This window comes from Drosophila subobscura, chromosome A (assembly GCF_008121235.1).
Source record: "Drosophila subobscura isolate 14011-0131.10 chromosome A, UCBerk_Dsub_1.0, whole genome shotgun sequence".
Classification (NCBI taxonomy): domain Eukaryota; kingdom Metazoa; phylum Arthropoda; class Insecta; order Diptera; family Drosophilidae; genus Drosophila; species Drosophila subobscura.
In genome coordinates, this window is record NC_048530.1 from 11,387,658 (window position 1) to 11,458,785 (window position 71,128).

Here is a 71,128-nt window from a genome sequence, read left to right on the forward strand (position 1 = left end):
GTGCTGTGTGTGTCCTGTGTGGGTGCGAACTGAGTTTTTCAATTAGCTCATTTCTGATAATTCAATATTCAGTATGTTGTACCGAGCGGTGCTGCGGCCGTGGTGCTCTGGCCCGAGCTCCCTCCAAAATAGAAAAAAAAGAGAAGGGAAAAGGCACACCCGCCGCCGGCCATTGTAGTCGCAGTTCAATGCGGTTGGCTTTTCCAACAAAAGCCTGGGCACACTCTGCCCCGGGGGAAGTGCCCCGACAGGGCTGCCACGGCGCAGGCATTGCAGGGCGAGGGGAGAGAGGCCGACCCTCGTGAGGGCCAATTCACCTGACTAATTAATAACTAATAATGTGCAGTGCGCTTATTAGAGGAGCTTGCATACATTAGTCGTGGACTAATATCATTATACGCGGGCTGCCATCTCCCGTCTCCCTGCTGTGTTGTCGGCTCTGTCCTGACAGGAGAGCCAGCAGGGCCTCCATCTGCTGCTGCTGCTGCTGCTGTCTGACTTTCTGCCATTGTCACGTACACACTGCCGGGCAGGACACCCACTGACACACAGACGCACAGATTGCTGCAGAGACACGCACAAAAAGAAATGCAATCATGACAATCAAAGTGGACAAATGCAGTTTGGGCCTAGCACACACTCCCACTACCATTTCCATTCACATTCACATTCCTCACTGCCATTTCCATTTCCATTACATCAAAAGGTGGCCTGACAAATGACAGCTGCATTGGCCCCGAGAGGGCCCCAGGGAATGCATTGATTGAGGGAATCAAGTGGGAATATAACTCTCCTCTCACCCACACTGCCTCCCACCCACCAAAACAACGACACAAAAGAGCCGACCCTTGGCCTGGGCTTCCCTCCAATTTGCAACTAATTTCGAGTCATTAAAAAGCAACTAACAAAAGCGAGAAAAGGTCGGGACCCGGGACCTGCCCCAAGTCCCCCACACGCCACTCCATCCACCATCCCCCATCTCACTCTCTGTCTCTCTCTCTGGCCCAAAAAGGCATTTTAATCTAGCAATTAAGGCATAATGTGCTTTAATTAACCGCCAAAATCTAAAAAGCTCGCATAAATAACCAATTGACAGGCCACGGGCCACAGTCCACAGTCCAGCTTTGGGTACTGCAACAGCAAAGAGAGGGAGCTGCGAGCTGCGAAGGCGGAGGCGGGGCAGGGGTCTGTGCGAGACCATAAATTGAATTACGTTAAGCCCTCTCCATGCCACGTCCCACGTCCCAGCCCTTGCTTGCTTGCCATGGCAGCATAATGGTCAAAATAACACGCAATTTGCCAGAGCCACAGGGCCACAGGGCCACAGAGCCGTAGAGCCCACCCGAGACGCCCGCGTCCTGGCCTGGCCTGGCCTGGCAAACGCTGTGGCAACCAAGGCCGGACGAATCGATGCTGTTGCCGCACCTTGGCAGGGCCCCCCCCTATCCGCCGGATTGTGTTAATTTTCAGGGAAATCACTTAATCCTTTAAATATCGTTTCGTGCTCTGTGACACCTTAACCCACATTGCAGTCCCACTCCGTGGGCTCTGCGGGCCAACTGAAATGACGCGCAAATTTACACTGCCGCACCCCTCACAATCCGCTCAATCCCCTCAATACACTCCACACTCCACTCTCTCTCTGCTGTGCCTGGAGGGAGGGCGCCACAAAGTCATCGCATTAGTGACGCTCTGAAGATTATTTACCTAGGAATGCGTGTAAAATGACACCAATGTGCTGCGACAGAAGGAGCGGTGTGGCGCGGCTGCTCCCTGGGCCAGTGCCAGTGCCAGTGCCAGTGGATGGAGCCTCAGTCAATTTGCCACACACACACAGAAGAGCGCCGCATGCCCCGCGCCACCACCCCCACTCATCCATCCCACCAAGCGTGTTACTCTATTAAATTTAAATTAAAAATTGATTAAAATGAGCACCCTGGCAGCACCCTGCCATCGCCGCGGTGCTTCCTGTCTGCCACTCGGTGTGCTGTGGCTCTCCCCCACTGTTTCGGGAGGAGCCAAGACGAGGCCCAGACCCAGGCCCACGTCCAGGGCACTTGCCACGCAGCTGGAGGAGGATACACACAATTAACGTAAGCTTTTTCCCCCTTAAATTCTGCGGCCCACAACGGGGAGGGGGGGAGTGGGGTCTGAGAAGAGGGGACGGAGGTCAGCGGGCACTCCGGACCGCACAGAATGCGTTGCGGGTAAGCGCGTTCCGTCGTTGATGTTCCGTGGAGAAAGTTCTGCCAAAGAGCAGGAAGAGAGAGCGAGAACGGGGTGGGGTGGGGAGGGGAGGGAAGGGGGTTCCAGCCACGAAGAAATAAGGTTAAGAAGGGTGAAGACATGGGGGCAAAAGGGTGGCCAGGCAGCAGCAGCATCTTCTTCCCTCTGCCGCGTTTTCGTAAATTAAATTTGTGCATTACGCAAATGAGCAGCCGCAACATGAAGGTGAAGCGATGATACGAATACAGTCAGCCCCGCGCCACCCCCACACCCCCCCCTGTAGCAGCAGCGGCAGCAGTTGCAATGTTACCCCCCCTTTGCCCACGACTCGGCCAAAACCCCTTTGCTGAATGCTGCCTAATGATCCCTGGCCAAGAGATTGGATAGCAAGTGCTTTTCCAAGGGGAATAGGAGCATTAGGGGAAGGGGGATTGGGGGATGGGGGCTGATGGGCTGATGCGTTGCCGTTTGATTGGATTGTTGTGGTCCGAAGATGCGGCACAAAGCAGCGAAAGTGCGGATTGAAGAGCAGCAGGCCGCAACGAACCATCTCCGATGTAACCTCATTAGCAGTGAAGGATGCAAGTGTTACTGATAGCGGTGCTGGCGGGGTGGTGGGGGGGTGCGTAGTTGCGTTATCCTGTCAACGCAACTAGAGCCTGCTGCTGCATGTGAAAAGAGCTTCTCGAACAGACAGAATTGTCTTCCTGGGGAGCAAGCGTCCCTCTGGGGAGCAGGCGAAAACGTTGCATTGTGGCCTTACGTCGTACGTCGCCTAATAACGTAACGTGCTATCGCTTACGTGCCGGGGTCAGTGGCCAAGGGGAAACTTTAACCAAAGCCAGAGTCAGGCAAAGGGCACGGGCTCCTCTTGCCTTAGGTCCCGCTTAATGATGCTCTCCCCCTCTCCCTCTCCCTCTCCCGCTCCCGCTCCTGGAGGGACATACCAGGGGGGGTTACCCGGGGGGGAAGTTGTTCCAAGCAAATGCGCTGCGATTTGATTGAATTTTTGTGGTCTCAAGTCCCAAGTCGCAAGTCGCAGCTCCCAAGTCTCGTCCGGAGTTCCAGCTGGCTCATCAGTCCTCGAGCCGCAGGATGAGGGCCAGGCCAGGGCATGCGAGAAGATTTGCCAGGCTCCACGCCACTCGCTTTCACGTTTTAATTAAAAAGTGTCGCTTAGTGCGACTGTCCATTTGAGTGATGCTTGGGGATGGAGTGGAGTGGAGTGGAGTGGAGTGGTGGGGGTTGGGGTTGGGGGATGGGGGGATGGGTGGATGGAGCAATTAAGCCGCCGTGTCCTGGCCCCCTGTCGCTGGGCTTAATGAAAACGATTATCGACTCCCGACTGGGTGGAATAGAACAGCGAGAGATGGACTGGATCTAGGGACAGGAGACAGCCGACAGCAGACAGCAGACGGCAGACGGCAGGTAGGACGGGGCAATGGGATACAAACTTATTGCTTTACAAATTCTTTAATAAATTAAATGTCCTGCCAGCGTGGAGCTCCCTCCCCCAGGCACACACAAAAAGGAGGGAGGAGGGAGGAGGTGGACGGAATCAATGGGATTGACTGAGCGAATGAATTTTCATGGGGCGTGGCTGTTGGCGCTTGAGCGAGCAACTTCATCATCAGTTAGGTGGCCCGTGTCCGTGCTTGTAGGACACGACAGGACATCACAGGACATCACAGGACATCACAGGACAGAGCCCACAGCTGAAGCCGGAGACGACTGATGGATGGCTAGCTGCTTCAATGGGTCACATGGACGCAGCCATCGAGGAATCGAGAGTGTCAGGTAGATGGAGGACTCGCTCGACTGGAGCTCGGAGAGGAGCTGGAAACTGAAACTGGAGCTGGGCGGCGGACGGGGGGAGGGCTAAGGGATGAAGCTCGAAATTAAATTAAATGTAATTTGTCCTTGACTGTTTGTGGGCAACTTTTGTCAAATGTTTCGCAGTCGCAGTCCCAGTCCCAGTCGCAGGCTTTGGCCAGAAATTGATTTCAACCCCCCCCCCCCCCCGGAATACCGAAATAGAATCTGAGACAGGGAATTCTGGCCAGAAGCTGAAAGAGAATCACAGCCAGAACCAGAAGCAGAACCAGAACCCATTCTCGGCTGGCTTTCGGCATTTGGCAGTTTGTCATTTTCATTAGGGTAAAGGCAGCAACCTAATAAGCTTTCCCCAACAAGCCCCAAGGTGGCGCAGCTGCTCCTTTTTTCTACGCTTCGCACTCCTTGCGGCCAGCCACTGAGCGGACGGCAACTCGACCTGCAGTTCATCCTCTGTGGCGGAGTCCGGGCTGTGTCCAGGATCTGCAATCAAATGGCCGCGCCACAAAAGGAGCATCTTCACATGCCCACTGTCGCGTCCCGCACACCCCCGCTACCCCCGCCACCCTGCAGGAACACACACAAACAGGAGAGGGAAGGGAGGAGGGGCAAACGGGAAATGGGAATTAAAACGAGCCACTCAATTACGCAAATTAAAACGAGAATGTAGGCGGCGCTAAGGCAGATAAAAACAGCAGGAAAAAGCAGAAGGAGAGAGCAAAAAAAAGGACAGCAAACAGAACAAAACGCAAAAGGGCATCAAATATCTGCCGGAGAGGAATGCGAACAATGCCCGTCCGCGGCTCGTCCCGCTGCCTTCCTCCCATTTTTGCTTCAATGTTTTTACTTTACAAAATAATAAAGTCCGCCGCCGAGGTCGCCGTCATAAAACGCCGCCAATTGACGCGGGTTGAACGAGTTGAACCCCGTGCCGGCCAGGACTCGACCCGACCCGACCCGAAACCCCACTCCACCACATCTTACCCGACACGGCTCGCTTTTCCCGTGCTCCACCCGCCGCCCCCTCTGACCTGCCACTCTCCCAGTGGGGAGAGGCACCGCGGGCCTGCCTGGCATGCTGAGGGCCAATAAAATCAAATTAAAAGGCGCCAAAGTGTCACGATTATGAGACTTAAGCGAAATCAATTAAAATGAAAAAAAGCACACAAAAAACAAAAGCAAACACACACACACACACACACACACACACAGGCACACAGCAAATTTAAAACGAAAAACGAAAAACGAGAAAATGTTGAATGGCAAAAGTGAAGAAGGAAAAGTCGCACAAGACACACAAAAGGCGCAGAGGTCAACAGGGGTTGGGGGTTGGGGGGGAAGTTGACGCTGAATGGAGACATTGTCCACGTGTCAAAGTGTTCCCCAGGCGCCACCACCAACGCCGCCAGTCGGTGTCCGCCCACGTCCAGTGCGGGCTCCTCTCGCGTTTGGAGCTGACAGTTTTTGGGTGCGTCCAATGCAAATTACAGCGGGAGAGCAAATAGTTTTGTTTTCATTTTGCTTGTGGCATGGGAGTGGCAGGGCAGGTGGCAGTCAAATGTGGCAAAAAACTAAACACGAACAGCAAACGGAAGAGTTTCTGGGGAGTAAAATGCAGCAGCAGCAGCAGGGGGAGCAGGAGGAGCAGGTGGAATGCGGGAGGCAGCCAGCGGAATGCAGAAATAATGATGCAGAGGATCCACTTGTTGTTCACAGGGTTGGAATTTTTCAATTAGAATGTATCCGAAGACCTTTCCGGGCTCCTTCTGTGCTGGCCGGTTAAGCGGCTTATGAATAAATGAGCAAAAATATGCGAGAAATTAAACAAGAACACGGCCAGCAAGGGGCAGGGGCACGAGGCACGAGGCAGCGAATAACACCATCGAGGAATGCGCAAAGGGATCGGCTAAAAAAAAGCTAAGCGCCGAGGAAGTTTGATGGAATCTCGCTGAATAAATTGATGTGAAAAAAGCGCATCCCAGACAGCTCGGCCTGGGAGGGAGGATCTTTGCAGACTGAGACTGAAATGTGCAAACGAAATGTTTGGAATTCAGTTGGCGTTTAGTTGGAATGACTAAAACGCGGCACTAATTAATGCACTTAGAGATGTTCTCCCTGTAGGTTGAGCCATTATCCCCTCGATACCCACGATGATGATTTTTAATTGGCAATAAATAAAGCCAAAAAGAAAGTAAATGGAAGCGGCAGCATAAACACTTGTGGGTCGAGTGGAGAGTAATTTTAGCCAGCATTGAAAAGGGCATTGAAATATGGTTTCCCCCCTTTCTACACCCACTCTGCCGCTCACCCGCTCACCCGCTCCTCCCCCGCTCCTCCATCCACTTTCATTCGTGCTCTTTGAGGTGGTGAAAATAAATGGAAAATCGCATCAAAGCTGAACTGCGTGCAAGGCAGGGAAAAGGACGACAGGAAGTCGACGACGCTGTGCTTCCACATTTATTTTTTGTTCCTTTATTTTCTTTATTTTGTATTTATATTTTTATTTTGTTGCTGCTGCTGCTGCTGCTGCTGCTGCTGCTGCTGCCTTCACTCGTACAAAGAAATATTAATTTAAGAAAAGATTTTCAGGCAGCTTGTTTTTTTAATAACCCACAACAACAGCAACAACAATGGACAGCCGATGTGTGTGTGTGTGTGTGTGTGTGTGTGTGGGGTATGTAAAATTAATAAAAGTTTAAATTGTTGCTAAAGGCAAAGGAAAGGCAACAGGATGGCGGTGGGGGGAGGTGGGACATTGGCATTGGGCGCAGCATCGTCGAACAGGAAGAGGAAAAGGAAGTCCAGAACTGAAGCAGACAGAAGCGGAGACTGAGAAGTGGAACAGGAAAGAGCCAAAGAGACAGAGAGACAGAGAGAGAGAGAGAGATGCCTTGACAGGACTGTCTCAGAGTCAGTCTCAGGAATGTTTAATGGCCGCATTTCGTTTCATTAAAAATGTATGCGGCCTTAAAAGCTTTTGTTGTTGTTCCTGTTCCTGTCTCTGTTTCTGTTCCTCTGCTGCCGCTGCCGCTGTTGTTGTTGTTGTTGTATTTTGTTAACGTGGCCGAATGCTTTGTTGACGGTTCCAATGGAGCACAAGAGCTGGAGCAGGAGCAGGAGCAGGAGCAGAAGGAGGAGTAGGAGTGGCAGCATCATGAGAAGCGATATAGAAATCGTGTCACAGCTCAAAGCTGACAAAGCTAAATGAACCATAACTGCAGCAATCAGCTTCTGTCCGTTGAAACAATCCAAATGGGCTGCCGGCAGAGGGGGAGGGAGGATAGGGTGCGGGGCGACGTAAATAGTTGATCCTTTTCTTATGTCGCATTAGTTGGCAGTGAAATTTATTGTCTCCGAGCCACACCGAGCGGCTATTAATCTATTTTTATTTATTTCCACCCACCGAACCACCCACCCGCCGAACCACCCACCCACCGAACCACCCACCCACCGAACCACCCACCCACCGAACCCACCAATCCATAAAGAAGAGAAACAAATGACACAGAATGTCCTCGTGTACGAAATTATAAGCAATTGAAATAAATCAAAGTCCAAATGGCAAAAACCAACAGCGAAAAATCTATGAAATTCGAAAGCAAAGAAGCCAAAAGGAAGCCAAAGGCGGGAGCTTGGAGATTGGCTAGATGGGGTCAATATTACCATCCACATTCGAATATTGGATATGCAGATACATTCCCAGACTGTGCCAGGAGCACTGGGCAGAAGTGTGTGCCCCAAGTCGTTGGATTCATTAAAGGACACTCACGCTGGGCACTGTCTTTGGTCTCTTCGAGTACTTTGGGCACTTGAAGTTCTCTTCGTGGTGGTAGGGATCATGGGATGCCGGATGGGATCTGTAGGATCTGCTTGCTGCAGTCGTTGGCCGAATCTTACAGATGGATCTGTGCAAGCCGTGCCATCCATCTGTCCCCCATCTGCCCCGCTTCGGTTGCTATTTTGTTCCATTTGAAGTGGTGAAGTGGCAGGCAGCAGCATTCCCGATTTATATTGCCATGCGCCCACATTTATTGCGGCAATAATTCATTTAATTTTCCTTGATTTACTTTGTCAAATGTGTGTGTGTGTGTGTGTGTGTCCCGTGTCCTGCTGCCACATGCTGTCCCTCCGCCACTCCGCCCTGGATTGCCATGTGAGCTTCCCTCTGTCGCGCATCATTGGAGGCCACTTGTTAAGTGGAGATTTCTGTCCCTTTTGCGGCGCTTGGGCGGGGGGCGGGGGGTGCTGCTTGGGGTCTGACTAGCTCTTCTTTCAGTGGGTTGGTGGCTCTGTAATTTATGCCACGTTTGCCACTTTTGTCATTTGGCATTGCCACTGCCACTGCTGCCCGTGGCTCTCCCTCTGCGATTCCACCTTCCATTTGTTGGTTTTGTCTGCCTTCTGTTTGTCTGCTTTTGTTTTATTGACACTTTTGATCTTGGCCAATGCCGGACGATTCGTTCATTCAGTTGTTTTCCATGTACGCAGCTCGGAAGCTCGCACGGGGGGCACATCCTTGTGCACGCTGATTGATACATAGGCCCAGGACACAGCCACGCCCACAGCCCACAGTCCACAGTCCGCAGTCCACAGTCCAAGCGGATGTTGGATGTAATTTGTTGACAAATGAGTTGCAATAATGTCGCATTATCAGTTCATCACAATAAAATTATACGCCCCGAGGGCTGGCCAAGGCCATTTCCAAGTCCAAGAAATCGGCTCAGTACGCGTGTGTGTGTGTGTGTGTGTGTGTGTGTGGGTGTGTGGCATCAGTATCGAATGGTGTGTGCTTGTACCCACAATTGTTCGGCTCTTAATTGGCTCTGGCCAGAGTTTATGGCATCCCCAAGCCATCCCGCATGGCACATCCCGAACATCCACTCCAGGCTGATGCCCCACTAAGTGCCTCCACAATGGAGAAACCTGTTAATCATGGAAGCTGAATGCGGGATGCGGGATGTGGGATGCGGGATGCTGGCTAATGCCTTCGGCATGTCATGGAGCGCATTAGGCCCAGATAAATGACCAGCAGGAAATGGCAATGGCAATACCCAAAATCGCACAAATTCAAATGATTTGCCAAAAGATTTGGCAGCTCGTCAGGCTACAGCTACAGCTACAGCTACAGCGTCCTTGCCAGCAGTCCTTTCCGTTGCTGCTGCTGCTGCTGCTGCTGCTGCTGCTTATCCTGACGTGACGAAGACGAAAAGCGAAAGGAGCGAGTGGCATTGCCTATTGCAACTGTTCTACGGGGCCAAAGTCATTTGACAAATGCCAATTGACAGCATCGAAGACAGGAGGGGCTGCAAAGCAACACACACACACACACACACATACACAGAAAGAGAAAGAGAATGGGAAGGGGATAAGGAGAAAAAATTCATTTCTGATTGCCAAATGAACGAATGACGAATGGCACAGAGAGTCGACAGCGGAGAGCGTGGAGACAGCTGAGCTGCAGACTGAAGACTGAAGACTGAAGCCTGAAGGCAGGATTGTGCTGGAGTTTGTCAATGTGATAAATGCCAATTTAAGTCTCGCATAATGATGGTTCCCGACCCTCCGAATCCGCGGCAGACAACAAATCGCGTTGCCACTGCAAATTGATTGAATGTGGCAATTATTCAGACCTCGCAGCTATTTCCATGCCATATTTCACCACAGAAATAACCCAGGAAAGCCATCGAATCGGGCATACGAGTCCCCCCCCACAAAAACACTTCAATATCTCCGCTCTAAGCGCGTTCCCCCCGGCCAGAAACCCTTCACCAAAGCCCTCTCTGCCCCACCGAGAGGCTCCTCGATTGAAGAAGTTCCCAGCTCCTGTTTTCTACTCGAAACATTTTCAATAAATTCCCATTCGATTGGGTTCCGTGTGCTGGGGGAGGAGAGGAGGCGCTGGTCAGCCATGAGCACATGCCTCGGCGCACAGCCACCATCCCCACCCCCACCCCCAGCTCCAGGCCCCGCCCCGCACACAATGCAAGAAATTTGCCATTGACCATCATTCATCATTAAATTGTTTCGCTAACTGTTTTCAACAATATTTTGTTGGAGCTGCGCGTGCTGACAAGCCGCTTCCTGTCCGGGCCCCGATCCGGGATCCGATCCGGCAAGCGGATGGATGGGGGCAAAGGGGATGCTGGGTGCGTGGTGCGGGGTGCGGGGGGTTGTCGCTTTCTTTTTCTACGCTTCCAAAATTTGATGAATTTTTTTTATTCATTTCACAGTCGTCCCCCGGCGAATGGTCCCCGCCCCCTGTCCAGCCCTTGCAACTTTTTGCTTTATTTTCCCCGAATGTTTCATTTCTTTGCTTTATTTTGCTTGATTTTTATTTCATTTCTTTTCACGATTTTGTTCGTCCCCTCCCCCACCCCCACCCCCACCCAAACCGCCACCCACGCCCGCTTCTTATGTCTTACACAATTTTTCTAATCAGTCAGCGTCCACGTCCGTTTCCCATTTCTTTCCTTCTTTCTGCTTTTTTTCTGGTCTTTTTCTTGTCTTTTTCCGATTTCCCCAATGTTGTTCCCCCTCCCCCTGCTGCTCCTCCCCCGCTGCTGTGTTGTTCTGTGGGCGCCTTCCCGATGCGGGCCACTGATTACGCCCACCGAAATGCTGCAAATGTGGGCCTCGAGCCGCTCGGTGGGGTTGGTGGAGGCAGCAAAGCCTTGCCTATGGACTGATGGCCGAGAAAGAGGGGTACTCCCCTCTGGCTGCTGGAAGAGTCTACCAGCTCTCCGGCTACCAGATCCTCACGCGATCTGCCGACAAACTTGTTGTTGCCTCAGGCCGAGATTTGTCCTCACAGTTGTCGCCAAAGAAGTGAATCAAAGGCTGCCGCCTGTCAGCCATGCTCTCTGCTGGAGAGCTCCATTCTCTGCACCATTCCGCTCTGGGTTTCTGCGGAAGTATTCCTCGCAGTAAGCCTTCTTTGAGCCATTTCCCTGGCTTGTAGGCACACCCGGGACCGCGTTGCTGTGGAAAGTGTCGCCAAGTTTTGCCCACTGAATGAGTTTTAAGAAGTGCCATAAAGCAGAAGCCACTGTCCGAGTTGCAGGCGACAAAAGTTGGCTTAATGCTGGAGGCATAATCAAGGATCAGCGCGGAGACTGGCGAATGGCGAATGGCGAATGGCTGGCTACGTGTCCGTTGCGCTGGCAAATAATGAAGGCACTGGCAGTGCAGTGGGTGTTGCAGGGGAAGGGGAAGGGGACAGGGGGCAAGAGAGACCCGGAAAAGAAATGATAATAATGCTCGGGTCAAAACAATATAAATGCAAATGCAGCAACGCTGCCAGAGCCGACGACACACAGTCGACGCTCGACGGTCGACGCTCGACGGTTTTTATGGTCCTGCAACGCATTTTAATCAGTTGGCAGTCCAACTGTCCAACTCTCTCTCTGCTCTCTCCTCTCTCCTCTCTCCTCTGTAAAGCATGTCAGCTAGGGGCTTAGGCGAGCTTGGGGAGGAGGCGTGCCGGGTCTCGTGTCCTGCATGCCAAATGTGACGTCAACGGTCCAGTTTATGAGGCGAACGCGAAGCGCGAAAGGCGCGAAAAGTTGACGCCTGCAGCAGGGCGGGGATTCAATGGTGTGGCGGCAGGAGGAGCAGCAGGAGGAGCACTCCCTGCCGGATGTGGAACGTGTCCAGTTTGGCCAGTATCCTCCGGCATCCTCCGGCATCCTCTGGCTGGCATCTCTGGCACCTAACCAGCCTGCCCTCACCTGTTGCCGGCACATAAATCATAACTCAATTGAGTGGGCGTCGTGTGAGCTGAAGCGGAGAGTGGACAGTGGGCAGTGGGCAGTGGGGAGTGGCCCCCAAAGCACAAACTGCAGCGAGGCTCCAATGAACACGGAAATGGAGATGATTTCGCAGGGCAGAACGGGCAGTGCATCGTGTTGTTGGGGCAGTTGAATCGGAATTGATTGCGAATATCCCCCAAGATTGGAGGCAGCTTAAAAAATCCGACCAGTGACCAGTGACCAGAGACCAGAGACCGGGGAGCCACGGGCACTGGCCATGGCCGTAAATCAATCGCTGGCTGGATAATTCCCATTTGATGCGATTAGCACCGTCGCAATGTTAATCGATTCACTCGATAGCCTCACTGGTGGCCAGCGACCAGCGGCCCAGAGCTGTTTCCAGCGTGTTGGCTCATTATCATCGCTGTGCCAGGACATGCCCCGGGATAAGTGTGTGCGTCGGAATTTCCTGCAACACGTTGCAGCGTTTGTTTGCCATTTGGTGGCGAGTATTTTTATTTCGAATTTCCACACTGGAATTTCCACGGAGGCAGCACCGAAAGCCACGCTCCACGCTCTCCCATTGCCTAATTAAGGCAGATGCCAGGCCAGATGTTGCCACTTGCCACTTGCCACTTGCCACTGCCTTCCTTTGACTCTTCTCGAGTGGGTTGGGGATTGGGGGTTGGGGCCTTCTCTTGTATTGCCAATTTTACGCTTTGGCTTTGTCTTTGCTTCGTGTCTTAGTCGCTGCTGCTGCTCCCCTGCTCCCTTCCCCCCCCTTGCCTTTTTTCTTACGGTTTTGGTTTGGGGAATTTGCATTTCCATTTGCCTTGCAGCGGGACGCTAGTTGCAGCTGCAGCTGCCGCCGAGTGCCGCCTCCATTCGATGGAGCAAATTTTAATGAATTGCCAAAATCGCACAAATGCAAAATGAAAATTCAATTTGCAGATCCAGGCACAACAAAAAGCACAAGTCGAAGCTAGAGACTGTGGCGATATCCCTTAGACCGTCTCTGATTATAGTTTGGCCACAAGGAAACCGATCAAAAATAGACACAGAATATTCTTTCAACTGCAAACTGCAAACTGCAACCTTCAATATTTGTGGTCCCTGCTGCTGCTCCAGTGGCTGCTTCTTGGCTGATTTCCCTGCAGCCAGGAATGCCCTACGTGTGCCCTACATGTAGCTGTGGGTGCTGCAGTCTTTTACGGGGTATTGCAGCAATTACAAGAGGCACCAAGAGGAAGGAGCAGCAATAAATAAATTGCACATTTGCGGACGTCGACGTCGACGCCTTTGCAACTTTGCCAGCAAATGGCCGTTGATTGAATTTATGTGTGTCAGAGAGAGAGAGAGAGGGTGGGTCGGGCACATGCACACACACACACACACACACACACAATGGACTCTTACATGCTTCATTATTTCTGTGGCTAAATTAAAGGATAATAGATTTATATGCTTGCCTGGGCCCGAGCAAAAATCCATAAGATCCACACACAGAGATACGTATCTGGCAGATGCAGATGCAGGCCAAAAGCCACACACCCAGCACACACACATGCAGACACTTGACTCTGCACACAGCTGCAAAGGCAAGGAGCGGCAGGAGCCGGGGAGCCGGGGAGCCGGGGAGCAATAATAAAAACAAGCCAGGACAAGGCCCAAGAGCATCTCAATCCTGTTGTATCTGCTGCTGCTGCTGCCCCGCCAGCCTCATGGCTCGGCCAAGGAATTTTAAATGAAAAATATTTGAAATATCAAAAATGTTTATGTTGATTTTAGCTCACTCTCCCCCACTCCCTCTCCTGCTCAGCCCCTCGCTCGATACTTTCCTTTGGGAATGGGAGTAGGGCTGCTTGGGTCTCGGCAAATTGAACGCCTGAAATGAAAATCAAAACCTTCGAGTGGCAACGAACAGAACTTAAGCATTAGCGGCCTGCGAACAGAGTAAAAGTGGCATCCAAATGCCATCTCATTGGACAACTTCCTTGTCTGCTGAGCAATCAATTAAATAGTTTGTTGTTTAGGCTTAAGATAATTCTGTGCCTTCAAATGTGTTCGATTATTGAACGGCCCTGATGGGCCGTCTATTTTCTGTATCTGTTGTACCATTTTTCATATTTTTCAATTGCATTTCAACACTCACACGTGGCACCACCAGAGACTTGTGCTTGTGGCAGAGTTTATTCCTTTGGTGCCGAGTACTCGGTCGGGGCCGCCCATGGAAAACCCCCCACGAATTCACTTCAACTTTCACTTAATTTTTGCTAATTTTTGGTGTTCGTTCGCCGTTCGCCTGCTATTTGGTCGTTAGGCAAATGATTAAGTAATTGCTCTGCCCTGTCCTGGCCCGGCCTGCTAAGCTGGGCTGGGATGGGACCGCGGACAGCGGACAGCGGACAGCGGAGGGTTCTCTGGCCCATGGCTCATTAGCTGGATGGCCAAAACAAAAAAAAAAGAAAGAGAAAAAAGGCCGCACGGCACTTGCTCCAAATGAGCAAAGGAATTATACGGCAATGCAGAGTGGCAAATTGAGTGAGAGCGAACGACTTTAAAGCGAAGTCCATAATAACAGGGAGTCCCCCCAGTCCCCCCCAGTCCCCCGGCTCCATCCGCGACTCACCCACTCACATCAGTCAGTCGGTGGCTTGTCGGTGGGTCTCTGGTTGGTCGGTGGCCTGTGTAAAGTTTTATTGCATAAATTAACTCGGCCAAACACAATTTTGCAATTATTCTGCAATTAATAATTTATGTGGCCTCTGTCCGAAGACCACCAAACGGGGGGGAGAGAGAGAGACAGACTGGGGCCGGAAGCTTTGGCCCTTTAAACTGCTTTAAGCGGAGACATCAAACTCCAAGTGGCTGCCCCCAGCCACAGCGAATTCACACTTCAGGCCTTTGCGGTCGAGTTGTCAGCGGCGTCTCCTTCGACTGTGGCTGTAGCTGTAGCTGTAGCTGTCTGTCACTTCATTACTGTCACACGATAACTGGAAATTGTTGAGCCATGCGCTTGGCTTTAAGTGGCTTTCACCTTGACGCGGCCGGCCCCCACACAGCCCCTTACACCATACCCCTGGGTGGCTCTATAAAAAGGCGATATGGCCTGCCCAGGCCTGGCCACAAGGGAACTCATTACGGCAAAGAGTCCGGCTAACAAGTCGCATCTTTCCGTGGTGTGTGTGTGTGTGTGTGTGTGTGTGTGTGTGTGGCTGTCCATTCGGTGTACGTTTTATGAGTGACACTCGCACACGCCCCCCACAAGCACACTCGATTGTATCTCAATGTGTGCCTGTGTGTGTGGGGCAAACAGAAGGTGGACTCTGCAGATACCCTGCTCTGGCAGTTGGCCACTAGTTCGGCTTAATCGTGGGTGAATCGTGGCTACCTTCAGTGTCCAATGTCCAGCTGGGTAGCAGCTGAATCGCATCCGCATCTCGCAGACACATTCTGCACATTATTGGAAATCGTGCGCTTCGTTAGCGGCAAATCTGTTGCAAAGTAGCCCCAGACAAGCGCCCCCTCCATCTCCACCAGACCCAGACCCAGACCCACACCCAGGTCCAAGTCCAAGTCCAAGTCCAATCCAAGCCTATTCCATCCCTCAATGTGGGTGCTGGCGCTGCTGCAGCGGGGATCGGGCTCCGGCTCTTGTATGTGACATTTTCCTCTCCTTGCTTTTTTTTCCTTTCGAGCATTTGAGACGTTTTTTGCTTGGCCTCTGGCCCCACACGCACCCCCCGCTCCATGGCACCCCCGCACCAGCACCCGCACCCGCATTGTGTTTTGCTTTGTGCTCGTGCGTCTTTTGCCAGAGGCTTTGTTGCCCCGAAGCTTATCATTTATTGCTGCTGATTGCTTCGGCTGTCCAACCACCCACACAGCCAACCCCCAGCCACTCCCACTCCCACTGCCCCGACCCACCCTTGGGTGGCTATTTTCTTGTTGTTGCCTCCTTCTGCATATGCATATGCGTGGCAAACGAAATGAAACGAGTGCAGAAAAAAAGTGCCAATAAAGAAATTTAATTTAATTTCCCAACTTTGAGATATGGAAAACCGAATCCCAATCCCCGCACCCCGCTCTGACCGGCAGGAGAAATCTTCCTTCCCATCTGCGGATGGAAATCGAAACGCATTTGTCAGCATTTTTGTATTTAAACTTTTCTTCTTTTTTCCGGATTTTCTCTTGCGCATTTTCATTGTTTGCTTTAAAGGAGACATTTGGAAACATTTTGCGGCAGCTCAAAGGGCTGCCAGAGGCGGAAGGAGATACATTTTAACGATTTACATCTGCTTACGATTTCGCAGATTGCGAGGGTTCAGGTGAGGACAGAGAGCATGTGGAAATGTGAATGGATTAACGCAGGGACCGACTGAAGCCCATCCCGATGGACAAGGAGCCCCAGGTGGAGTCCTAAGCAATGAAGCACTTTGAGCAAATAATTGCCAGGACACGAAGGGTAAAACACACATTTTGTGTCCGCAGATATTCCCAACATTCTCATGTTTCTATTTCGACTCTTATGTCTCATATAAATTGGCGTTTCTTTCGTGTTCGCATCCGCCCATTCCCCTTCAATTGAAGTGTTTCAAGGTCTATAATTATGTGATGGAAAATCATCTCTTTATGGTTAATGCACTGCCCATTGCAAGTAGATTGTCTTGTTTCATTTATTTGTTTTAATATTCTGAATGTTAGCCAGCAGCTAGTTTGTCTCATTGCCAGTCAGATGATCCTACGAATCCTACGAATCCCTGGATATCCGATGCTGCCAAACTGTGTACCGCTTTACATACTTGTTCCCCCAGAAGTATTTGTGAGTATTTCTGCAACAAATGAAAGTCCCCAACTGCCGTTTGATTGGTGAGTGAAAACCATTTCGGACTTGCTCGAGTTTTGTTTGCTTTTTTCCCAGACAACAGCAGCAGCAGCAGCAGCAGCCACTCCCATCCTCCGCATTTCATTGGTGGTCCGTGTCCTTGTCCTTGTCCCATTCTGGCCCTCTGCTGGTGCTCCTTTTCTGCTGCTGATCCTGAGTGGCGGGCGCGAAAAAATTGTGTGCGATTTTTATCATTTTAAATGGAGGAACAACAAGGAGCAAGAATAAATGAAGAATGAGCGCTGGGAGCAGAGGGCGCAGCCACCGAAGAGAGAGAACAAAAAGTGTGTGTAAAAAACGGCGCAGTCAAGTGGCGAGCATTTAATGGCCGTTCCGTGGTTGTTGCGATCTCAACTGCGGATTTGCCTTATAATTTATTGCATTCCTTGCATACGCTTTGCACCCTGGACATCTCCGTGTCCGTCTCCGTGTCCGTCTCCGTGTCCTTCTTCGCACTTTTGGCTTTAGCTAATTTCGATGGCAGCCAACCGATAAGCGGAGAATTTCTTTAAATGAGTTTCCTCCCCTCCCCCTCCCGCGCAGCTTCCACCCCACCAACCCTTGGCTTTAGAGTTTTCCCCTCTTTTCTTGCCAAGACAAAAAAAGGCGTTGAAAATGCTTGGCTCATTCTTTGGCGCCAGCAAACATTTATAAATTATTAATTTGCAGCTTCCCCTCCCCTCGGGGGGGGGGGGGGTGTTGTTCTGTGGATTAGCTTGGGGCTTCACTCATATGTGGCTTAGTTCCTGGGTGGGTGGGGAGAGCCAACAACAAAGAGCACGCGGCAAGGCAGCGGCTTAAATTGTCTCGCATTTTTATTAGCCCGAAAGCCGTGGCAACTACCGCTGCCCGTGCCCCCAGCAACAGCAACCCAAAGGGTGCGGCTGCTGCTCCTTCTGCTGGTGCTGAAACACGTAGCTTATTAGCAGCTTCGGCCGAGAACTTTCAGCAGGAAAAACGTTCCAAGACCATAAACATGACTTTTCAGTGGAAAAGCCAGCAATAAGTGGCGCTGGGATCTGAGGTGGAGGTGCAGATGGTATAAGTAGATACACAGATCCACACACAGGAGGGTTAATCGATGGAGCATCGATGGAGACACTCTTCGATTCTACTCACAATATTTGTGTAGACCAAAGACTGGATCGAGTGCCTCTCGTTCCCCTCCACTGAGCCCCCTGGGCTACCATCTAGCCAGTGCCTGCAGTCAGTGTCCATCGGAGATTGAGAGGGAAATGGGCACATTGGGCAAACATCATTCGAAAGGGAAACATAATCGAGTTTGTAATTATGAAAATTGACGTGGAATCCGATACTTCGATGTCTGCCACCTGTCGGGCAGCTCCTCCAGTGGAGAGCTCCTGGATGGGTGGCTCCTCGCCACTCCACTCCTCTCCACTGTAAATCTGCGGTTGATTTGGTTTACGAGCTGGCAACGGGGAAATTGTTTAATTATTTAGTAACCTGATGCTTAAGAGCTTAACAAGCAGCCGGGCCCAGGCCAGGCCCTGACAGCCAGCTATGCTAATGAGGACGGCAAAAGGGAATAATGGCTGCGCTGGCAATGGCAATGGTAATGAAAGTTCGAGTAGAAAATGTGGCAGCAGGGGCGGAGTGGCCCGATGTGTAGCCTAGCGACCGGAGAGTGCCGCGGAGAGCGAGCTGGAGGAGGCATCTTGGCCAGGAATGTTTATGCTGTCATTAAATCAGAGTGGGCTGCCATTTCCACAGCCAGGCGGCTCCTTTCTGTCATCGTTTTGCTGACCACAGGCATCGCCCCATGCCCCTGCGCTGCGGGGAAAGTGTCAATAAAGACGGCAGTGGAGGAGCCTGTCGGCCGAGCCACAGCCAGCTGTGTCCTCAGCCTCTGCAAACAATAAAATATTCAAAGTTTATAATGTAAATTAACCCAAAGTTGTCCTGTCTAAGGTCCTCGCTGTACTGCTGCTGCCTGTCGTTGGCCCCCATGAATACACAATACACATGTCCCTGCTCTGGCCAGGCCCAAGGACTGCCAGGATAGGGGCTAGAGCTGGTCCCTCGCCCTCGCATTCCCAGCAGCCTGTGGACTTGGGCTAATCACATTTTATTGGCGAGGCAAGGGCTCAGAGGAGACAGTCCCGAACGCAGTCTCGCGACAGCCTCTTTGGCAGTAGAGGGAGGAGTAGAAGATTGAACAGATTGAACTGTGATCGCAGGTGGTCTGCGGCAGCCTCTCCCTCTCTCTTTCTACTACTACTCCAACCACTACTCAACTAGCCGCTTATTCATCAAAGCCCGCTGGCCCCAGACCTGCGCCTGCAATGATGAATGCCCGACAAACTGGGGGCCAAACCGGATGAGGATGGGGATGGGGATGTGGATGGGGATGGGGAAGTGGTCACATGCCAAAGCCGGCTCAAATGTTTTTGGGACATGCCCCCTCCCTCACCCACACACACACACACACACTCACGGAGAGAGGGAACGTCATCTTTCATTAGATTAACGATTGTTCCAGGGAGACAGCAGGGGGAGAGAGACTGTGACTGCGACTGCGACTGTGACTGGTGGAAAAGCTGCCCCGAAATCAAATCTTGAACAATCTGTTCTGCCAAATGCCCCAACACACGCACACGCAGACAGGGTACAGGGTTGGAGCAGACAGCGGACAGGACTCCGGCATATGGCGACACTCAGCCGGCTCTCGGACAAAAGACAAAAAAGTGTCAAATGCGTGAGGACCCGGTGGTTGGAGAGGGAGGGCTATGGGCTATGGGGCATAGGCCCGCTCAGTCACAGTCTCAGTCTCAGTCTCGGTGGAGCACAGGACCTTGCCGGACAGGACCACATCGGCGTAGGGGACGAGCGGGCGGACCGACTGTCAACTTGATCCTGACAAAGTATTTGCGGCTTGCCAGTCATTTTTTGTGCGGCGCCACAGCCCACAGATTGCGGGCTCTGACAGAGGAAGAGGGTAGAGGGGGAAGTGCTGGGATTGTGTGTGTGTGTGTGTGTGCGTGGCTTACAGTGGCGGTCTGAAAGTCTCGTCGCATGGTGGGGGCCAGTTGACGAGTCAGCAAAGATAAAAGCAAATGAGGCCTGAACCAAATTCAATTTAATATGCTGACAGGGGGAACGGCGGGGGACTCGTCGCCCACTCCGGCTAGCCATCACATTTTATAAGTATTGCCAGCAGCAGTTGGGCTGCCGATCTACAAACAGAAGTTAGAAGCTGCCCCCCACCACTGATCGCTCCCACTGGAACTCGCATCTGAGGAAGAAGTGGCCTGAAAGGGTCACAGAATGCATTCGTGTAAGCCCCACCAGGGAAAAGGCTTTGCCAGCCATTCGGTTGGACATTGAAGTTTAATTGTCACTTAACATCGAAATTAATGATACAAAAAAAACACACTTAATGTAGGGTGCAGGGGGATAAACCCCTGTGTGGGGTGTTGTTCGCTGGGGCCACTGGTAGACGGCAGCAGAGGGGTGCCAAGGACTAGTTCCGCTTGTACATATGTACATATGTATACATACATATTTATGTATGTATTTATGTATTTATGTAAGCGGCAATTATGATTATAAGTAGCGAGTGGTTCTGGTACACTGAACCGTTTGTTGTGCGGTGGAATCCACTCCCGACACCAACGTTCCGCTCCGTTCTGTGCCGTTCCGTTCCGTTCCATTCCGCCGTTCGTGTTACTCCTGCGCCGCATGACGCTTGGCCTTTGGCATGGCCACCTCCAGGGAGCGATCCACATAGGCGAAATTATCCACAACGCTGGCGGCCAGGGCGCCACCCATCACGAGCAGAGCTCCACTAATGGCAATCTTTGACCACATGCTGTGTCTGTGTGTGTTTGTGTGTGTGTGCGAGCAGCAGCGACTGTGAGCGAGAGCGACCGAACCTGGGGCCGAGATATTTGCAATGTGCGCGGGACGCACGCCCTGCATGGGGCTTTATATAGAAATTGGGTGGGCAACAGCAACGGGAAATGACTCCAAACGCAGTGCCCTGTCCCCGTCCCCCGTCGCCCGTCCCCCATCCACCCGTTCCGCAAAAGCTTTCGCTGTTAGTTCGTTCGCTCGCTATGTGCCGCTGGTCACGTCGGCCGACCTTCCTTCGCAGCAGCAGCAGCAGCGGCAGCAGCAGCAGCAGCAGCGAAAAAGCTTTACCCCCAAAGAACCAACCAGTCCAGTGGTTCTAGCTAAATCCGAGCGAACACACATCCCACACATGCTGATAGTAATGCACTTCCTTCACCGCCTCGACCTCGCCTTCATTATCGATCGTTAGATAAGAATTTTCGCACTCGGATGGCGAAGAGGGGGGAGAGAGCTTTCGCTTGTTCACATTGTTTACGTTTGTTTGTTTGTGTGTGTAATGTGTACGCTTGTGTGTTGTTTGTTTACGCGAATATTGGCAAATGTCTCTGTTTGTTCGGTTTTTCTGTTTATCAAGATCTCCTAATCTGTGGAGCCCGCCCACAGAGTGCGTCACCCAGCAAACAGCACTCCCCTGGCACCACCCAAATGGGTCTCCCTTGCAGCCATGCATCAGCACAGGCCACACACAGCTTGGGCGCTGCGATCCACCGAGCAGTTTCTACACTCTAGCTCGTAAAATAATAGCAATAATGATGCCGAAAAATACAATAAACCCAGACAAAACAAAACTCGTTCGCCAAGCGACAGGTGGAGCGGGCAGGTTGAGGATTTGCAATCTCTCTAATCTTTCCGCACTTTCCTCAATAAACGCTGCGACGCTGAGCTGAGTGCAAGCGTCATTAACGGGGGATGGTGTCATCGAGTCATAACAGAAGTTGGAATACGCCACCAACTATACGTTGGGAGAGTCTCTCTGTCACTTCACATGTGAATGCTGTCTGTCCATGAGGTGAATCATATCAAGTTGCGGGTTACATTTGTATTTATGTATGTATTCCGATTAGGTCATCTGTCAGCCCTTTAACTCTCTCCAGGGTGCACTTTGTTCTCTTTGGAGTAGAGCGATTCATAATGATTCCCCCCAACCCGCACGGGATGATGATGATTATCATCATTATCATTGGGCATGTCTCGGCAGAAGCAACAACTAATAAACTATGTATAAATATAGCTGAGAGCAAGAGATACCAACCGCTCCTCCGTCTGTTGCTGTTGCCCTTCGCCGGCTGCTGTTTGCGCGCAAAATTAATCGAAGCTCATAAAGCAGCGTAAACAAAGACACCCAACAAAACAGAGAGAGAGAGAGGAAGAGAGAGAGAGAGAGAGAGAGAGAGCAGTGGCTGGGAGGGGAGCTGTTATCCACAGCACTCACGACATCGTCGCATGCAGACAAACAGACATTAATAATAGAAATATTTGGCCAGAGAACGGTGGGAACGGGTTGGGGGTCGGACAGGCACCTCCCACAACTACCCACAAGCTCAGCTCCACCCGTCGAAGCTCCCATCCAACAGCCAAACAGATTGCCATCATTTGTATTCGAGCAGCTCCAGCGGGGCAAACCACCTCTGGAGGAGATCTCTATGGCATGCATTGCAGGGTGGGTGGAGATGAGGATGGTTGCAGGTGCATTCTTGGCATGTGTTGTGCTGTATTCGGAATCTGTTGAATATGCCATGCCACACCCGACCGCTTCGCACTTGGTCGCAGGCGTTGCCAAGGGCAAGGACAAGGGCAGTGATGGGGATAACAAAAGGCTTTGCATACTCCATAAACGTTAAGGCAAAGGCGTGAAAGATTCCTTTCCCCCCGTGTGTAAATGGGGCTTACCGCATATATCTATATTTCCACTTTTCCATTAGACTTTCGACGCGTTGCAATTGAGATTGGGCGGAATTCCACGGCACTTGCAAGCAGCAACAGGAATATCCTTTCGGGTGGTGATAAGTATGAGCCTGTGGAGAGCCAATACCTTTGGTCCTGGACACCAACACTTCCGAAACGCATTGTGGGGCAGCAGCTTGATTGGTGGGTGACAAGTCCTCGTGGCAGCAGCGAACTCAATCGAGTTCCGTTTGTGCCAGTTTTGGTCTAGCCCAAGACACTCGCACGGCATGTGGCGCACAGAGCCTAACCAGTAACCTCCAGCTCGGAGCCCACCAGCCAACCCAGGCAACTCTTCACCCAGCCCCAAGGGGATAGTCGTATTCGTATTTGCCTTGCGAGCTTCGTTTGTTCGCTTGCATTTCCTTCCGGCAGGGAATCCGCCTCCTCCTCCTCCTCCTCCTGCAGCGCCGGCTATGACGTTTGGGGTTTGTGGGGGCGGCAGAAACCTCAAGTAAACAGGCAGCAGGCTAAACCATAGCCCAACCCAACAACAAGGCAAACGCCCCGCCCCCGCCATCCGCCGCCGCTCATCCAACACCATTTTCTTTTCCACAAATTGAATTCTCGCGCGCGCATTTTCATTTGCCACACTCGCTTTCCCCCCATGTGTGTGTGTGTTTGTTTGTTAATTTTCGCACAGGAAAACTGCATCAACTGACTGGGAAAGCGGAGAGTGGAAGTGGAGAGTGGAAGTGGGGGCAGCTGCTGCAGCACTTTTCAAGCTGGCCGCAACAGGAGAGATTCGTGCGGCAACTTCCACGTGTGCCACGTGCTGTGTATGCAGTCCCCGAAGTAGTGCATAGTAGTACTACATGGTAGTGGCTGCGCCGAAAGCAGATCGATAGACAATCAACTAATGATTGCGTGCTGAAAGTTTGCCAGCACTCTGTCCTGGTTATGGTTGATAATATTTTATTTACAGCGGCCCTCAGCCTTTGCTCAGTCGATTTCTCTTAAATTCTCAATTTCGTTTGCCCCAGATTCAGTTGATTGAGGTGTGGTGTGGTGTGGTGTGGTGCGGTGTGTGGGCTCTCTGTCGAGACATGGCCAGGTTATGGCACTCGCCTTGAGTCGACTTGGGACTGAATCGTGGCCAGATCAATAAACTCTCATCCCCGAATGCCTGAGCCGCTGACATTGGGTGTGGTCAGTGCCATCTCCCGTCGCATTTCTTATCCGCCTCCCGCTGCACACCATGCCACTGCCACTGCCACGGCCACTGTTACTGTGTTGCACTGTGATTGCGGTGCAGCAGGCGGCAGTGTTGCATTTTAATTTATGAGCAAATTTTGCGTATCTAATGCACTCCGCCGCCGACCGGCACTTTGTGTGCTTTGTGTGTGTGCACAATTAAATTTTCAATGTAATTTCACGCACAAATGCCTCCAATTGCTGGCCGGATGGTTACGGATGATGATGATGATGATGATGATTATGTTGCATGCCCCCCACTAATCCTCTCTCTCTCTCTCTCTCTGTGTGTGTGTGTGTGTGTGTTGTGGTGCATACTGCATGCTGCCTATACCTCTGACCATATCACATGAAGCGACATAATCATCATAATCGCGTTGACACTACAAGCGAACGCCTGTGCAGGGAACACCCGAGATAGGCGCATACCACAAAGGCAGACAGAGACAGACAGACAGACAGATAGAGAGAGAGAGAGAGTGGCAAACACAGAGACAGGGTTAAGGGAAGGAGCGACGTCGTGTGCTTTTATTTCGGGGTTGAAGTGTCCCACTCCCAGGCACCGCGATTAGCGATTGCTTATCAATTAACACAGTTCGCCAGCTATCAAAGTGAACAGTCGGTCCGTCGGTCCGTCGGTGTGTCGGTGCGTCGGTCCCTCTCTTCCATCGATAAGGCTGTGTGCCAGCCATGAGTTGATCGAACCGCAACTTAAAGCTGATTAAGGGGTGCCCACGCCCACACACAAACGCAAAGTTAGCACGAAAAGCGTAGGAGAGTGTAGTCCATATGGGCTGTCACCTGCGACTCATCAATGGCTGAATGGCTGGGGCAGTAATGACATAGATACGGCCATAGATACACCCCTTGACACCAGCTAATAACCATCAGGCAGTGCTAGAAGGTCAGCGATACAATTAGGCGCATGTTTTCTTAATGTTCTGCCTTCGAAGAAGCCAATGAACTGTCAAAGGAAGTCAGAGACACTTGTTCGGAGTAGGAACTCTGCAGATTTATGAATGGAATGATAACTATTTTATTGTCATTGCTGATACACCTATAACTATGTTGGCTTTTCAACACTGACAGCTGTACCAGTACTCGTGAGCAAGAACTCGAGCAGCACCACCCCTCCCCAGCATCGGGTAGCACCCCTGCCACACACCCCCGGACACAACCCAGCCCAAACCCTAACCCCAACCATTTGGTGTGCTATGAAGTGTGCGCGTTGTAATGTGCGTTAATAAATTTGATTTTAGATTCTCTCGAACCATCAACTTTAAAGTGTCGCTCTTCAGCCGCCGCCACTCGCCTCTCTCTCTCTCTCTCTCTCACTCTCTCGCTCTCGGTTCTCGTTTTTATCAGTTTAATGGGCGGGTCGTAATGCAATTTGTGCGACGCCCCACCCACCCAGCCGCCATTGCCGACAGCAGCCGGGAGTCCTGTATGCTACCCAACCCAAAGACCCCCTCCCCGGCCAAAGATATGCCCGGGCTGCTGTGTAAAGCAATTTTGATAAATTTATGGGGAATACGCTTTCATGATAAGCTAATTAAATTCAATCGCTGTAACCAACTTTGCCAAAAACCGAACCGAAATTCGACTCCAACCTCCGCTTCCTGGCCCATCTCCTCCTCCTTGTCCTCCTCCTGTTGTGTGCCTACTGCCGCGTGGCTGTTGGCTTGGTTTGGTTGAGGCTCAGCGATTGTTTCCATATCGTCGGGCAAAACTAAAGTGAAAAAATTAGCGACAAGCGAGTGGCTTTGGTAAAGGCACAAAAATGAAGAGAATCCCAAAGAGAGAGTGGGAGAAGTTTGGAATTGGAATATGGTAATGGAGGTAAGACTGTTCCCACAGTCCTCAAATAACTTGTTCGCTGATAAAACACAAGAGAAAGAACAAAGAAAACGTCAATAGTGGGAGAAGCAGCTCAAACAAATACTAAAGGATGTAGTTCCAGCTATAAAACTGCATTTTGCATGGGCTAAATGAACACTGAGCATGAATGCGAAATTCCAACTCATTTATTTCAAGCACTGCAAATAGCTTAGACGTAGAGGAGGCTTGAAGGGTAAGGGGAGCAGCAGCAAAAGAAACAGAAGCAACAGCAGCAACAGCAGAGAGAGGCTAACAGCATACCAACATCAAGCACAGAAGAGCGAGGCCAACAGCAGATCAACAGGAGAGAAGATTAACAGCCGAACGACTGCAAAGAAGCAGCAACAGCAGAGCGAGGTTTACAGTAGAGCGAGGCTAAGAGCAGCCCAACATCAATAACAACACAACGAGGCTAACAGCAGATCAACAGGAGAGCAGATTACCAGCAACAGCAAATGCCCTCCAATGAAGATTGTAGCAACAGCAACAGCAGAACAATTCTGACGGCAAAGAAGCAATAACAGCAGCAACAGCAGAGCAAAGTTAACAGCAGAACAAGGCTAACAGTAGAGCGAGGCCAACAGCAGACCAACATCACTAACAGCAGAAGGTTAACAGCAGATCAACAGGAGAGCAGATTAGCAGCAATAACAGAGACGAAAAGGCGACGAAACTAACAGCGGACCATCGTAAAATGAGAATCGCAGCAGCTAGCCCAACACCAATAACAGATCTATGTATGTAGTTCTATTGATCTATTCTAAATGACAGTTCCTCCAAGTAATAACAAAAGGCCAATGATGGACTGAAGGCAATGAAGGCTAAACACTGCCAATTACTTCCAACTAATTTAACCCGATCAAAATTGTCGCTTTAAATGAAAAACATATGCAGCGAATGGGTTGCATGTACATATGTACATACATATGTACATACATCGGGCATGGGGCATGGGGCATGGTCGGGGGCCATGTTCGTTGACGATTTGGATAAGCATTGTGTAAATTTTGTGGAAAACATGCGCCATTAACATAATTATAATTAGGCCTGACAAGCGAATTAAATTCAATTTTCATTATTTTTAATGAAGAATGCAGGAAAAAGCACACAAAAACCAACCAATGGAGCTGCGGATGCCCTCCCAATGGGCAGAGTGGAGCTGAAACTGGAACTGGAACTGTGGCTGGGGGGGGAATACAAAAAAAACCCAACCGCATCAACATATTTATCGCATTTGGTCGGGATTCGGGTTTCGGGATTGTGTCTTGTTGCATATGTTTGGGCGTTCATGCGAGAGGAAAGGCTGATTTGCATATTAAAGTCCAAACATAAGGCTAACGATGATAAATCGATCCTAATGTCGGTGTGTGGGTTGCTGGGACTCCAACTGGTGGAACTGAAACAAATGCCAGAGGCTTACCACTGCCAGTATCTACAATTATTTGGAATTTTCTTCACAATTAATTTAGAAAGAATTCAACAACATTGAACGATAGTGGTGTGTACATCTTTAGGGCTTTGTATCCTTTTTGGTGTGCAGCAGAAGCTTCTTGATCTCTTCCTTCTCGGCGACCTCCATGTAGGTCTCGCCATTGGGCGTCAGCAACTTGCGATTGGCGCCCATCTTCAGCAGACACTCCACGCAGCTGGTGTGCCCCTCCCAGATGGCAGCCAGCAGCGGCGTGATGCCGTACTTGTCCTTCCTGTCCACATCGGCCCCCATGCGGACGAAGAACTGCAGCAGCTTCAGGTGGCCAAAGTCGGCGGCATAGTGTATGGGATAGCGCATTCCCAATTCGGCATTGACGTCGTAGTTGTTGTTGACGAACAGAGACTCTACCTCATCGTGGGCCCCGTTCTTGATGCTCCACACGACATCTTCAATCTTACGTTCCTGAGGCATTTCTCGTTTTAGTTTTTTCTCGTTACCTCTACTCGTTAGTTCACGATAGACTCGCTATGCTGCGTGCTTTCCGTAGCTTCCATCTGTGTGTTTGCAGTGACCAATCGATCAACTGTTGAATACTGAACTTTTGTTGAGTTTTAATTTGAATTTTTACTTTAATTTTTGAATTTAGTTGGCAGCCTACTTCATAGTCGCCTTTCCACTTTTTGTTCGGGCAGAACGTTGCCATTGAACTGTCAAAACTCTCAGACAACGAAATTCAAAGTTGTCGCAGTTTCAGTTTTATATTTTTCGTCAACACACGCACAGCTTCAGGCAAATCAAAAAATTCGAACTAGTTTAAAAAAAAGTCTCTCCGAATTTTGGTTTGTGCAACGAGTTAACACTAAATTCTACACATTTTGGAAGTGAAATTGCAGTCTCATGGGTGAGCGATTGACCCTTCTGTCTGCCTGAGGAAAATATAGTATTCCCTTGGCGTTGAGTCCGTCCATTTGTCTGCGCGAATTCAAGGCACTATTTTATTTCCTTTTGCCCCAGCAGAGTTTCCGAACACCTGCAAAGAGTCCATTTCTTCGATGTACACAAAACTTCAGCAAGCTTCGTTACGGTGTCGCATTAAAATGGAATTGGAGGAAATTAAGCTGGAACGTTTATTGGCTCATCATACGTGCGTATCTATGTGGCACATTGAATCATTGAATCTCACATTTATGTCGTAATTTACTTGCAGCAAGGAGAGACTAAGGCAGGATCTTCTCAACGAGGAGACACTGCACTGGTATCATTTCAGAAACAAGATTGAATATCAGCGAGAAATTGCACGCAGGCGGTATGGAAGTATTCCAGTGGGTATGGTCCGCTATCTGAAACCGAAGGATGAGTACGAGCGCCAGCTGGAGAAGGCCAAGGAGGAGTATGTATCCATGGAATACGCTTCCATTTAACATTCCACAATACTCCTCTCCTAAACCATTAAGGGCCGAGCTGGCATTGGAGGAGCAACGTCTGTTCTTGGCAGCGACCACCTCGAAAATGCCAGATGATCCAACGGAGGAGCATCCAACAACATCTCAAAATAGCGAGAGGCAAGACGAGTCTCGACCAGGTCCATTTGTGCGCAGCTTCGGTGCAGACTATTCACACAAAAATCAAGACAAGTCCAAGAAGTAATATCCCCCCTTCCAACCCAAATGCCCACTCAAATATCTCTCTGCCCAAGGCTTGTGCCACAGCCCGAGAAAAACGAAAGGACAGACTGCAATGAAACCTCAAATACAATTTATTCGCACAAGTTGTTGCAATTTCAAATTGATAAATCAAACAGTTAGGGGCTTGATTGTTGATACAACACAAATCACAATCCCAATCCCAATCCCAAGCAAATATCTGGTTTAAAGTGCTGCTTCGATGCATTAAAAATAAATTAAATGTAATAAAGCAAAAAAAGAAGAAAATAATCAAAAATAATCTGTGTTGCGTGTTTTCTATAGGCGGATGGATCACTCGGAACATGCGTTTTTGCTGCTGCTGCTGCTATTCCATTTATCGATGGTAGCCCACAAATATTTGACAGTTGTCAGGTGCGGCTGCTGCTGCTGTTTACGTTGTGTTGTGTTAACCCTTCGTTAACCCCAAACGGATGTCGGGCCAGCTGGTTCTGTCCTATCCAAATGCACATACATATCTACACACATGTGGGCATACATAAGTATGTACGTATCCCGCCCACATCATGGCCATCGCCCCCGTTCTGCTCCTTCGACCCGACGCTCCAGCGTTCCAGCGTAGCAACGTAGCAGCGTCCCAGGCTGCGACCTACGCGCCAGACGCAATTTGTATGCAAATTTCCATGAGAATCTCAACACATGCAAAAACAACAACCATACAAAGGATACACAGGAGCAGCAGCAACAGCAGTAGCAAAAAAATTGACTGAGCGTGAATGCAATGGCGAGAGAGTGAGGGAGTGAGAGAGAGAGTGTGGGGGTAGAGATTGGGCAACCAATTGGTTACAAATACATAATAAGAAATAGCCAAAAAGGGAAAGGGAGGAGAGACCCACACAACCCACACAACCCACACACAAAAAGTGAAACTGTAAAGCGTTGTGCAACACTTGAACATCGGATACCGCCTTCGCTGATGCTGACGCACATAGAGGGACGCTGTTATTTCGTGAATATGATCTGAATCTCAAGGGATATTTCCTATTATGAGGCAGGGAAATATTATTAAATATTACTCCCAAAACGCGTACGTGAGAGGGCAGCAAATGTTCTGTGGCATCCCCAGTACCTGTTGCTGCACATCCATCATTCCTGTCTGATGTTTGATGTTGCTGCTCCTGTCCATTGTTTTTGGTGCCAGTTGTGGGGTATGGGGTATGACTGTTAGGGAATTCCTTACCTTTTGTACGAAAAATTAGCATCTCTGGTCACTTGTGATCCGATGGCTTGTCCGTTACTGGAAGTCCTTTCTTAACGGACAGTTCACGCTGGAGGAGGGGCCGCTCCGTAGACGAATTGTGTGGTAGCCACAGACTCCACACACGCAAAGGCGCAGGCACATCACAATAAAAGAAATGTAAAGGAGCGGAAATAAAAATAAAATTAGCTTCAATTGTTTTGCTCTTCTCGCACTAGAGCCAGATACGAGTAGTGTGGCATAGTGGGATGGCTGGAGAGTGGTGCTAGGGTTCGGTTCTGAGGTTTCTATGCGGTTCTGTGTGGGATACGTGTCACAGCCCACACTCATTCGAAGGGGAGGGTGGTGGCAGCATACCAAAGCCACTTTCTATGCAAATTTTTATGTGTTAAATGCATTTTGTTGGATTTAACATTCTCGCTGATTTTTTGGTTTACATTTTTGCATATAAATGAAGGCAAACTTTGCTTTGGTTTTTGGGCACACAACGAATAAAAGAGGCGTGGCCCACACAGATACGAAGAGAAAGTGGGAGTGGGAGTGGGAGTTGGAGCGGGAGAGCCACACAGACACACAAATTAGAGGATTAAGTAGCATGAATGCTGTGCTGTGCTGTACTGTGCTCCTTCCTTTGGCTTTGGAGCAGCTCCTTTTGCTTTGGTGCCTGGGATCCATTGTCTCAGAAGTAGCAGCAGCAGCAGCAATGGCAGCAGCAGTGGCAGTGGCAGTGGTGAGACAATTACGCTAATTCGCCTGAAATTGTTTTGCATTTTGCCTCGCTCACAGGCAGCACCCACCCCCACCCTGCAGCACTCCCACTGCTCACTCTCTCTCTGTCTCTCTCTGGCAATGACAATGACTGCACCAGCACCAGCAGACTCTCACATGTGTGTGTGTGAGAGGAGCAGAATCTTTTCATCGCTTGTTTAAACAGTTAAATTTGATTGCGCTGTAAATAAAAGAGAGAGAGAGCCACAGCCACAGCCACAGCCACTGACAGTCTCTGCCAGAGGGAAATGTCAGCTGAAACCCGTTATTAGACTCACACCAAAACGGAACGGAACGAAACGAAACGAAACGAGTCTAAAACCAAAGTGTACATAATAGTGCGACAATTTCCCAGAGCACACCAGCAGCATCCCATCCCATCCCATCCCATCCGAGACCAGCGAGTGTCCAGCAGTAAATCTCGACTTTCTGCCCAGTCTAATTAAAGGATAAGAAATTGGAGCAAGGCTGAATGGGGAATGAACCGCGGAGAATGCACATTAAAATGTCTGCACACAGACGAAGACTCAGATGTAGATGAACACAAAGACGAAGGCTGAAAGAATAACAATGGATTGATAAGTAATGTTTAGTAGCCTACTTAATCCTTTAGGATTCCTCTGGGCTTTCATTTGCTATTCAGATGACCGCAAAAACAAAGCAAAGTGGAGTGACATCATGCGAAGGAAAACCTTCATTATTGCATAGTTCAAAAACCAAATGAAAAGTGTCCAAGTGGGGGCATAATCTGGAGCTATCCGAACACTTTTTTTTGTGCTTTAAATGAAACAAATATTGGGTTTTGGTTTCCAATTAGCCTTCCACTTTTGGCTTACAATCACCCAAAACTCAGCTCAAATTCCTGAAAAGAAGGAAAGGTTTGTGGTTCATTTTATATTATTTTAGCTTTGGCATTCCTTGGGTTGTGCATAAAATCAATTCATTTTGGCCCTACGACTTTGCTTCATATATTCCTGTGGAGTCTTTCCCTTTACATTGCTTTCATTTATTCCATTCGTAGGGAAACTCCCACGCTGTCCCTGTCCTCTCCAAAAATGTGCCATGAAATCTCACAGTGAAGCAAATCCATGGAAAAATAAGGAAAGAAGGAAAAAATTCACCTTAAAAATAACAGAGAGATATCCTGGCGAAAAATGCGAAAAACAATTCACTGGAGTTTTCCTCTAAAAATGCTCCTTGTGGCCCGTGGCAGGGGAGGGACGTGGGAAGGGCCACTTCCCGCTCGACTTTCTCATAAATAAACATCACAATTATCATAGGTAAACAAGAAAATAAATACAGAGTCGGAAGAAGCACACGGAAAATGAAATGAAAAGCAACAATTCAATTTCCATGGCTTTTCATGGTCTCCTGTTTACATGGACCCACAACATAGCCATAACCATACCAAAGCATAGCTTTCCCCATCCATTTCGAGGCACTTTCCACTTCCACTTCCACTTTCCACTTGAACTCGAGCTGCTGCTGCCACTCACCATCCCACCATCCAATCCACCATTCATCGCGCGAGCGAGCGAATATTCATTGAGAAGTTTCGTGTCGACAACTTTAAGTTTGAATGCTGCTTGCTGCTCGTTCTCTTGCAGTTGATTGCTTGAAATTCATAATGATAATAATAATAGGAGTAGTAATAGTGCGTTCTGCACTAATTGCAGCGGCAACAACGACAGCGAAAAGAGCAAGAGCAGCAGGAGCGGAAAGAGCGGAAAGAGCGGAAAGAGCGGCAAGAGCATCCCAAACACTTGAGTTGTTCACTTGTGCACTCGGCAATTGTTGGCCGAATGGCTGACTGGCAGAAGGATGGAGCAAGAAAGGACCTGGAATACTGGCAGGATAAGGGCAGCAGCAGCAGCAGCAGCATCAGACGAAGGAAGAGGTGGAACAGGGCGTCACTTAAGTCAAAGTGAGAGAAACTTTTCAGCGCCATTCGAATGGGCAACCAGATAGGAAATACCCGGAGAGACGTGAGCAGAAGGACGGAACGGTGGAGCGAGGATGTGCTATGCCCATTCGTTCATTCAACCGTTTTGCCGCTTGCATTGAGGCAAAATTGTTCTACAAAGATACGAGTAACGAGAATAGAGTCAACTAGATAGGACGTGGCAAGGATATCGCAGCAGCAGCAGCAGCAGGAGAAGCAGGAGAAGCACACAGCCAAAACACTCGCATCCCCATTCACATTTCTAGTGCACTTCATTGCTGTCGCATCTACCCAATCCTCTATCCTCTATCCACCATCCTCAACCTTCCAACTCCCAGAAACCCCACAGATAGACAGACAGACAGAAGGACAGACAGGATCCATGGCAGCCAGTGCCAGTGCCAGAGCCAGTGCCAGTGCCTGGCTGAACGCTGTGCGCCGAGTGCTGCAGGCGCTGCTTAACTTTAACTTGAACTCTAAAATAACAACCTTCCGTTGTTTTTGGCTTGTTCAGTTTTCGTATAATTTCCTTGCAGGTATTTTCATTGCCTCCCCATGGCCATCTCCCATCTGCCGTCTCGCTTGGCCCCAGCCACACCACACACAAAAGCTATGACAGCTGAGGAAGGACAATGACGGGGCAGAAGGACATTGACAACGGTTGACGAGCAACAGCCTAGAAGGCACTGACATTCGCCCAAGTCAAGACTGCTCGGACTGCCAGATGAGTGAGTGATTGAATACATTTGGCTGGCAATAAGTGGATCAATGAATGAGATAACCAATGAATGGTTAGCCAAACGAGTGTCCGAGTGTCCGCCGAGTGTCCGCTGAGTGGACCAAGTGGATGACTAATGTTGCACATTTTGTACCATGAAGATGCCAGTCCCAGAATGATGAATGCTGAAGGATCTGCTCGGGCAACACTCTCTGCCATCGTGATTATGTGTACAAACATGTAATTTACACAACACCCGCCCATTGTATGGCCGTTTAATGAATGCATTCAGTGATTTATCCACGGCCAGGGCACGGGCACGGGCACCTCTCGTCCCTCTTCTGCCCTATCGAATGTACGGCAACATCCGTTTGAATGCCTCATCAGCGACTGAGTGAATGTATGAATGAATGAATGAGTGAGTGAATGAATGAATGAGTGATTCGCCATGCACATGCACATGCACATGCACATCCATGGCTAATCAGATCTGGTTAGGGAGCTAGCTGCAGCCCATCCCACTGATTCGATCAATCAGAGCACTCAATTACTCATTCCCAGGACTCATTACACTTGATGAGTGTTTGGCATTCAGTCGCTTGCCGGCCAGCTGCTTGTATCGTGCCATGGGCCGGGAGAGGGCTATGTGCTTATATTTCTGCTGCTCTGCCACAGCCACACAGCCACAGCCCCTGGCCAACTGTTACTTGCCACTTAGGCCCCCTGACCCCTGACCCCTGTCCTCCTCCTTTCAATGAAAACGAACGAGGCAAGGAACTGCAAAAGCTGCCACGGTCTCCCTCCCCCCTACCGCCATTTGGCCTGCAGCAACTTTTCAGCTGCCATCACCTCCTGCCTGACAGACTGCCTGCCTGCCCGCCGCCTGCCTGGCTGCCTGCCATCGACCCTGCCACCTGTGCCACGCTTTGGGGCATTATCATCATCAGACGACGGTGTGCGTTGTAAATGCTGGGAATGCTTCTCCTGCTGCTGCTGCTGCTGCTGCTTCAGCTTCTGCTCGTATCTCTCGTATCTTCTGCTGCTGCCGCTGCTCCTTCTGCTGCTGCTGCCAACTTGTGTATGTTGTCATAATAGCATGTGCCACGCCTTCCCAAGCATTTGCCAGGGGCGGTCTGTAATAAAAATAACAACTTAACTAAGTAGACAATGCTGTATCGCTCTCCCTCTCGCACTCTCCACACTCCCACGCTCCGTGAGCAGTCATCAGCCAGTTGTTGTCAAACTGTAAGCAGCTTTTGTGCATCAGAAGAGGCAGGCAGGCAGGCAAACAGAAGCGGAACAACTAATCGAAGAGAAGAAAGGACCAACTGCACATGCACATACACTTGCAGACAGCGGATAATCGGGATCGCTGCCTCAATCGGGGTCTTTCAGTCAGAAAACGAAAGCATTCAAGCCATAGGCAGTGATCAATTAATAATAATTTACACACTTGACATTGGTCTTCAACAAATTAAACATTAATTAGTTGGGTAACGCCAGCGATCACCATGTAAACATCTACGAGGCAGAGCCTGGGTGCTTGATGTGATTTGATCAGAGTGGAGATGACTTTCCTGGGCACCTTGCGACGCGTCTCATCCTCTTCCTTCTCGTCACTCTTCCGATGCTTCTTGGAGGTCTTCTTTTTGGACGGCAACTTGCCCGTGTCCAGCCTCTGCTGCATCCGCTCGACCTCCGCCTGGGTATAGTTCCGCTGCACGGGCAGCAGAATTGTTGTGTCGCTGGAGCCTGGGAAGCGCATAATTAAAACTGAAGAATCAGTTGTAATAATATTCATAAATGCTGATTCGTTTTGCTGCAACTTACCCGGCGCCTTGCCCCTGCGCTGTGCCAGCTGAAACATTGTCGGTTGGGCAGCTAAATTGAGGTTCAAATTACAGCAAAGTGACACTCCGAAAAGCTAAAACAAGTTCTGAAGTTGAAACCTCTGCCTACTGCCAGTTGGAGGGAGTTCAGCTGGCAGCCGGAGCATTGCAGGCGATGTACATAAGCGATGGATCCTACGTTGTCAAAGTGTATTCCAAAGAATAAAGAACAACAACCACAGGTGCATAAAGGATAGCGTTAAGCTGTGCAGCCAGCGGTTGTCGTTGTCTTTGTCTTTGTTGTTTTTGTTTTTGTTTTTGTTTCGGCAAACGCTCGAAAGTTTCCTTTTATCTAAGATGAATAATCTAGGAGCGCAGTGTCCAGAGTCCAGAGTCCACACTGTGGCTGCTGGCCATCTCCATCTCCATCAGCACCTACCCCCCACCCTGCCGCATTTGCTGGCTGGAAGGGGGGGAGGGGAAACCGCAGCAGCCACAGCCGTCGCACCTTTGCATTTTTATTGTGGCTTCTGATATGCCCTGCTGGCTGGCCATGTCCATGTACATCCACTACAAGGACGCTGCTCGATGAAGTGCTCGACTGGACCACGAAGAGGATACACGAGAGGACTGGACTTTGCTGAATAATTATTGCCAAAGCTGCACTCGTAATACAATGAATAAAAGCAGAGGAAAGAGGTTTATGCGTATTAAATGCCACACTAAAGAGTAGCCCATGGGTCGACTCTCTCTCTCTCTCGCTGGAGTAGAGCTTCCTCACCCTCCCCTGCGCACAGCCATTACCGATTGTTCTTGCTACTTTCTGTTGTTGTTTTGTTGCGGCTTCTGTTCTGCAGAGGCAGAGGCAGAGACAGAGACAGAGGCGATAATCCAGGAGCATCTGTAGCTGTGTAACTCTGGACTGCCTCGGTGCCTCACTGCCTGCCTGCCGCTGGCCAAATGCTTAATCCTTGTGCGGAAATACCGTTACGCAGCAAAGTTTTGGCCTGTGCCTGTGCCTGTCCCTGCCCACTGCCCACAATCCAGTCCTCAGCTACCTACTGCCTCCCCCCCCTGCCCTGTCTATGTGTGTGTTTCCTTCTGCTGTTGCTGTTTAGTTAACTCAATAAAGGCAAGTGGCCAGAGGGGTGGGGCGTGGGCGTGGGCTTGGGCATGGGCATGGGCATGGGGTGCAGGCGATAAAATAATCTTTCTCTCTCCGTCCTCATCCCCCTCTCACGCTGTCCCTGTCTCCTCACCGCTTAGGGAAAAAAGTGCTGACGTTTGCGCAAAAATTTGCTCATGCTCATTTACTTGTTTACGTTATTTTCTCATTGTCGCTGGACTTGGTTGCTGCTGGCCCCCCGCCCCCCGCCCCCCCGCTTGCTGTTGGCTCTTCTGAGTGCCGCATACCCTGCCCTTTCGGGTGTCCATGGGCTTTCCTCCATTCAGCGACTATTTAAACGCGAGAAACTCAAACTCCCAACTCGAATCTTTGCATCTTCCATCCATATCTTATGTGTAGCTTCAGAGAAGGGTATCTCCAGTGTTGGGGTTGGACTTTCTTTTGCTGTTTTTGGTGCTTGTTGCTGGCTGTTGTTGCTTTTGACAATTACGCAAAAAAACTGTTGGCATTTACCACAAGCATACGGCTAGAGTCACTCAGCAGGACCGAGGCGAGGGGCTAACCAAGGTTTAAATAGATGGAAATCGTTGGGTGGACCACAGATACTGCGGCGAGTAGAGCTGAGAGAGGGGATGAGAGAGAGAGGACAGTTTCATGTCAACAGAAATTGTTCTGGTTCTGGTTCTGGTAGCAGTGATAGGACCAGTGCCAGTGCCAGTGAAATGGCCAACCAGCTCAGCACTTTTTGCTCGTAAAAGGATAGCCCCAGCCCCAGCGCCAGCCCTAGCCTCATGCCACAGCCCCATCAGAATGCCGCCTATCCATTAAAACGTTAAAAGCTTCTTGAGAACGCGTAAAAACTATTCGGCTATCTGGCAGTGGGACTTCAGTGCCTTCAGACTTATCCCCCCATTGGGCCAATCCCCTCTTCAACTGCTCCTTGGTGGGAGTTGTAGCTCCTCGGCCTCCTGATGCGTAACATCATTAAAACTTGAATAATCAACCCATCCAGCCCACTCCACCCACTATACCTCCATCCCGCTCTGTCTGTCTGTTCCCCTCTCTCCATCTCCATCTGGCTATATAGAAACAAGCGAAGGAACAACAACAAAGTAATTCACTTTTCCGTTTGCAATTTGGTGCGATTCCTCTTGTGCTTTTCTTTTCTTTTCTGGCTTTTTTTTGTTGGAAACGGGAACGCTGGTGCGACGGTGGGTGGCTTTATTTGGTTTGTGTGTCTGGGGCCAAGGAAACAAGTTCCGGAATTGGGTTAGAAGACAACAACAACAGCAGCGGCAGCGGCAGCGGCAGAAGGAATAGCAAAAGTACGAGGAGTACTAGAAGTAGGAAATGTGAATACAAGTGAGTGTTGGCAATGCAGAAACGGAATAAACAAGCAAACAGGATAGAAATTGGAAGAGAATAGACCAACGGAAATATGAATTTTGAGTGCCAAGAGGAGCGACCGAAACAGCCGATCAACAGTGCGAAACAGAAACAGAACGAGAAGGGACGTGTGAGACGCTTCTTACGCGTCACAACTTTTATACCCGGCACTCAGTACTACATCTTCACTTACATTTTATCTTCATCTGCCATCTACATCAACAACACGACTCAAGCCAACACGCTCCTTTCGCTCGCCACCCTTCCCTAGAGCCACACACTGCAGAGTCAGGGCAGAGACGCGGCAGAGGCAGAGGCAGAGACGTGTCAGAGGCAGATGCCTCTGCCACTGCGCGAAGCAGAGTGTGAATGAGAGAATGTGCAAAAAAACAAAACAAGGCTGCGGTCGTCATAAATGTGGAGTCAGCTGCCAACAAGTAATTTAAATTATACATTATTTGGACAATTATCTTAAAGGAAGAGACTTCTCTTGCGAGTATTTTAACCCATGCCTTATGCCATATGTTCTGTCCAAATTTCAAAGCTAACAACTTAATAAGTGCATAATTAAGAGACGCTCATTGTTTCAGCGATGAGAGAACGTTTTCTATAGGGCCAAAAAAAGGGCAAACCTGCCTGTGGAATATTCCTCAATGCAAATGCGAGTGCAAATTTGAGTTGGCTGATGGGTGTGTTTAAGCAAGTGAAGCAAATGAAGTGCGCCACAATTTACATTCGAATAAATTTGATTATTCAACACACGAAGATCGCAAAAAACGAGGGAGAAGAGGGAAATGCGGAAATGCGGAAATAAATATGAATATTCATGGGCGATGAAAATGAGATTTCCCAAAACGATAAATGAAAGCACAAACCCCCGCAGAGATGAGTTTGCTCTGGTGCCAATCGATTGGCCATCGATAAACAGGTCTTACCCAGAAGGGTGGCGGTGGGAGGGGGAGAAGGGCGAAGGATGTGGGCTGGGGATGGGTGTGCGGAAATGATTGCCGAATGGCAAGTAAACAAAATAATTTATCATTTTGGCGGAAGTTCTCGCCCTGGAAGATGTCTAAGGAGGAAGAACCCCGCGCCCCAGCACCTTTCCCATACAACACTCGGCCAGAAAAAAAAGAAAAAGAGAGAGCAGGAGAGGGAGAGAGAGTGTGTGGCAGAAGGGTGAAGTGAAGAGATGGCAGTGCAGGCGAAACTTTGGCGCAAACAAAATTAACGGTAATAACTTGGACTTTTAGCCAACAAAAAATGCTTGCCCCTGCATTTGCATGTGTGTGTGTGTGTGTGTCGGTATGCGTGTGTGGCCATCCACGTTCTGCGGTGAGCAAATAACCATAATGAAGTTTGCAAAGTTTTTTTGACACATGCAACACCCCCCGCCAAGAAGCAAGAGAAGCGAACACACAACTTGCAGGAGGGATCGGGTAGGGTCTAGGAAGGGGAAGGGGAGCACCCCATAAGGGTTCTGGCCCTGTTGAGGCCTTGGGCCTCCCCTGCTTTTCGGCCATTGCCAAAGTGTTTTGGCCGCGCTTTGGCCAAAACGACAAGCAAATATTTGCCAAGTGGCAAACAAAACTTGGACCAAGAACCCTCCAGATAGCAGAACCCAGATCCCAGATCCCAGACCAACGATTCGTGGACTCCGAACTGAGCACCCTGCTGAGCTCAACGATTTTGCAATGGCCCCTTGCCCACTGCCCCCTGCCCACTGCCCCCTGCCCATTGCCCCAACTCCCTGCTTGTTTTTTACCCCAGCGAAAATATTATTTTTATTAATGCTCGTCTGGACTTTGCTCCTGGATAACGGCGACGACGACGATGACGACGATGAGGACAATGATGACGGCGTCGTCATCTGGGGTGAAAATGTGTTTTATATTTGTCAAATAAACGCAAACGAATAACAGGAGTGGGGAGGGGGGTGGGGAGCATGGAAAGAGGAAAGCGAAAAGTATTGGGTGCAAAGTTTTCGTTTCGTTATTCTATTTACTTTTTTGTTGTTTTTCTTTTTTGGCATCGCCGCCGCAGGAAGCGGAAATCGTGCGTGTAATTGAACGGACATTGAACGAAAAGTTTCGGCGAAAGGTTGCGACGCCTTGGCCCCGCATTGGCCTTGCTCGTGGGGGGTGGGGGGTGCGTTGTGGTCCATAGGTGGTCCACAGATGGTTCAGCGTGCGCAAAGTGCTCGTCGTAGAGGTCGCCATTTGTGGTCATTTTTACGGTGCGCTGTAAAAACAAAAAATATGGCATTGAAGAGCAACGACAAATAGCTGCGAAACGAATACAAATAAATACACTTTGTATCTTTGTATCTTGCGGATACATTACGTACTTTTATGCTGCTGCCATATATTATATTTTATGACCAGGGGCTGGGACATTATTCGGCAAAAGTGTCCAGCAGCTGGTGTGCAGATCGCTGGATGCATATGACGATTACTATCACGCGCTCTTCTGCTCCAAGTTGGTCGCCTCAAGCCCACAGTTTCTTCCCAGAATTCAATTAGTTAAATGCACAAAAGTCGGCAATTTGAAAGCGAAGTTCCGCAGCACTCAAGCCCATTCCTAATGCTGCTTTGAAGTCGCCTCCAAGGAGCGTTTTTGGCAGCACATTTCAATAACCAACTGGCAAGGCACGTAGCAAAGCATTTACTTCGGATCCTGGATCCAGGATCCAGGATCCAGTATCCAGTATCCATCCATCTGTCAGCTGTTTGTTATTTGCCGTGGGCGAGACTGCTCAATTAACACAATGACAGCGGTACATGGGTTGGAAGGGGGGTGGAGCAGGAGGCGCACCCGAGGGCAGAAGCAAACGGCAAAGGCAAAGGCAAATGTCAAAAGTGTTTTCTAATTTGCGCGACACTCAAAATAAACATACGAACACACAGATGGAGGGGAGCGCGAGGCTGGGTAACAATAACGACAAAGGCACCAAAAAAAGCCAAAATGTATTTAACAAAATGACACACAAAAAAGGAAAAAAAATATGAAGAAGAAAATATATTCACAGCTGAAGGAAAATAAGTTTCGTGGCATATGGCCCCCGCAGCATGCCACTTGCTCGGCTTCTAAGCTTGGCGACTGTACAAAAATGTTTAATTTATCAAATGTCAACGCCTAAAAGACGGCAACATTTGTCGTCGTCAATGACAATGATGATGACTACAGAGCGACAGTGACAGCAACAGACACAGAGACAGACACAGGGACAGCGACGCTGTGCCGTCAGACGTTGACGTTGTTAATACCCTGCCCCCTGGCCCCTTGCCACTCCCTGCCATCCCCACCCACAGCTTTGCCGCTGGGCCTGCGGCAATGTTTATTTTTGAAAAATGAACGTAGATTTCCCCATACGGTATTATTTATTGCTGCCATATTCCCCATGCCAAAAGTTGTACATTTGTATAATGAATTCGACGATGGGAATTGTCCTGGCAGATGTTGGTCCTTTAATTGTGTAGAGGTGTAGAGGCCCAGAGATCCGTCAACCAAGACGCATCGATTGGGAGGATGCTTCTAGAGGATACAACGCTGATCTCAGACCAATCTTGGATATTTCCGGGGTACTCACCTGGTGGCCAATGTTGGACAGAGTCTTGTCTTGTGCGTGTCCAGAGCGGTTGCAGCGGTGGCTTCTTGTCTTCAATTGTTTTCAGTGTGGGACAGTGTGTTGTGGAGGTGGACTCTACATCCAATCCATCGGTTCTGGCTGCTGGTCATAAGTTGGTGACGTTTCCATATCTAGGGGCGCATCCACTGTGGAGGCGACTGGCAACGGCTGACCAAAAGTCTGGAATTGCTGGGGCAGTGCCAGCTTTGGCACTGGCGGCAGCGACATCATCGCTGCAATGTCCAGCGGTGCGGGCAGCAGTGGGCATGGGCCCATTCCCATGGCTCGGCCCTGGCCCGAGCCCAGCGACTGCGGGTTCATTTGATGTTCGGACGAATCGAAGGACCTCTTGCTGTGCTTCTTGGCCAACCTGATTCTGATGTAGTCCTCATTGGAGCGCGGCTTCGGTCCCTTTCCTGGGAGTTCGTTTTTGTTCTGATTCATTTTCGTTGGAAGAGCGCTTCGAAAAGTGATTCGTTTGAGAATGATTCGACAATGAAGTAAAAGGCTACTAGATTCGGAAGGTAATTTCTCCTTTGAATTTTGTATTTTGTATTTCAGGGGAATGCCTTAATAAAGCAGGCTTTGATGCTGATTTGGCTCATGTGCTCTCTCCATGGGGCAATTGGATGAGTAGATATTTCTACTATTTTGGGGATTTATTGAAGCATTCCTCGCCTCGCCGACCGCCAAAGCCCAATGCCCAATGACCAGCTGGGTATCATAAATATTCCAACTATCGCTGGCTGGCTATCGCTGCTCCCAAGCGGGGCAGCAGCCCACATTCCCAATCCCAATCCCAATCCGAATTTCATCTCCCCAGTCTCTCGTCCCCTCCTTCCTCACTTGTTCGAGCAATTAAGCGGCCCTTTCAAAACAAATTGAAATGCAAACGCGCAGCAAATTGACTGACTCTCAGCTCCCAATCAATTGACCGAAGCTAACACACACACACACACGAACAAGCGCACACATATACATACATTTGCACGGGCACACAGCTGGGCATCGGCACCTTTACGTAATGCCACCTGCGTTGCATTCATCACAATTGTGATGAAGTGCCATTGGTTGCTGGCACTGGCACTGGCACTGGCACTGGCACACCATTGAATAAATACACGAAAAACGATTGAGCAGAGCCTGATTGCTTAAAGCCAAATGCCATTCGCACTGCCTCATCATTGGAGCCTCGGGGCGTCGGTCGCCACGGGGTGCCACGGGGAATGCGGCGGGTAAATTGAGGCCAGGCCAAGAGAATAAATCTGATTAATAATTAGAAGCAAACAAGGACAAGACAACTCTCTCTCTCTCCCTCTCTACCACTCTCTCTCTCTCTATTTGCTTAAGCCGCACGCCACTAAATTAAAAATGTCCCTCGGGCAATTTATCTTGGCAATGGCAGAACGCAAAAAAAAAGCACGAAAAACCCTAAGGCCATAGAGCTACACTCGAGAGTACGAATTTTGGATACCCACCAAACGGGAAAACATATTCCAATGCAAAGAAAATACTTTCAAAACTCAATTTTGACTCGTTCTTAAACATTTATGCTGCTCTCAGGCAGCAGCTCTAACAGAGCAACCGTTCCATGTTAAGACGCTGTTAAAACCTCTCCACGTTAACAGCGCCTGACCGCTCACGGCTTACAGCTCGCTGTTGGCGCGGTCTCACAGAGAGCAGCCACGGTCCACATGGTTCTTTCTCGAGTACCTTAGGTGTAAATTAGAAACAATAACGAATGTATTTATGTGTGTTCAAGAATAGACTCAGATCCCAGTTGATACCACAGAGAGGGAGAGAGAGAGAGAGTTATTTCCCGCTATCTGCTACAAAGACATCCCCAAACACAGTATACCCTAGGCAGTCGCTTTAGTAATGAGTGAACCCTGCGAAAAAAGGACGCCCCACAGGCGATGATCAATGTGGCATTGTCGAGAGATGGCGGCAAAAGTTTGACCAGCCTCGGCCAGCGGTTTTTAAGCAAAAGCAAAAGCCGTGCAAGGTGGAGTGAAGGGAGGAAGCCAGAAATAAAACATTGAGCATATTAAAAACCCAAAAGCCCCAAAATGAGTTTGTTTGGTCAAAGGCAAAGCGTACAAAAGAGGAACGAAGGGAAAACTGTGGGGAAGAAAAGTGAAAATCAGGCAAAAACCCATTCTGCCACTTCGGTCGCTCTCGCTCTCCATTCCTTGTGGACGCTGAGGACTGAAACAAATCAAAGCCTTGGTGAATGGTCTTAGGAAAGCTTAAATATGACAGCTCTAAGATGCAGGATGATGCTGGATGGAGCTGGAGAATGGGAAAAGGAACTGTTCTGGGCAGCAGCGTCACAAGCCAACAGCGCTGTTAAGCCACCAGTTTAACAGCCTCTTACGGATCCCTGTTAACAGCCTGTGAGCCCGCTCCACGTTAAAGCGCTCGCTGTTAGCACTCTCGCGCTGTTACTGTTACTGTTATACATTGCTCGAGGACAGGTGCTGCAGTTTCTTCCTTTTTTTCAGATAAAGACCATATTATGGCTCCGCGCTTACTTTTAGACCCACTAGAAACTTTATTCGTTTGTTCCTTCCCCTTTGTGGATCGATTTATGCCTTGCATGAACCTTGAATTCCCTCTACCATATAATGTTCAGCGCCAGCGCCCCTCCTCTACTGAAATCTACCCTCGGCTGGAATCCGCGCGTAACAGGCTTTGGCTTGGTGTCGTGCAGTCATTAGGGTGCAGTCATTGCATATCAACGTCCAAGCGATGTTGCTGTCTCTCACTCCACACAATCCACAGCAGGACGGAGAATCGAGTGGAGTCCGGGGGGTGGAGCTTTAGTCCCCGTCAAAACCAAATGAAATCCTATTGAAAGCATTCCAATTCCTGATGATGCCTATTCGTATTCGTATTTGGTTGTGCATATTTGCAGTGCCGATAGCCCCGAAAGCGGGAGCAGATGAGTCGGGCAAACAATCTGATTATACCATGAGCTGAACATGGGCCAGCCTGGAATACTATTCCGTTTTGGATTCGATTTAGTCCTGGCTAAGGCAACTCCATGCCATCCGAAACCCGCAGGGGTATTTCTTATGGTTTGCTGTGCTGCGGCTGGGTGGGGTCCTGGAACTTGTCGAGTGTCATGGCCATGTTTGTCCTTGCCGGATGCGACAATATAAATTGTAATTAATAAATCAAAACAGCAGCAGGCAGCCGGCAGCCGGCAGCCAGCAACAGCAACAGAAACAGATACTCGGACTCCCATTCGCAGAGATATGCAACTTTATGGGGCGGCAATCAAAGCCAGATAGATGATAGGGATGGGAATATAGACAGGGCTCATGGCTCCATTAGATCTGTCCAAAAGTTTGCCTTTGCTTTGGCTGCCAAACTTTCTGGCCCAATAGAAATTATGGCACAACTTTTGGTTTATTTTTCAATTGCTCTCTCCTCTCTTTCTCTTTGTTTTTCTTTCAGCCACAACTAAATGAAATTGTTTTAAAATTTGGCTAAAGCCCTTTGGTCCAACAAAACTAAACACACACATGGGAGGCACACACACACTCTGACACTCTGACACTGTGTCCTCTTTCCATGTCGCTTATCTGCTGCGCAAGGGGAAACTTTCGCCTGCTCTCATTAACGCCCCCTAAAAAGTTTCGCTGCCCCTGGTACGAAGGGGCGTGGCACAAATCAAACGGAAATTAAAAGCAAACTGGGAAACCGCTTGACACACCCCACAATAAACCAATCTAGCAATCTACAATCTAGAATCCACCACGCACCATCCACCCGCATTGCCATTGCCATGGAAAAAGCGCATCCCGGGGATAGCTAGGGCTAAGCTGTCTGAGCATAACGCATCATTACGTTGACAAAAATGGGCAACCCGGTAAATGGCAGCATACAAATACATTCAGTGGGTGTTGGGCCTCCCCCGGGCCAGGTTGTGGGCGTAGGTGTGGGTGCCATAAGAACTTGAATTTTCATGCAGGCAAAGAAAAGCGAAAGGAAGCAACAGCAGACAGCAGAAACGGTAGGAAAAGTAGGAAAAGCACAGAAAATTGCTAAATGCCGGGCATAAAAATGTGCTGCACACTGCTGCTTCGAGGGAAGGGGCAGAGGTAGAGGCAGAGACAGAGACAGAGGGCTGGTCATGAGCCAAAGCCGGAGCCAGACAACAAGCGTCTATGGCAACATAAACATTTGCCTTGCCAGGATCTGGCATGCCCCCAGGCACCGAGGGCACAGACACACAGACACACACACACACACACACACACACAGAGCACACAGAGGGAACACAGGGAACGTTCACTGCTCGACTTGGCCTGGTCTCTGGCTCTGCCACTGAAGTGAACCATTTAGGACTCGCTCACAGCCTCGAGGTGGGTGCTGCCAAATCTGTTGGGCACTGTTCCCATGATTCTCCCTGCTCCGTTCAATAAGGTGCTGATAAAGTAAAGGTGATTATAGCGCGCTGAGAAGTTTACCCAAGAAAAGGGAATCTGAAGGAATACTCTTTGGGAGCAGGGAATCGATTGAGGCCTGGAACCGATGGGCTATTGTCTCCACAGCGAAGATCTCCAGGCAATTGATTTCTAAGTCTAAAAACGCTCAAGCAAAGCTTTAGTTTTCCTGCTTAGTTTTCCCATCGGCCACCCTTTCCAACACTTGAACTTCTCTGTCGTTATCCAGCACTGATTTGCCGCCTGTTAGATCATTTTTTAGTCGTTGCAATCCGGCAATCCGGCAATCCGGCAATCCGACAGCAGGGCAATCCGGTTTCTCCGTTAGTCTCTGCCTTTGCTGTATTTTTTGGTGTGCCTTCCTTATTATTATTTCTTTCTTTTTGCAGCTTGTTTTGCTTACGAGACAAGCGACGACGTTGACGATGACGACCATTTTGTTGTTTCCTTGTGAGTTTTTGCCACTTGTCCTCCTGCCTGCCTGCCTTCAGCACTCTTCTCCTGCTTTCACTATCTGGCTGGCCCCTCCTCTACGCTGTACCCCATCCACATTCCCATCCCCATCCCCATCCCCGTTCCTGGCTGGGGCCTGTCCTGGCCCAATCTCGTGTAGTTAATGTGGCGTTCTAAAACGCAGTGGCTGCTCTTGGCCACTCCCCACTCCACAGCCATCTCTTCTGCGCCAGCTATAATATATGTAAACACTCAACCACACACACACACACACACAGAGAGAGAGAGAGAGAGAGAGAGAGAGAGAGAGAGAGAGAGTGAGGCAGCGAGCGAACATCGCTTATTTGTTTAGCATTCTTTTTTGCGTAGTTTGTCGTTGTTTTCGCATTTGTTTGCCAAAAAAGTGGCTACTCTGACGGCGATTGTGTGCGTGTGAGTGTGTGGGTGTCTCTGAGTGTGTGTTGGTAACTTCATTTATTCGCTGTCTGTGTGCTTGCTGAGGATTGAGGATGGAGAATGGAGGAGAGTAGCTATTATATGGGCATGTGACTATAGGACAGTGTTAGGCATACACACAGACAAAAGAAATGATAACGAAAGTAAACGAACAGTCTAGGGTCTAGGATGTCCTTTTACAGAGAAAAAAAACCATAAAAAACGAAAAGAGATAAACGTCCCATAAATTAAATAGTGCCGCAGATTCATTTGAAAGGGACGGGATGAAACACTTGCTTGAGGGATGTTTGACCAGATTCATTTGAAAGGGGCTGGATGAAACACTTGCTTGAGGGATGTTTGAATCGTTGTAGGGACCCAAATCACATAAGCAGGGAGAGAGGGATAGTTGTTTGATGCTTGTAGGTAACCAATCATATAAGCAGAGAGAGATGGATAGTTGTTTGATGGTTGCTGTCCAGGATTATTGATCATGGATTTTTGACAAAGTTAGTTCACATTTTGTCCGCTAGGGGGCGCCACAAAAGTAGTAGGGATTTAGGGGGTTGGTACCCAAGGTAAAATTCTCACCAGGGGGCGCCACATCGGAAAAGTGGTTCATGAACGCGATATTCGAGTAAATTGACACAAGGGGGCTCCACATCGGTGAAAGTGGTTTATGATCTCGATATTCGAGTGCATTCTCACTACTTGGCGCTAGTGTTGCCTGCTATGGGATATTCTGCTTAGCAAGGATCGTTACTACCATTAACATTCCTATTAAGAAATAAATTCTTATAGGATCTGTTACTTACATGATCATGCTAAAATACATACTTTTAGGATATTTATTAACATTACATTGTGAATATATGTAAATGCTTTCTGGATCTAATATTTAGCCAAGCATATGGAAATATTGCATGGTAAGAGCTCACAACAAGGATGGAGTCATAAAGGATGAGAAGACAAAAATTAATTAATTCGACTTATAGTAAATATACTACACTCCTATATCGAATGCTACTTTGTGGCGAGTCTAAACCAATCCCCTAAATCCCTACTACTTTTGTGGCGCCCCCTAGCGGACAAAATGTGAACTAACTTTGTCAAAAATCCATGATCAATAATCCTGGACAGCAACCATCAAACAACTATCCATCTCTCTCTGCTTATATGATTGGTTACCTACAAGCATCAAACAACTATCCCTCTCTCCCTGCTTATGTGATTTGGGTCCCTACAACGATTCAAACATCCCTCAAGCAAGTGTTTCATCCAGCCCCTTTCAAATGAATCTGGTCAAACATCCCTCAAGCAAGTGTTTCATCCCGTCCCTTTCAAATGAATCTGCGGCACTATTTAATTTATGGGACGTTTATCTCTTTTCGTTTTTTATGGTTTTTTTCTCTGTAAAAGGACATCCTAGACCCTAGACTGTTCGTTTTACTTTCGTTATCATTTCTTTTGTCTGTGTGTATGCCTAACACTGTCCTATAGTCACATGCCCATATAATAGCTACTCACAGCTACAAGCCTTATCATAAACTATTGGATTCTAAACTGAGATGGACGACCTCGAAATTATTTTTATAAACTCGCAACCTGAGGCAGCTATAGATCTGGACACCCAGCCCGACTCCGTGGACCTTTCGCAGATATTCGGAATTAAAACGCAAGAATATATAATGCAAGGGAACGTCTTAAGTGATATTGTATGGGATGATAGTCTCGATGACCTAATGACTGCTGCTCCGATTGACGAAATTCAAACATTCAACTTCCCGGATGATGACAGTATATTCGATTTGGTCGATGATAATGACGAAGGGGGCAAAAAACGATTCGAGGAACTTCTTCGCGACGAAGATAATGCCGATTTAATAGCTGCGGTAGAAAGAGCCGAAACGAAATTTTAATAATATTCTTATTTATGTTTAATACAATTAATTTATGTATTTTTCTACAAATAATATATAATAAATACAATATAAATTTAAAACAATATTTATTTTCAATGGATAGTTTTTACTTTGATTGGTGCAAATTTCACTCTAACAAGAGACTCATAGGATTCGTTTCCAACATGGTTTTTTCTAATAGAGGATTCCACAAAAAGAAGAAGTAGATTTTAGGTAGAATGCAGGCACTATTGAATGTATTTATTGGTTGAATTTCACATCATATTAAAACATCGTGAAAAGTCAAATTGAAATGGACATATTTATTTTATTTCTTAATATTTAATTTATTGTGTAATTGGTTTTAAATATTCGTTATGCTTTAATAAAACATGCATATTGAGGTCAAATCTCAGCCAAAACTTTATAGCGCCGGGACATAAGTAACATTGGTAAAATGATGATTTTTTGATTTTTGATAACTGAAGTTATGAACTTTTAATACGTGATGTTTTAGTCCATTGCGGGACCTAAAAAACTTCTTTTCATATAACACAACTCACAATGAAATTCACTCATTTCGAATAGAAAATGAACTAAAGTATCTTAAGTGTTAGATGTTCTTATATAGGGTTTCGAGTTATGTATGAGCATATGTAAAACCCTAGCACACGGCCCATTTTTATATATATGTATATAATGTTTTCATTTCAATGGTTTATGTACATACGTTTACATGTACATATGTATGTACGTATATAAAGACAGGAAATATAATATTTGAAATCCTATTCTCACATCTGGCTTTTACATGTATGTATGTACAACTATATACCTAGCGCAACAACCAATCAGCATAGATCTCATTTTAGAAAGAAAAGACGAATGAGAGTATATAAGATCATGTATTCATGATTAAATAATTTAGTATAAAACATTGTGTAGTTTGAATAGTTTCATTTTATAATGGTATGTAAGAATTTTGTTTATTTTGATATATAAAAGGATAATCAAATCTTCGTGAAACATGTACATGCATAGGCGTTCCTAGATTCACTTAACGAGATAAAACCTGCGATTGGATACACCAAGGTTGAAGATCTATGCATAGGATTTGCGTACAAGATCAATGGATGTAAACTTAAAAAAACATCATTTGGAACAAAGGTAGTCCTCTATTTAAGTAATAAGGACAATGAACCGCTTTGGATATTTTTACCTAAAAGTTATGTAACCAAATTTTCTACAAAAACACCCTTTAAGATGCTAAAGGAGCATGGAATTTCACATCTTATATATAAAGGAAAAGAGATGACTAGATATAGCACTCCTCATTTCCAATTTTTATGTAAAGAATAAATAAAGAATTAAGGGATTGCCTCTCTTATGCATAAGAGAAAAGAGACAACTAGATATTCATGTAAATAAAAAAATTAGACAACAGGTTAAAACATAAATACATTTGCGAGTTAGAAAGAGATAAATGGAGTAAAGGCATGGATATAAAAGAACCGCGCTCCTTGAACGATCATCAGTATCAGTTACAAGAAGCCAGCTGAATCATGCACGCCCATCAAATAAAACTTTTTCTTATTCAATTCGAAGAGATAATTTTCGATGAGCATTTAAAAATCCTGGAAAGCCTCATGCTTATTTTGGAGGATCTGGAGGAAAAGGAGCTCCAATACTCCAAGTTCGGGTTTCACTATAAGCTGTGCCCCTGGAGCGACGACGATGCTACCGATGGACCTGATACATGCCTTTGTCATACGTTACCGGCAAAGAAAGCCCAAGCTATAGACCTTATGCTTAAATATTATAGATTAAATAACAGAATGAATCCCACTCCAAAAAATAAAATATTTACTTGAAAATATAAATACGTTGTTTTTTTTTATTTTAAAGCTAATTTTTTAAACATTTTCATTATTAGCTTATCATTATAATTTAAATCATTTTTCTTAAATTGTTTTAAAAAAAAAAAAAAAAATTAAAGGTTTTCTTTTTGCTTTTAAAAATTCCATATAGGATACAGTAATGACCACATGTACTTGAAAAATATCCTTGAAGTAGTTGTTTATTGAATGTAAACTTTAATGAATTATTCCTTAATAATTTTAAAAATTCTTTCTTCTGAGGATATTGACCATAGGAGTCAAAAAATTCAGCTGAATGCTTACTATCAAAGTAAAATGCAACCCAATGCGTTCCTGGACGGTTTGAAGAATCTGTGTTAGCTATTATTAAAGCAGGATATTTAGAAATTACTTTTGGGAGCCTATCAGAGGGATAAACTCCTTTAAAAAATTGTTTTCGTTTTTGAATGCTTGGAGAGCAAATTATCGATTTGAAATGTATTCATTTTACAGAAGAACACGTATATTTCGATGTTTATCAATATCAATCATTGAGTCATATTCACAGTACACCAGACAAGTAACTGCTTCTGTAAGAGGCTCAGAAAAATGTCCTTCAGTTCGGATGGATCCTTGAGAAATCAAGTTTGAGCATACAGTTGAACTATGATGATCTGCAGTTAAGTCAAATGCTAATAAAAAACTGTTTTTATCAAACATTGCCTTTGTGATTTTCAAGCCTCGATCATAATGTCTTATGCCACTTGATCTGAATAACATATAATATATCCTCTAGAGCTTTGAGCATTTTCAGAATTCGAGAAATCAAACTCAAGTGCCTGCGATGGTACTTGCACACCATTTACCATTAGATTAAAGCGTTGAATTTTAAAATGATCAAAGTTGAATGGATTTAATGTCCGATTTCCTGAATATGATTTGTTTTTTAACATGCAAAAAGCTAAGAAATTAGGAAGCTGTCCAATAACTGCGTTGTCAATTGATAGCGTATTATTTCCTGGATATATTGTAAATGATTTTACTTGAACTTTGCTGTCATTTTTAGTTTGGAAAACATGATGATGGGCCAATAAAATGCTTGGATTAATAGTTATGTGATTCATGAAAAGTTGCGCTTCCAATATCTTAAGACTTGACTCAGAATCAGTTTCCATCAAATAAAATGCTAGTTTTTCAATGCCAAAAGTTATCCTCAAATCAACATTATTTATGAGTAATTTTGGTTGATTAAATATATCTCCATGAACTTTTCCGAACAGTTCAACCTTATTACTGTTTTGAAATATATTTTTGAGCAGAATGTTCCCATCGGTGTTAACATATTGACCAGATATTAATTTTCCATAATTAGGATAATACCCTTGAGTAGCTAAGTGACTTTCACTGGCATCACTGCCATAGTTTAAAATCGTTTGCAAATACGATCTATAATGATAGTTATTATCGCTCTGAGAAACCAATATATTATTTAAGTAGACTGATGAACTTCTGAACATTGAATGCAAAATATTATTAACTACTCCAACATTGTTTCCTTCAATGACACCATTATCATTTTTTCTTAGCTGTACAACAAGTCTTAAGTAAACACTTGACAGGTCTCTATATGTTTCACCATTTCCTAAGCACACGAATTCAATTGAAGAAGCACTGTCCAACGATGCTATGGGGTTGTATGAAACTTCTTCAGTTCTCAGAATAGAACTTTGTGTGGGATGTGGTTCAAACAGATCCAATTCGCTTTTCATACATTCTATATGGGTGGTCATTTTGATTTCGAAAAAATATCTTTTATGTTTAATTTCTTGGATGATTTTTTCTTTATTGATCTCGACTGCGTATGTTTGCGTCCTTGTTTAGATGATAAATGAGCTCGTTTTTTCCTAGACCTTCCCTTTTTATTCTTTTTACCTTCACCATTTTGGAATCGTGTAAATTTATTTATTGCTTTATTTGATAGATTTTGCAGTGCAATTTTGCTTTGTTCTTGGATAATGTTTCTTAAAGGTTTTCGACCAAACTCATTTATTACAGCCTTTCCAGTTTCAGAGGCTTGATTTTTAATAGCGTTTATCCCCGAAAGGAATAGTGGTTTTATATAATTAAAAAGACCACTAAAGAAATTTCCAATTCCTCTACCTTGTTGGATAACTCTGGGTGTCACATATAGACTTCCTATATGATTTAACCCACCACCGCATTGATTTAAATAATATTGTTGATAAGATCTCGTCATGATGACTATTTCTACTCTGAACTAATTAAGATTTGTACTGTTTTATTTATAGCATTTCGATTCGTTTTCTGAAGTGTAGAGTAATAAATATTGGAACTGTTGAAGATTCAAATGGTACTTTATATCCTTTGGAATCAGTAATTAATATTGAAATTTCCTTTGGTGACCATATTTCAATAGGATAATATTCAATATTTTTTTTTTTTTTGAGTTGCTCTTTTCCATTGAAATATAATACTCGAAGACATCGGGGTCTCTTGTTTCCAACACATCTTGGCTTAATAATGTCAGTGTAAACAAAAATTAATCCATTTTCAAAAACTTCAGACTCAATTGATTCATTTTCATATCTAAATGTTTCCCCATTTACTAAGCTAATAACGAATTCTGTTGTTTCTGCAGACATAATCGATGAATTATTATGATTGTCTGGTGCACATTTATTAAGATATAAGTCTGTGATTCCAACTTCCCATTCGTCATTCATGTTTTCAGGAATATTTACAATGTTTGTAAATGCACACTTAACGTTATCATTAAAGACATTTAATGAATCATTACTGAGTAATGTAACGAAAAACTGTGTTGTAAATGTCATTTTTGGTTTTATGTTCTTCTCCGTTTATTAATTGTAGGAAACCCAATTAATTTTGTTTTTTCCAATTTGCAAAGGTTCTCTGTTTCTAACAGATCTACTCAACTTTTCCCGTCCGCTTACGTATTTCAAGTCTTGTAATGGTTTTTGTTCACTTTTATCCCTCTTAAGTTTTGCTCTTAGTTTTTGCTGCTTATCGGTAAGCTTTACTTTAGACACTGCTTGTATTTTTGATACTTGAGTGTCTACAAATGGAGTATCTAAAAATGATGTGTCCTTTACTTTACGTTTATTATGCGTTGACTTAAAAGTTTTTTCAGGCATTAAATCTTCATCGTCGCTGAGATTAGGTAAATCATGGGACTCATTATCTATTGAGAGTTCCTTTTTTGGATTAACATTATTTTTATTGTAAAGAATATCAGTTGTTGGCATTACATCAAACCCGACTGAGTCGTCTTGTGTTTGTGTTCCAGTGGTTTTAGATGATGGATGTGATGTTTTTAGACTAGGTCGTACATCCATTGTCTTATTTCTTTTTTTATTTTGATAGTAACACAATTCTTGACGTATTTTGATCCATTTATTATAGTCACTAGTTTTCTTATCATTTAAAATAGGTAAAAATGTTATATTTATTAAATCGTTTTCATTTCCACCTTTTATTAGTTTTTGATAAGCATTCGGACGCATTAAAATTACTTTGCTTAATTGATGCGTATTTCTAAGCATTGTTTAATATTTTTCCAAAAATCCCGAGAGCAATGAACTGATTAGAATTGGTAAAAATCCTCCCTTTTGGATTAGAACTTTTCTCTTGGAATTGATTGAACGTTTTGGACATGAAATATAACGTAATGCATTTTTATACTTTTGAGAGCATATAGTTGAGATTTTGATATCTTATGATTTCCTTGTAATGTGTTCAACACTATTTCCACTAATGCTTTCACCAACTCAATATCACAATTACCTATAATTGCATTTCGAAGTTTGTGGTTGGCCCTTTTGAGCACATACAATAAATGTTTGTTCGCTTTCAATCGATTTAGATTCTTTTTGTAAACCATTTTCATCAGCAAAGCAAATGGTGTACACAGAATTAAAAATATCTGTTCGAAATCTCAGGAGATCATTTATTCCCTGAGTAAGGTCAATAAGTAAATAACCATGTGGCTCATCTGTGACCTCCTTATATATTCTAAATAGCTCCTGAGAGTTCTCAGGATAAATTTGTCTTGCCAAGCATTGAAATTGCAGTTTATCTCTGGGGTTTTGAATGCAACGATGTATTTTGTGTTTAGAGAAATATCTCGCGTATGTGATGATTTATGAAAGATGTTTTGTGTAACTACTATTACAGATAAGTTCCTGTGGTGAGATCCTCTCGTGAAAAGCTCGCATACATTTTATTAAATGCCCCCATCATCAAGTCATCTAATATTAAAAGAATGGGTTCATTCGCTTCATTTTCAATTTGTTCAGGAATTCCTTTATAGTATTCGATGTTATTGAAATTTGGCTTAGCGTGTTCCTCACCATAACACCACAGTATTCGATCAATTGAAATACTTAGCATTTCATTCCTATTGTTTATTAAATTTTCTAAAAACGTTGTCTTTCCAGACCCTGAAGGACCACAAATTAGCATTGTAAAAGGATGTATAAATTGTTTAAACATAGCTGATGTTTTTTTTAATAAGTTTTATTTATTGAAAATTTATATAATATTTTCTATCCTTTAAAACAATTTATTTAGGTTTCTCCTGATCGCGTTTTTTGTGACAGTTCTTTTCGTAATGAGTATCAGAACCGCAATAATTGCAGTAAACAAGTTCTGTGTATCCTCTGTTGCGTTGATCACTTCCAAACATACGCTTAAAGAAGTCCATTTTAAACAACTACTTTATGCAAGCGCTTATTCCATACTGGGATTTTATATTCTATACATATGTTTCACCATTACAGTATACATCATAGTTCGAATTTTCCAAGAAAACAAAAAGCTTGAATACATTATTTAGTGCACATCTAAGAGGAACTTTTTTGTGAATTCTACAGTTGGTATAATAATTTGGAAATAAGGTCAGACTTTTTCCTATATCAATATCAATAATGGTATTTGTTAAATACTTAGACAAGAACTTCTTCTTAATTCCACCACGTACTATTACGGTGCTAAATCTGTTAAGTGGTGATAGTATTTCACCTAAACTTAAATACGATATTTCACCATCTGACCAGTCCAATCCATTTATGGTCTGACGGTGCATGTTCTGCTGTTTAATCATTTCATGATCCAATTCATTTAGATGATATGGTGGTTTGAAATGAAAGAAGTTTGGCGTTACTGATCCGGTTTGCATAAACGCCAATTCTTTAATAAAAAGTTGTTTATTATTCCCAAAGAGATATTGAAAATCAACTATCACGCTTGAATTCCTGTCGATCGAGTTCATGTCGGCTTAAGATTTTTTAAGAAACTGAATGAATCAGTGATATCTTTCCCCTTTATATACCACCCAATTCCGCAAGAGTTCTTAGTTTAAAAAAATCATTCAACCCTAATGGACACGCTGCAATCAAAAAGAATTAGGTCCACCAGAAAGAAGCAAGACCACGAAGTCATTTTCGGGCTCGAATATTATGTAGTACATAATTTAAAACTAAAATGCGGCTTTTCAACTACACGAAAATTCACACCAATGATCTGGATGCAACAAAGCAAAAACAATTTCATTGGACTGGACAAAGATGAATGGATGCAGTTGATTACCTACAAGGAGTATATTCAATTAAAACTTGATCAGTATGATTTCTTGATGCCTGATACAATTATAGATCATCCCCTATTGACCACTATTAAATGTAATTTTAGATTCAGAAAATCCGATAAGCAGTATGTTTTTATAATAAATCAGTTTGGAAATAAGATTGAATTTGATAGCGAGTCCTGGAGATCATTTTTAAGATTAGGTATATTTTTTACAACATTTTTATGTTGGAATACGATACTTAAACAACAAATTACATTCCTGTACTATAATAATATTATTCCTAAATGTGCTGCTTTACAAAAATTTGATATTCAACTCTCTGACTTGGATGGTACTTATGATAAAAATGTTCAAATAGATTTAACGCGTTTATGCTTTGAAATTTCAAAAAAAATGTATATTCAAATAAAACGCGATGTTCTTGAGTATAATCAATCACTTTTGAATACGCAATCATCCAGAAACAATAATAAAAAATAAAAATAAAAATGAGTAAACAACAAGTTGTGAATGAAATACATAAGCCTGCCAGAAAAACTTTATCCGACGTAAATTCGTTCAGATGGGCATTAATGATACTTGGCAAATCGACTTAGTTGAAATGATACCCTATTGTAAGGAAAAATAAAGGATTTAGATATTTGCTAACCGTGATTGATACATTCTCAAAGTATGCATATGCAGCTCCCGTTAAGTCGAAAACAGCATTAGATGTGCTATCAGCAATGAAAAAAATATTAAAACTATCTAACCATAAACCTAAAAATATTCAATCTGATCAAGGAAAGGAGTTTTTTAATGCTTCCTTCACTGAGCTTATGAAAACAAATAACATAAACCATTACCATACATATACACACCTAAAAGCATCTATTTGCGAGCGTTTTAATAGAACATTAAAAAATCGTATGTGGAAAATGTTTAGTATGCAGGGAAATCATACCTGGATTCATAACTTGAAAGATCTAGTGAATGATTACAATAATTCATATCATCGAACCATAAAAATGAATCCTGTAGATGTCAACAAACAAAATGAGGAGTTTATATTGAAAACAGCTTATAATATTTGCAAGGTTTTCCCTAAACATAAGTTTTCCATTGGTGATCCTGTTAGAATAAGTAAATATAAGGGTATTTTTACAAAGGGATATGAACCTAACTGGACAACCGAGGTTTTTAAAATTTCAAAAGTAAAGTCTACCAGTCCAGCAACATATGAACTGGAAGACTATATGGGGGAAATGATTAAAGGATCATTTTATGAACAAGAACTTCAAAAAGTGAAAGATGAAAATGCTTTCTTAGTGGAAAAAATAATCCGACGAAAGAAGGATCAAGTTTTTGTTAAATGGTTAGGGTTTGATGAAACACATAATTCCTGGATAGATAAAAAAAGTATATTAAAATAATTGAATAGAAAGAAAACATTTTTTTATCTCGTTTTATTTTTTTAATATACAAAATAGTTTAAAAAACATAATATTTATAAATATTTATAATTTAAATTTTTCTATAATATATGCTCATTATTACTAGGATCTATAATATTTACAATTTCAAAGTGATTATGTGCTAACGTTGAAATATTATCGGATAATATAAATCTTTTGTCATCCTTATAATTTAGACTTATCTTATTTACAATTTCAGTGTAAATTTTATGACCTCTACTTCTGATTACTCTCTGCTGTCCATAATATGTTTTTTTATGTTTAATGCATTCAATATACTGAGCATGTGATAATCTTTTAACTACCGACTTTTTTACTCCTTTAATCTTTTTGACGTTATGGTCAGTGCTATTATCTTTGGCAACTAAATAAGAGTATGCTTTCGCTTTTAACCCTGCAAATGAGGTCATTATTCGACCCGCATTTTCGTCTTTCATTAATCCTAGTTCTTTGTTATTGGCCCGATTTATCCCGAAAATGTTTGACTCTTGGTAATTTGAGGTATCAAAGCGACTAGGATTGTCTTTAATTAATTGATAAAAATCTTCTTTTGATGATATAATAAATGAATCTGTATCCATGTAGAGTATTTTTTTTTTTTTTCATTTTATAGAATGAAAATTATAGAAATAGTCATACATTAACCATTTTGAAAGTTCTAGTACACAAACTCCAATGTATATGGGTTTATCATAGAAAATTCTTGATTTAGTGGACTCAATGGCAGCTAAATTTTCACCAAAGATTTCAACACTGTGAAAATTATGTCTAGCTATGCGTTGTCTAAACCCTGCGGAATTTTGTCTTGAATTATAATGTTTAATTAATGCGACCTCACGTCGCTTTTCTACATTCTCCATCGTTTTACCGTAGACAGCATTAACCATTAATTTATAAAAGTTTATCTCAAACTCATTCTTAGCTACTTTTCTATGGGATGTATTTAGATCAATATAGGGTTTAAGCCAACATGATTGCTTAAAAGATAATACTCGCGATATTTTTTCTAAAATCATCCCTTGTTCTATGCATAACTGTAACTGTTTTATATGTAATATATAATTCTTTTTATCAGATAAGTCCGCTATCAATTTTGATTGTTTTCCGCCTGGAGGAATCTTGTTTTCGGGGCAGAATGGTAAACTATTATGTTTATTGTGTATAGAATCAGGATATTTCAGATCTACTTCTAAGATGTATCCTACATCCCCGCAAGCAGATATACTTAGAGCGTTGAAAGATTGAATTTCATCGTTACTTAGAAATTTGAAATTGGAATACGGAAGTGGCTGACTCATTGCCCAACCATATAAATTGTTAGCATCAATGTACGCTAGATAGTTTATAGGTTCACTAGCCCTGAATCTTTCATTTAAATATTTATTATTTGCCGTAGCTAACCGTTGAGTGCATTGAGTTAACCCTCCGCGTACTGAAGTTTTCAAAAAGTTATATATATCAGGATCACTAACTAGCTCCAATTCTATCTTTGTATATTTAAGCATTGCATCCCATGAAACAGAAGGAGCAGTAACATAATTTATTGGGTCTAACTTATATATTCGTGAGCAAATACTCCTAAAGTTTTCAAACACATCAGCAAGAATTAAAACATCGCTTTCTAAGTATAATTTCAAATAATCTCGAATACTGCAGCAATTAAATGTTCTCCAAACCTTCTGAGCAAAATTATAGTCTTCTAAACTACACTCCTCATCACTCAGTGAGTTGAAAAAAAATTCTCTCGAAGGTAGTTGGGGTTCATCAAATTTGTTAAAGCTATCTAAATATTCATATGGAAATACTCCTTTTCGCCTTAGCATATCAAATTTTTCCCCTTGATACTTGTTTTTAAAATTTTTAAAATTTGATGGATCCATATAACTAGCAAGTTTTTTTCTAAGCTCGAATTTAAAAAATCTATTTGAATCTATGTATCTTATTTTATAATGTTGATGATTTGAAAAATCAATCTCAACAATTTGAGTTAGCGCAATGTATAACTCTTTGTTACACGGTATGGGCTTAAGTTCATCTTTTATTGATGTTACAAATAAATGAATATCATAACGAGACAAGTTATGAAAAACTACCGGAAAAAAAGGATCGCTTAGTTTAAATGTTTGCTTACAAACCTTATGAATAGGACCTACATATTGGCCTGTGAATTGGTTAAAAACTTTCTCCCGGTCGTCAGTCGAAATGGGCTCATCACAGGCATAGCACTCTCCATGTTCCTGATAGTCCTCATCCCAAATGTTGAACTCGTAGATTGGTTTTTTAGCGGATAACCAGTACTTCTCATAAAGTCCCATGGTTTTCGATCGAAGCACTTGGCAGAATTGATCGATACAATCTGGTCCTGAAATAGCGTAAATCTTAATGTTTTAACTGTTTTACTACCTTTAGATTATGATAATATTTACCTTCATATGTCCACATCTCATTTAAATGATGATTATAGTTATGTACAACATAAAATGACACTGCACATGCCGTATGCTTCTGAGCCATAGTGGTAGATGATTTTAAGGGATCATTCAGATTCCTATGAAAACTTTCCAATACAGCTTCGATATCAGCATAAATGACCACAGGGGAGATAGTTTTTGATGAAACTTTTAAAACCGTTTTGGTATTTGGAGTAGGATATTGTGCAGCAACTTTTCCGCACTCTTTATTGTCATGGGTGGTATTTGTGGTAGTATAAAATTGTAAACAATTTTCACAAAAATATGCAGAGCAATGGGATTTATTATGTTGAGAATAGCATAATTTTTTCATGCACGTTATATAGGCATAATGCATCATTTGCAAAGAGTCATTATTAATTCCTAATAGGTTGATGTGATGTCCTCGAATTCCTTTAGTCCTCACTGTTGGTCCTACTACGTTCTTTCCATTGTCATCGATTTCATACACATTTATGCTAATATTAGGATTGGATAATTCAAATCTCTTTATTCCTTTGTTTGTGATTGGAAACTCAATCCCAGAAAAATCCAGTCTCACTCCGTCATAGCAAATTATGTCTTGTCTGATGTCTATCATTCGATAATATGAAGGGTTTGTTAACTTATCTCGCGCTTTTTTTTTTTTTTTTTTGTTTTTTGAGAATGTAGTGCTCAAGTGCCGCCTATATGCAAATGATGCTAAAATTGACCACTTGAAGCAATAATCATCTTCATTTTTAACATTTATTAATGCATTTCGAGATTTTATTTTATTGGGAGCTGGTATAAATCTATTTACAGCGATATGCTCCAATTTAATTATTGTCAGCTCAAAATATTCAAATTTTTTTATTGCCCAACCTGAATCCTTCTCCTGAATTCACTACTTAGAGTGATTAAAAGGTCAACGGCCTCATTTAGATGTTCATCAATCTCATCATTTGCATATATAGACTTATATGATGTCACGAAATGCTTCATCGTTTCCGATAAGGTTTCATCATCTGTTTGTTTGACATACAGTCCATATACTTTTAGATTGAACTTAGCCGACCCGTACTCACTCATACAGTAACGCACTAATTTGGTTAAGTCCGCTTTGCAATCATTATAAAATTCTTTTAAATCGAGCCGGTCACTTTTATCAGAGCGAACACGATATGATTTTAACGGAAATCGTGACTCTGTTGAAATTACGATAACATTTTCATTATCTTCGAGTTGCGCTGCTGTTGCATTCTTATGTTTCTCTGACATTATATGACGCATTTCCCTGGACGTTGGGTAACTTTCACCGCAAGTTGTACAGGTGATAGTGGGTTTTTCAATAGAAGTCTCCAATCTACGACGTTTTGATGCGCCTGACGTTGATGCTTCTTGATCGCTTGACCCTTTGGTCATAAGTACTTCAAAAGCATTTAAACGGTTCGAGCATTCCTCATAATGAGCATACCATTCTTTTAATTTAAAGGACTTAGAGCATTGATCACACACAATTTTAGATTTCATTTTAGTTTTTTTTTTTTTTTTTTTTTTTTTGTATCACTAACCACTTGCAACCACTTTCACTATTAGAATAGGACTAAGGGATTTGTGCATCCATGAGGTTCTATTTATCTGGCACTCACTTGACCGTTGAATGAACAAAGGTTCTGTTATCTTTTCCAAACCTGTTTCAAAAACCTCCCCGGCATTCTACCTAAAATCTACTTCTTCTTTTTGTGGAATCCTCTATTAGAAAAACCATGTTGGAAACGAATCCTATGAGTCTCTTGTTAGAGTGAAATTTGCACCAATCAAAGTAAAAAAAAAAACTATCCATTGAAAATAAATATTGTTTTAAATTTATATTGTATTTATTATATATTATTTGTAGAAAAATACATAAATTAATTGTATTAAACATAAATAAGAATATTATTAAAATTTCGTTTCGGCTCTTTCTACCGCAGCTATTAAATCGGCATTATCTTCGTCGCGAAGAAGTTCCTCGAATCGTTTTTGCCCCTTCGTCATTATCATCGACCAAATCGAATATACTGTCATCATCCGGGAAGTTGAATGTTTGAATTTCGTCAATCGGAGCAGCAGTCATTAGGTCATCGAGACTATCATCCCATACAATATCACTTAAGACGTTCCCTTGCATTATATATTCTTGCGTTTTAATTCCGAATATCTGCGAAAGGTCCACGGAGTCGGGCTGGGTGTCCAGATCTATAGCTGCCTCAGGTTGCGAGTTTATAAAAATAATTTCGAGGTCGTCCATCTCAGTTTAGAATCCAATAGTTTATGATAAGGCTTGTAGCTGTGAGTAGCTATTATATGGGCATGTGACTATAGGACAGTGTTAGGCATACACACAGACAAAAGAAATGATAACGAAAGTAAACGAACAGTCTAGGGTCTAGGATGTCCTTTTACAGAGAAAAAAAAACCATAAAAAACGAAAAGAGATAAACGTCCCATAAATTAAATAGTGCCGCAGATTCATTTGAAAGGGACGGGATGAAACACTTGCTTGAGGGATGTTTGACCAGATTCATTTGAAAGGGGCTGGATGAAACACTTGCTTGAGGGATGTTTGAATCGTTGTAGGGACCCAAATCACATAAGCAGGGAGAGAGGGATAGTTGTTTGATGCTTGTAGGTAACCAATCATATAAGCAGAGAGAGATGGATAGTTGTTTGATGGTTGCTGTCCAGGATTATTGATCATGGATTTTTGACAAAGTTAGTTCACATTTTGTCCGCTAGGGGCGCCACAAAAGTAGTAGGGATTTAGGGGATTGGTTTAGACTCGCCACAAAGTAGCATTCGATATAGGAGTGTAGTATATTTACTATAAGTCGAATTAATTAATTTTTGTCTTCTCATCCTTTATGACTCCATCCTTGTTGTGAGCTCTTACCATGCAATATTTCCATATGCTTGGCTAAATATTAGATCCAGAAAGCATTTACATATATTCACAATGTAATGTTAATAAATATCCTAAAAGTATGTATTTTAGCATGATCATGTAAGTAACAGATCCTATAAGAATTTATTTCTTAATAGGAATGTTAATGGTAGTAACGATCCTTGCTAAGCAGAATATCCCATAGCAGGCAACACTAGCGCCAAGTAGTGAGAATGCACTCGAATATCGAGATCATAAACCACTTTCACCGATGTGGAGCCCCCTTGTGTCAATTTACTCGAATATCGCGTTCATGAACCACTTTTCCGATGTGGCGCCCCCTGGTGAGAATTTTACCTTGGGTACCAACCCCTAAATCCCTACTACTTTTGTGGCGCCCCTAGCGGACAAAATGTGAACTAACTTTGTCAAAAATCCATGATCAATAATCCTGGACAGCAACCATCAAACAACTATCCATCTCTCTCTGCTTATATGATTGGTTACCTACAAGCATCAAACAACTATCCCTCTCTCCCTGCTTATGTGATTTGGGTCCCTACAACGATTCAAACATCCCTCAAGCAAGTGTTTCATCCAGCCCCTTTCAAATGAATCTGGTCAAACATCCCTCAAGCAAGTGTTTCATCCCGTCCCTTTCAAATGAATCTGCGGCACTATTTAATTTATGGGACGTTTATCTCTTTTCGTTTTTTATGGTTTTTTTTCTCTGTAAAAGGACATCCTAGACCCTAGACTGTTCGTTTACTTTCGTTATCATTTCTTTTGTCTGTGTGTATGCCTAACACTGTCCTATAGTCACATGCCCATATAATAGCTACTGAGGAGTGAGGAGAAAGGGAAGTGTGCTCCAACAAGTTTCCGCCTAGCTCCAGGAGCTAGGCTTGTCTTCCGCTTCTGCTTAAGTGGCAGAGTCCCTGTGCGTAGATCTCTCCTTCTCTCCATGTTGTTCCAAAGTGGCTGCTTACGGTCGACTAACGACGATCGATCGATCTTCCAGTACAATGTGTTTCCTGGCACTTTCTTTTCTTACTTTCTTGAGGCCGATTTATGCCTTTAAGTTTGCAACACTCTTGCTCCGAATTTAGAGCAGCTCGGTGGGGGGTTAGGGGGGTGAAAGGTAGCAGCAGCAACAACAGAAAAAGTATCTCAACCACATAACACGCGCATATATTTCACCGAGCTGCCCCGTTCTTGTGGCTGCTTTTGACAGTTTTGTGTAATGTCAATTTAAGGCAGAAGTGTGGTGTGCGTGTGTGTGTGCGTGTGTGTGTGTGGGGGTAACTCTGCTTATATTGTTGCCACCCCTTGACCCGTTGCCGCACTCCTCCCTCCTGCCACTTGCTCCACTGCAAATATTGTTGTCTGTCTGTCCGTCTTCGTGTGTGTGTGTGTGTTCCTTGGCTTTAAAAACATCTTCAATTTTTCTTGCCTCCCCACACATCGAAGGTTTTTTCTCTGCCTTGGTGTTTTTTTATGTCGTCTGCACTTGAGGAGGGGTGCTGCGTGGGGGTAGGGTGGCTGGTGCTTTGGGCCACGCCAGAAACTTGTATTTGACAGACCCTTGTCTTCATATGTGCCACAACTATCGGCGTTGTTCGGTTGTTCGGTTGCTCGGTTGTTCGGTTGTCCTGCCATTGCTACACCCACTCCAGCTGGCTCGTTATTACATTCAGTTTGTCCTCGCTGTATAAAAAAATACACCCTATACATATGTACTGTATGTGTGTACGTTTTTATATCATTATATACGCCATATATGGCGCTATCGCTTCGCTGCGCCCTCTTGCCCGCTTCCTGCATAAATTGTCGCTGCGGGTTAGATGCGAAGGGCATAAAGATGCTCCGGCAGGCAACCAGCCAGCCAACCCCCCGGTGTCATCACATTTGCACTGCATGATTGATCGTTTACAAATAAGCAGCCAAAAACAACAACAAAAAAAGCTTCTCTCTCCTCTCCACCACTAAGCAGCTCAGAAGCAGGCGAGCAAGAAAAAACGGTACCCCCACTCTGAGACAGTTGATGGCTGGCTAATTTGGCGCACCCAAAATATGTGTATGCAGATACCGAAAATATCCGGGGACAACTTAGGATAAAGCGGAAACAAAGAAAGAGAAGACAGATTAATTAGGCGACACAAGAGATGATCTCTCCACGCCTCTTCTTGCCTCCTATTTAAAGTGAAGCCTCTGATGGAAGAATTGCTGTTCAGGCACAGAACACAAACGCAAGGAACATGGAAGTGCAAGCTTCGCCAATATAACATCAGCCCATCAGCCTTCAGAATCGTAAAAAAGGCAAAGGCCAACGTATGGAATAGATTTAATGAGCAATTGAAGAGGAAACGACCACATTTGGACAAGAAACAAATTTGTTTCAGCAGGATAAATGCAACATGTTAATTTTCAGTGGGAAAAATCCATCCATTGGAAGACGAACAGAGGGGAGCACCCTCAACTGGCCTGTTCTCTGGATTCAGTCCTTAGAGACTATTCAGTGTTTCCAAGCCTCAAGATATGTCACGGCGGAAAGAGATTGGAGTCCAACGATGAAGTCATCTCACAAAAATGCCGTTTTTGAGCAACTCGATCAGTTCGATGGATGTCTTTGTGCAGTTCTATGGGAACTATCAGCATCCCTTTTCTGCAATAAAACGGGGAGTGGCTCCCCGTAGAAATTCGACTCAGAACGGATCAATATTCAATTAATTAATTTTAATTAGTTACTGACGGATCCAAGTCCAGTTCTGGTTTCCTACATCACCACAGCTTGCATGCATATAATATTTATTTAATTCAAATTGTATTATGTTCTGGGAGTGTTCCACCTTGGGCCATTGAGCTGCAGTGTCAATCTCCTGCAAAAATATGGTAGTTTTAGCTGCTAATATTATCCGGCTGCCCGGCTGCCCGGCTACCCGGAAGCTCAGCAGCTGTTGGCGATGTCTTCATTTGAGTGCCAAGAAGGGAAGCTCTCAGCTCCACTCCACTTGCCATCCAGGAAAGTGACTCATCCGGAGGAGAGGAAACTTTCGGTGGCAAAGACGTCTTCATCCGGGCGCGAGGCGGTGAAGAATGCGGGACTTAAAATAATTAAATTGTCAGTGGCAACCAAACGGGGAAAGAGGACGGAAACGGATGGGTCTCGGTGTGTGGGTGTGGGTGTGGGCGTGAGGCAGGACAGCGTGGCAGCGCACTCATTAGATGTCTATGGGAGAACCCTTTGCCCCTTGGAGCCACACGCACTCCGCACCCCGCACCCCGCACATTCGCCCACATGCAGTGTGGCTTTTTCGGGGGTGCCATCAAAATAAATGCCTGTCATTAAACAAATTGTCGCAATAAATCTGCGCATTTCAAAGTCACTGGAAAGTAAAAGGAAGCCGCAGAAACAAAGAAGGCACAAAAAAACAACAAGCAGAAAAGAAAAATTCTATTTGGGATGGGGTGGGAAAACACATTTCCTTTTAGTATAAGATGTGGTGGGGAGTGGAGAGTGGAGAGAGGAGAGTGGGGAGTGGTGAGTGGTGAGTGGGGAGCCTGCTGTGGTAATGGGTGTGGGTTGTGTGATCATTAGCGCTGTTCAAAGTCATCCACCCACTGCCTCCACTTCTTCCTGACTTATAATCCCACAGAGTAAAAGCATCCAAAGAGACGGAGGCGAGAGACAGAGCATAACCGAATCTACATAAATATGTATGTGGAATAAGTAAGTCAATTTGGGAGAACACGATGGCGAAAACCGTTTCCTTTTTCTGCGGTCGTTTATTCTTAAAGCAATTTTCTAATCACAATAAATAAACAAAAGTCAATCAGACAGCAAAAGCAATTAGAAAATGGTATCCAAGTTAATTAAGCGCCATAAAAACGACACTTTTCCCCCCAATCTCCCACATCTCCCACAGCTCTCCTGCTCCTTTTTGCTGTTTTCTTGTTCTGCTTAAGTGGAATGTTGTCTCAATCTCAATAGATAGAAATCAACGTTGGTTTGGGACATAAAGCAAAAAAACGAGAGGAAAAAAAGGGAGAAGCCGAGCATAAATTAAAATACAAAAAGGAAAGGCTAAAAAACAAGGCCAGCATTGGCGGAGGAGATGGAGAGACGCAGAAAGCCCCCAAAAGCAAGGAAAATACATCAAGGAAAAGGATGGGTGGAGCAGCCAGGACTAAGGAGCTGGTGCTGAAGCTGAAGCTGAAGCTGTCTCTGAAACAGAAGCAGAACCCTGGCGATAAGATGGCATTACAATAAAAAAACGAGAGCAGGAAAAAGTAAAGAGACAGAGGCACAACATGTTGTTACGACTAGACAATGCCCAGCAGGACCAGGGTTAAATATGTCCTCGAAAAGGTATTCCAAAGTCAATAAGATGGGGAATGCCTGCAGTTGTCAGCTGGAGTCCGATAGGAACTGTATTGTGTATACCCCGCCAGTCCGGCATGTACGGGGTATAATAAGTTGCCAGGACATAAAGCAAAAGCAACAAGGACAACGAGCAGCGCTACAACTCTCAAGGCGGTCTGACCATCACTGAAGTTCACTTACTCCTTGGAGGAGGGGCAGGAACAGGGAGAGTAGCTGAAGCAAGTTGGCAACAAATTTATGAGCAAATTAATTGAGATTGGAAACGCAAGAAGGAAAAGCCAACAGCAGCCGTAGCAAAACCAGAAGCAGAGACATGAAAAAACAACCGGAGAAACAACGGGCAGGAAAAGGACACGGCCACGGACACGGGCACGGGCACGGCTATGGCTACGCAATGTCATCCGCCCTCCCCACTGCACTCCACTGCGAGCCTTGTTAGTGTGTGGTTCGAGGGTGTTTCTAACTTAATTGAGAGACAAGTCAATAAACAGGAAACGAGTGGCCGAGCTAAAAGTCAAAGCCGGGAAGAGAGCACAACAAGAAGGGACACGATATCCATTCATCTATATGTTTTCATGTGCCATCGATGTCCCAACGACACAAAGAATGAGCTACACTCGGCTAGTGGCCATTAGGGGCAGGCACAGCACAGCTGAATATGCAAATGCTCGTCACGAGTCGTATGTCAGGGCCATTGTCCGAGTACGTATGGGAGAGCTGAATACAATTAGGAGAAGTTCTGCGGACATGGAGTGAAGTTGTTGCCAGGGTGTGGCTTTTCTTGGTGCTTTGATATGAAGTAATGCCTAATTTAGAGCTTCTTTTTATTGGGAGTTCTGCTCATACTTTTGCTACAATTGAAGATCATTTTTGGTAGAACATTTCGGCAGCTTTTTGATATCTTTTCACACCTTCAACTAGTTTCTATCGAGATACGTACTTCGTGGACTTTTTATTTGAAGCATTTTTAATTCCACACAAAAATGAATTGAAGACTCTGCCAATATTATTTTCATCTCTTCTCTTCTTTAACTAAATTTGATATTAGATTTCTCCCAGCTCTATTTTTTGGTGATATTTTTTTGCTTTTCTGTGATTTCAAAAGAATTTTCTTATTAATTTTGTATTGTGTGTTTTGTCCTTTCATTGCTTGGATTTGCATTCGTTTCTGCGTCTCATTCATTTTCATTTTCATTCTCATTCTCATTCATTTTTCCTTTGGCTCTTGTTGGTCCTTGCCCACCATTCATTCCCTTCATAGGCGTTTCCTTTCTTCTTTCGCCCTTCTGCTTCCGCAATCGATTGCAGGGCATTGGGAATTCCATTCGAGCGGAACCTTATCCTAGTTGAAGCAACTTGGACACTTGCCTCCCCCCGCTGTCCAGTGCTGCCTCCCGCTTTTTGAGACACATCGCGATGTCCACATAAAAAATAACACTAACAGCAGCCACGACCGTGGCTGTGGGAGGGACTGTGGGACTGGGAGAACAATGAACAAATAAAGCCATAAATCTTTGCCACTAAACTAATGCCTCGCCACTCGCGAAAGGGAGAGGGATAGGGAGAGGGGGCTGAAGGGCTTTAGTCTTGGCCAAGGATGCTCTGATGGCCCTGATCGCTGCCGCTGCCGCTGCCGCTGCAAACAAAACAAATCCCGTTGTCTACGTAACTGGGAGCCAGCGACTCCCTGCCCCTGCAGCATGCATGAGGCAAATGTTTGCCACTCCGCCGTGCCGCTCCCCTCATCCAAGGACAAAATCCGCTGCCAGCCAGCCCCCGTCCCCCCTGGAAACGTTCATCCTCCAGTGAGTCCTCTTTGTGCTGATGCTTGCTCAGAGTGTTTCTCGTCGTGGTCTTCATCTCCAACTTGGGCTGCTTCTTTGGCATGTTGCAAGTTGTGGTGTTGCTTGTTTGCCTGCCTTCCGCCTCCACTTGATCCATTATCCTTTCCAGCCAAAGCGAGCAGCAGTAGCGGTAGGGTGGGGGTATGAGGGAATCACTGGCAGCTCCTGTGCCACCCCGCTCTGCTCCGTGTCGTTGTTGTCATTAAAATTCAAGGCATACAAAGTCATTAAATTATACGCGACATCTTTTGTACAGATGTGTTTGTGTGTCGCTTCGTGTCGTGTCGTGTCTCTCTCACTTCTGTGGGCGGATGGGGTTAGGCATGGCTAAAAAGTGTTAGAGGGAGGCGTGGCGGGAGAGCTCTCGCGCTCTCTCACTCCCGCACACTGCGAAATGGCATGGAGCTGATTTCGCCAACGACAACGACGTCGCATCGTGATGCGATTAAGCAATCAACCAAATTGCCAGCCCAACACCAAACTTGAAAGGAAATTACACGTTCCACGGTGGAGCGGGGATGGGATGGGATAAGCGGAAGGGCTACGGCAGGGTGGGGGTGGGGATTGTATGTTTGTGTCTACTGCCACTGCCACTGCCACTACGTGGCACAGATACAAGATATCACTGGCTCCATAGAGCGAGCTCCGGCTTAGGGGGCGGCCACTCATTGCTTAAGCAAGCAAACAACAGAGTCAATTCCAACAAAAGGAACAAAACACGATGGAGAGAGCAAGAGAGAGAGAGCGAGAGAGTGAGTGAAAGATGTGGGCCAAAGAGCAGACCATCTCCTGGGTGTCCTTGGGGGGGTGGGGGAAAGCTTCAATAAAACTAAGTGGGTACAAATTCGCGATTATGAGCCATCATGGTGCGGCGGTAGAGGGCTGAGAGCTGACTTTTAAATTGAAATATTCTTATATCGAACGCTGACCAACACCGCACCTATTGTGCAACACTAAATCACAGACTCTTCAGCCAAACTGCAATTAAAAACGAGAAGGGACGTGTGAGACGCTTCTTACGCGTCACAACTTTTATACCCGGCACTCAGTACTACATCTGCAACTTAGCGGTTATTTTTCAAATTTTACATTTTTTCTTCATCTGTCATCAACATTAACAACACTGCTCAAGCCAACACGCTCCTTTAGCTCGCCACCCTTCCTCTATAGACACACACTGCAGAGTCAGGGCAGAGTCGCGGCAGAGGCAGAGAAGTGTCAGGGGCAGAGGCCATAAACAGCGCGAAGCAGAGTGTGAATGCTGCGGGACGGGGTGGGTTTGGCCACTGCAAATTAATTTCTTCATTGTGGCTATAATAATGATCCAATCGGACCCCAATTTGGTGATCTGATAGATATGGTCATTCCCTACGGAATGGCGTTTTTAGTTTTCTGTTATCTTTATCTTATTGTAGATTTGGGAGGTTTTCGCCCTTTTGCGGGGGCGGAAGGGGGCGGGGCTCATTTTTGAAATACGCTGGTTTCAGTGTACTCTTCGAGTACCGGGTATAATTACGGGAGCCTCCGAGGAAACAGCTAAGCAGTACTCAGCCCAGAGAATATAAAACTGTGACATGATTCATGTCCTTACGTATATTTGCAACTGTTGCTGCACAAAACTTTACAACACTTCAAACGGAAGACACTAAAAAAGTTGAGTGCTTAGAATTTTTGCAAAATTTGAAGATCTTATAACTCCCAACTGGTTCAATGACGTTCCAGCATTAATGTGCAGATGAGTTTTCATTGCTCAACACTTGGCCAACACTGTAGTCAAAGTGTTAACCAACACCTACGCAGCTTAGTCAACCCGTCTTGATTTAAGTGCTCCAACCATCCCACCAGCAACTTCCCATCAGCAATCCACTCGAAAACTTAAGTTGCCCCTCTCCCGCCCCGCTTGAATTGCGCGACAACTCGATCAATTTGTTTAGATTATGCTTATAAGTGGGGTGTATACAAATACGACGAGGGATAAGGGACACACATACGGCTCAGAGCAGACAAATGTGTGCATACACACAGCCATACAGCCATACGGCCATATGTATACGT

At 45.4% G+C, this 71,128-nt stretch overlaps 5 protein-coding genes and 1 long non-coding RNA gene across 7 annotated transcripts; 1 reads left to right on the plus strand and 5 right to left on the minus strand.

The window, feature by feature from the left end:
• Window positions 1–20,347: 20,347 nt before the first annotated feature.
• LOC117890926 lies at window positions 20,348–20,619 on the minus strand. Its single transcript, XM_034796061.1, has one exon. It carries the CDS (start codon window positions 20,518–20,520, stop codon window positions 20,377–20,379), a length of 144 nt encoding a protein of 47 aa, XP_034651952.1. The 5' UTR covers window positions 20,521–20,619; the 3' UTR covers window positions 20,348–20,376.
• A 6,453-nt stretch (window positions 20,620–27,072) lies between these two features.
• Window positions 27,073–27,527, minus strand: LOC117893210 (myotrophin). Its single transcript, XM_034799742.1, has one exon. It carries the CDS (start codon window positions 27,482–27,484, stop codon window positions 27,092–27,094), a length of 393 nt encoding a protein of 130 aa, XP_034655633.1. The 5' UTR covers window positions 27,485–27,527; the 3' UTR covers window positions 27,073–27,091.
• Window positions 27,528–27,771: 244 nt separating this feature from the next.
• Window positions 27,772–28,903, plus strand: LOC117891547. 2 transcript variants are annotated; one of them, XM_034797067.1, is made up of 5 exons: window positions 27,772–27,914; window positions 28,031–28,157; window positions 28,221–28,403; window positions 28,468–28,595; window positions 28,648–28,903. In XM_034797067.1, the coding sequence occupies exons 1-5, from the start codon at window positions 27,911–27,913 to the stop codon at window positions 28,752–28,754; spliced, it is 549 nt and encodes a 182-aa protein (XP_034652958.1). In that variant the 5' UTR covers window positions 27,772–27,910; the 3' UTR covers window positions 28,755–28,903. The 2 variants fall into 2 exon arrangements, with proteins under 2 accessions (XP_034652958.1, XP_034652964.1); XM_034797073.1 differs by having other exon boundaries at window positions 28,468–28,782.
• Window positions 28,904–34,805: 5,902 nt separating this feature from the next.
• LOC117891570 lies at window positions 34,806–35,249 on the minus strand. The gene is made up of 2 exons (XM_034797096.1): window positions 35,173–35,249; window positions 34,806–35,115 (listed from the first exon to the last, which is right to left on the minus strand). Exons 1-2 carry the CDS (start codon window positions 35,207–35,209, stop codon window positions 34,817–34,819), a joined length of 336 nt encoding a protein of 111 aa, XP_034652987.1. The 5' UTR covers window positions 35,210–35,249; the 3' UTR covers window positions 34,806–34,816.
• A 5,808-nt stretch (window positions 35,250–41,057) lies between these two features.
• LOC117891561 lies at window positions 41,058–41,808 on the minus strand. The gene is made up of 2 exons (XM_034797084.1): window positions 41,270–41,808; window positions 41,058–41,214 (listed from the first exon to the last, which is right to left on the minus strand). The coding sequence occupies exon 1, from the start codon at window positions 41,750–41,752 to the stop codon at window positions 41,384–41,386; it is 369 nt and encodes a 122-aa protein (XP_034652975.1). The 5' UTR covers window positions 41,753–41,808; the 3' UTR covers window positions 41,058–41,214; window positions 41,270–41,383.
• A 9,104-nt stretch (window positions 41,809–50,912) lies between these two features.
• Window positions 50,913–52,344, minus strand: LOC117891470. Its single transcript, XR_004648630.1, has 2 exons — window positions 51,915–52,344; window positions 50,913–51,853 (listed from the first exon to the last, which is right to left on the minus strand). It is a non-coding gene; the product is annotated as an uncharacterized LOC117891470 (long non-coding RNA).
• Window positions 52,345–71,128: the final 18,784 nt, after the last annotated feature.

Coding starts and splice junctions, on each gene's coding strand:
- LOC117891570 (XM_034797096.1), bottom strand. CDS start 35,209: ATGTTTCAGCTGGCACAGCGCAGGGGCAAGGCGCCGG. Junction 35,116..35,172: donor GCGCAGGGGCAAGGCGCCGG/GTAAGTTGCAGC, acceptor CTGATTCTTCAG/TTTTAATTATGCGCTTCCCA.
- LOC117893210 (XM_034799742.1), bottom strand. CDS start 27,484: ATGCCTCAGGAACGTAAGATTGAAGATGTCGTGTGGAGCATCAAGAAC.
- LOC117891561 (XM_034797084.1), bottom strand. CDS start 41,752: ATGAATCAGAACAAAAACGAACTCCCAGGAAAGGGACCGAAGCCGCGC.
- LOC117891547 (XM_034797067.1), top strand. Junction 28,404..28,467: donor CTGGAGAAGGCCAAGGAGGA/GTATGTATCCAT, acceptor TAAACCATTAAG/GGCCGAGCTGGCATTGGAGG. Junction 28,596..28,647: donor GCAAGACGAGTCTCGACCAG/GTCCATTTGTGC, acceptor AAATCAAGACAA/GTCCAAGAAGTAATATCCCC.
- LOC117890926 (XM_034796061.1), bottom strand. CDS start 20,520: ATGTGGTCAAAGATTGCCATTAGTGGAGCTCTGCTCGTGATGGGTGGC.